Genomic DNA, 72,089 nt, shown 5'->3' on the forward strand with positions numbered 1-72,089 from the left:
CTTGATGTCACCAAGGCATCACCGTCAAATTTCTGTATTTGTCTTTAAGATAAAAATAGAGGAGAAATCTTTCTAAATGTGTAAGTCCAAGAAAAACTTTAATTAGAATCCCTGGCTCTTGCTTAGGATTTGTTCTACATCTTATTTCAGTGACAGTAGGCAGGAAACTTCCCCTTCAATTTTAGGTGGAAGCCAGAATGAAAAGTGTTTTGGAAAAAAAAAGGAAAAATGAACTCTGGTCTCTGGTCCCATAATTCCTTTCTGTCCAGAAAATAAACCTATGCAGAGTATCTGAAATAGTATCTCACACCTACCTGGCTCCTCTCTGTCACTCGTCTCACTTGGTCACAAGACACTGGATGGCCAACCCCTGAGGCACCCATGGTTGATCAGATTGGAAGGCTGCACCTTGAGTGGATCCAGGGAAACCTTTCCGACTCACTGGCATAGTGGTCAGGCTAGAGGTTTCAAGTACTCTAAAGAGTCTCGTTTATTTTGCCACTCAAGTCTGGAGGGCTTTCCCGCCAATGGCTTTGCTGTGGGTTCAAAACACTGTTATTTTTTGCCTCAACAGTCCCCGTGGTTAATGGTTGGCATTACTTACTGCAAGAGCCTCGGGTTTTGAAACCTAAGACAGCCTCCATAATCTCTCAACTTTCTTTTCAGTTAAGGACAGGAGGCCTTCAGTCCATCCACCCCTGTGGCTGTCAAAAATGCCTGGTCTGAACACGGACAGGCCTGCGGCCAAGAACTTGCTGGCCAGAAACCTAAAATGGCAGGGCTCAGCACCTCTCCGGAAGTTATGCTAAGGAACAAAGTGAATGAGGTTGACTCCTAAGTTCAAGGTAAAGGTGGAAACATTACCCACCCAGAGGATGGCCTAACTGGCTTAACTGGCCTCCTAATTTGCCTTATTGTTTCTAGGGGAGTGAGATTTCTCACAGGTGGTGTTGATCATGCTCCCCCCTTGGTTAAAAAGGGCTTGGGGCAAGGTGGAATCTCACTCACAGCCAGCTAAATGCAGTAAGAGTACAGTTCCCATTTAATAAACTGAGAAACAGAAGATATCCTGTGAGATGTATGCCTTTATGTGGACAAAATATCACCACAAATGTAAGATGTTATTTATATGAATGAAATCAGGAAAACAATAAAACTAATTATATTATTATTGTACATGCTTGAGTGTTCTGTTTAGAGTCTGATGATGTGAGAATAAGTCATAAAAACACACAAAAATATAAATTATTATATATCCTCTAATATTCACATTATTAAAATTATGAAATATATTATTTTAATCAATATTTTTACATCATTCTAGTGACTGTAGTGATCTAAAAGATGAGAAATATTCCAAGATTACAAAAGCTTACTATATTTTCATTCATTAAAGACGTAAGCTAAATGTACAAGTGAAAAATGAATATTATTTGTCATATTTTCAAAGTCTTTTCTCCTAAAACATTGAGAATTAAAAAGGCAAATGACAAATTATAATAAGTATTTCAAAATGTTAAATGAAAATATTTTAAAATAAAGCTGAAATTGTATGTAATTTTAAAGAATGTAATATTTTCATGGAAAGAAAGCCATTCAAATTTTAGCAATGTAAAATGTTCATACTTTGTGTTTTTATGTATATATTTTTATGTATCTATTGTGTGTATGTGAGTGTGGTCTCCATATACATATATGGAGAACAGAAGAGGGGAAAATGAGAATTTTTTAAAGCAATATGAATATTTAACACCGTAAAATATTCCTGAGCCTTCACGTGCAAATTTTTGGAAGACCACCCCAGTTCCTGTGCCTCTTTGTCTACAAACTAGAACATAAGGAGAAGGAAACGGATCTTTTCTTGGTCCTGTTTGAAACTACCCTTCATTAGGCATAATTCTTGCATACATTATTATTTGAGAAGCTTTATCCATTTAGCATAAGTTCATAAAAGCAAATTACTTCCGTTTTTCCCCTCTCAAGTTCTTTCCATTTCTCAGTGTTCCTTTGCAATGTTGGGCAGTGCAAACCACAGATCCTCAAAGAGCGAGGACCCAGTCTCCTGTGGACATCAGGCCAGAGATGCCTTCCTGGGTCCTGAATGTTTGTGGAGGATTAAGTGCCGAACTGGGTCACCCATGGTTCATGGCCACCATGAACCCAAGTACGGAGGTAGCCTTGTGTTCTTCAAAAATTTATTTATTTAGTCATTAATTTATTTAGTCATTTATCTATCTTTGTTTATTTATTTACCTATGAATATTAAATGAAAGCCTCCTAAAGCATGGGCTCCAGAGCAAGGGCCCCTCCAGCCTGAACGAGAGCACTTCTGTCATAACCACCGTGGCCTTGCCAATGAAATCCACATATTTTTAACAAAACATAGAAGACAAGACTCCCTATGGGCAAACTCCTGTTTTCTTTTTTCCACTAGATGCCTTCCCCATCCTCACTGGCTCTCCTCTCCAGCCAAAGGGAAGTGATTCTGTGCCCCATTATCCCTGCTTTTTCTTGTGTTGGGTGTTTTGGAAAACTGTAGACCCTTTGCTTTCAGACTCTTTTACTTCACACACCACCGCCCCCGACCCCCCATCTATTGGTCATTAAAGATGTAAATCAGACAGCTGATATTTCTGGGAAGCTTCCTGCTCAGACCCGTCTGGGTTGGGGTCCCTTCTACGTCCTCCGACAGCACTCTGGGCCTCCTTCCATCATAGAACGGACCACACTGTATTGTAATTTTGTGCCTACGAATCAGAAGTCCCCTCCTAATGATGAGCATGTTAAGGGCAAGAACTGTGTTGTATCTGATTTTGTAATCTTTCCACCCAATAGGCTGTCAACGGCTACATCACTGATGCCTAAAAAAGCATCTGATAAAAAAACACTCAATACACTGTTTTTTAAGTTTATTTATTTATTTTTGAGTGAGAGAGCACCCGAGTGCAGGGGCAAAGAGAGAAGGACAGAGAGAATCCCAAGCAGCCTCCACGTTGTCAGCCCTGAGCCCCATGCAGGGCTTGATCTCACACTTCGTGAGATCATGACCTGAGCCAAAAATCATGAGTCGGACAATTAACAGACTGAGCCACACAGGTGCCCCACAAACTCAATAAACTATCAAATAAAACTGAACTTTGTCAAATCATCACCAATACACAGATATTATAAATTATATTTCTATTCATTCAGTTGTTGCTAGAAAGCAAAAGGCACGCTCAGACCAAAGCCAGTCCCTGGGCTGTCCCGTCCAGAAGACACAGAAATCCTTAGACACGGATCTTGCTCAAGCCCTTACTGGGGCCACCGACAAATGCACTGCCCTCGATGCACGCGAACCTCTCCTCAAACAAAAGCCTCACCGGATGGCATCGCGTCTTGCATATATTGGGCTTTACTCCTCACAAGCCTCAATTTCTTTTCTCCCCGTATGTGTGAAAAGGCAGCTGGGATGCCAGGGTTCCAGGCAGAGTTTTCAAAAAAGGTCAGCTAGCATTCAGATTCATTCTGGTAAAATTCATTCCTTCTCTTCCAGAAATTTAATGAGAAAGGACAGCTTTGTGAAATGGAGGAGCAAGAACAATATTGCTTAAATAAATTGGAATTTGCACTTTGATTACCCCGCAGTTTCTGCCATGCTTTACTGGAAACGCTCCCTGCGGTGCAGGTTTTTTCCTCTGGAGTGACATCATCTCGTGAAGCCACCCTCGCCATAATTATTTCCATCCATATTTGTAGAGCACACAGCAAGAACGTTCAGTAAGGAAGAGCCGGTGCATACAGAACAATTTAAAACTGTACAGTCACCAGAAAGCCCCATTAAAAGGCAAATGATATATCTTTAGGCATGCCTCCGACCCCAAAGGAGATATTTCATATTCATATTAGAAGAAAAAAAAAGAGTCTCTTTCAAACAATGAAACTCTGATGCGAGCAAACGTCCCATGCCAGGAAATAACAAACAACATGCAGGGGTTCGGTTGCTTTTCTTGGAATAACACTTTTAAAAAACTGTCACATAGAGGAAGTGGACATACTGTCGTTCACAATTGTCAAGTTTAAATCCTTTTGGAATTTAGGCTGTGTCAACCCTAATACCAAGTATTGGAAGTTAAAAAATTTTATTCTTAGCCATCCTGCTTTCCCTTTGGGGCAAATTGTTCTTTTTAGAATGTGCATTTCTAAAAATTTTAATGAAAGTAAAAACATCAATAGAAGAGTGTTAATCTTCTCAAAAACCAAATAACTTGCTGAAAAAGAAGGGTTTTTTTGGCAATTTAAGTGAAATTAAAAAACGAAAACAAAAAAACAAAAACACGAAAGCTGTAGATTGGCTTTCCTGACAATTTGTGATGTGCTGGGGCTGACGTGACCCGTGGGACAGAGACCACAGACTCCCAGTGCTGTGAGGTAAAAGGCATGGGCCAGGTTCTTTGTCTCCTGGAAAATCTGCTCACTGAGGCTTTGATTTTGTTTTAAGTGCAGAAAAACACACACTTAACTCTGCCGTTAGTGACAAGAACCAAATTCATTCCTTCATCCATTCAGTCATTCATTCAACATAACCAAGGAAAAGGTGTTGAATATGAAGTTAAACTGAAATGTTTACTTAGGAAAATGTGATTTTTCTTTCTCTCGCACCGCTGTTTTCAGACCTGCTCTGTAAAATCCCTTTTCCATGAAATTTAATGTCCTCTCAATCAGATGCTGTCATTTGTCAACTATTATCAGTTGCTTAAAAGTCCAAGCTAATTTCACTCAGTTTAGGGGTGCCTGGTTGGCTCAGCCGGTAGATCACGGGACTCTTGATCTCAGGGTTATGGGTTCGAGCCCCACAGTGGGTGTGGTGCCTACTTAAAAAAAGTAATTCAGGGGCGCCTGGGTGGCTCAGTTGGTTGAGCTCTCGACTTCTGCTCAGGTCATGATCTCACGGTTCATGAGTTCGAGCCCTGCATTGGGCTCTCTGCTGTCACCAAAGAGCCCACTTTGGATACTCTGTCCCCCTTTCCCTCTGCCCCTCCCCTGCTCATGCTGTCTTTCTCTCAAAAATATATAAAGCATTAAAAAAAAATTAATTGAACTCACTTGAAAACTTCAGCCCACAGCCTGTGGAACACTTTTTGCCTCTCCTGGCCTGGTGTGACTCACCCTGTGACCACAATCCAACCCCCCGTCCCCTCTCCTCTCTCTTCTGTGCCCTGGTACCTCTGTGTTGACCGTCCAGGAGGATGGGCGGGGCAAAAAGGACCAAAAGTCCTTACAGATGTCATCTTTAGGTTGTTGCCAGGGCAGGTGAATTGATCCTTACTGTCTCAGGTGGACAAGCTGGGCTCTTTCGAGGCCCTGGGGAGATGTTGCTTCTGACTCATCACGTGGGTCAGGGTAACCTTCCTCCACTGTCCCCCTTGGGTCCCACCCCTACACAACACCCTAAGCATAATGACACCTATTCTGGCTGTTCAAGGATTTTCTTTTACAAACTCCTGGGTTCATAGTTTTACTTTGAATGATCATTTAGTTAATCGAAACTCAAATCACATGTCCATCTAAGCAACAGGCAACCTGCCACGGGTCAGTATCACGTACACATCTAAGTCAATGGGCAAACCTCCCCTACGGCTCCCTGATTTATGCTAGAGCGCAGACCCCACTGTTACAGCCTCCTCTGTCTGCATGTGAGACACTCTTGGGGCTGAGTTTACGGGGTTTCCAGTGTGCTTTCATTTGCACACAGCACGAAAGACATTAGTCAAGCTGACCCTGTAGGATCATACTGTCAAATGCATACATTTTCACTATGCTCCCATTTCCCGCGTGCTTGGTTGCAATCTGGGACGGTGGGTGGTAGGTCTGTTAGGTCGCACGTGGCTCCAGTTCTCAGACTGGGGAACCAAGCCCTGACCTCGTTTGCAGCCAAAGCAAATCTGTATTTCAAAATGTTTTATGTTTCCCGTTGCTTGTGAGGGTGACTTACCCACCTCTGTAAGGAAAGGGAAGTCACACTCCCCTGGTGCTGCACGGTTTTCTTCTGGCCAGTGTTAATGCCCATGGAATCTCCTCAGGATCAGAAACCAGAAATGCTGACTGCCACGGAAAACCCGTATTTCTGCGATTTGGGGAATGAGTCATCCCGGTCACTAAATAAAGCTCTGTTTGCCAGAAAAGAAACAGTGGCATTAAATAAGACTGTGAAATACTTTGAAGCACAGAGGGAACATGGGACTTAGGTTGAAGCCCCGTGCTTTATACCATCCCGAAGTTACACGCTCACCTCCCTGTTTGCATAGGAAATAAGTCCCTCACACCTGCACCCCTCTAAAATCCCCTTTGAAAGAACCTCAACACCTCTTTAATGATACACTGTAAACGATATTGACCAGGAGGCAGGTAAAGAGACAGATTGTGGCGAAGTGCTTTAGCATTCGGCTTAAATCATTACACTCTCTTCATTTTTCAAAGGGCATTAGATCAAAACTCATAATCCATCCTTAGAGCTCCCTAAATAGCCCTCTTCCCAATTAATGCAAAACTATTCAAATGTTGAGCTTTTAAAAACTGTCCTGTGAAGTTATAAATGCGTATCTACAGCTTTCAGAAATTCTTATAAATTTCCGATGTAAATTTATAACATGCTACCACAAGGGAGAAAAAAACAAAACAAAACATTTTGCTATTATCATCTTAGAAAGGAAGATGGAAGAATTTTGTCATAAAGTAAGCTGGGGCTCTTAAAAAAATTTATTTTATTTTATTTTATTTTATTTTATTTTATTTTATTTTATTTTTTATTTTATTTTATTTTATTTGGAAAATTTCTCTAAACACTTGCTATTATGCCCATGTAGAGAAATTTGTTCTCTTGAGCTACAGGGCATCATTTTCCATAAAACTAGCTCTGTGGCTGATTTCTCCAAATTTCTCAGTGCACGTTTCCTGGGAGTCTTCCTGAAGATTCTGCCAGAATCACTTGATAAGGCTCTTGAGTTGCTCATCAGGACACATCAGGGAGAAATGGACCGGGCCTGGCTTCCCCACGGAGAAATCTGACCATTTTGCCTGGTTCCAAAAATATTCCCCAGATCCCCCCTTTTCTTTTTCACTTTTCTTTATGACGTTTCTTTCATTCCCTTTAACTTTAGCTTGAACTTCTGTTTATGACTATGTTCATCTTCAGGAGGTTGATAATACTATGAAAACTCAAAAGTACATGGATGGGGTATAAGTAGTAAAGTCTCATCGGGAAATTTATTAATTATCTGTTGTGTGCACATTTACATTAAAGTGAAAGTTGGCTCCCTCCAGCTAAATTTAAATTCCAGATGAATGATGCTAGCAAATCAAAGAGTAGATCAAGAAACCTGGATCCAGTTTTATTAATGGAAGAGCTGCTAAAATAAATATATAGATGTCACCCAAATGAAAATGTAAACAACCCCCAAAAGTTTCCGTGATTCTACTTTGCCTACCTGAAACCCTGAAATTCATGGAAATGAAGTGACTAAATGGCATGATCACAAATGACCTGATCGTGTTGTTTATCTTGAGACATCCATTTATTTGCTATGCCACCCGTGTTTCCTGGATTCACTGCTAAAATGATTTCTCCCCTTGCCGTAGCATCCCTTTCTATTTTTAGAGAGTCTATTTTCAACGAGTGTTAATACCTTCTTTAGAATCAAGAAGATACCCCTTGAATTGGGACCTTTGGTAAGGTGACACTGTGCTACGCCCACGTGCTGCTTTCTTAGTAACTAACACAACACTGAGAAGACGCCATTGAGTTTTGTCTCCCCGAGAACTTCCCCTGGGGTGTGCAAGATCAGGTAATTCTATCGACTAATTTCTTTGGTAAAATAAAGTGGCTGTCTTTGAACTATCATAAACAATATCCTTTCATTTAGTCCTGTACTTATTTACTAATCCATTGGGCATTCATTCTGTGCCTACTAAGCCCTAGCAAACATACTAGGTGTTAGGAATTTATTTCAATTTATAGCTATATCAACATAACCGAAATCTCAGCGACAGTGACCAACAGAGAGGAAGACCAGAAGATTCATCTCATATTCGATGCATTTTATCAGGCTTCAGGAGCACAGCAGGAAACCAGGGTCTTTGGTGACTGACTGCATGTGTAATGAGTAGGGCAGCAAGGTTAAAAAGACAGCCACACAGCTACAATGAATTCAGCAAACTACATCTCACTAACACATTTGTGGGCTTTTTTTTTTTTTTTTTAATGTATGAATTCTTAGCTACTTTGAATCACTACCAGGCTCCTTCTAATTACTAACAATGCCAAGCCTGCCCTCTCAGCTGTAGCTGGATGCCCTAGGCATCTTCATAGCAAAACAAACAAATGATTGGAATATTATGATTTAAACTCAAAACCAAAGCACAGTTGGAGATTTTTTTTTTACCAGACTGCTTGAAAGTCTTGTGTCTAGGGTTTGTGAGATCATAGAAGATGCAGGAGGACGACACAAGGTCAAATCTACATCTCATATACAAAGAACAAACTGGTTTTCCAATCCTTTTGCCGTGGCTCACAATCTAGACGATGGCATAGGACGGATAGTAAGGTCCTGTGCACAAAGACCACACTAGTGACCTCAAGTGCCCTGCTATGGATAATGGCCATTATCAGAGGGAGGGGGTGGAGGTCGCAGAAAGAATGGCCCCACAGATACATGCTACGCGGACTATTTTTATGATCTAATTCTTAGGGGCATCTATTTATTTCAACAACCAAAACAGCCCCCTCTGAGTACGGCAATGAGGCACCCTGTCATTATCCAGCTGTGGTGGAGGGTTGGTTCATTTTTGAAAATTGATAAATACGTAGTATCCACCCTGGGCTCACACAATCAGAAAAAAAAAAAAAAAGATTAAATATGCAGCTGCTGTAAAGGAAGTTTCTCTTTGACTCTCTATGGTAACACACATAGCAAGCTGTGCCTTGGGTGTGAAGGTTCGAGGGCCACTGGAGTCCGCCATTTTTAACCTGTTCATTACCATTTGTGCTCAGCTTTGAGGGAATATCTTTAACCAGTTCATGGGGTGAGCACAATCAGAGGGCACCCTGTATGCTATAATATTTATTTCGGGGAGCTGATATAAGTGATATTGTCCGGGGTGGGGGAGGACTGAGGGAGGAGACGTACGAAAGCACAGTAAGTCTTGTGTTTGGGTTTTTTGTTGCACAGTGAGCACCGGGATGGCAAAATATTATTTTCATCATTCTTTCTCTCTCTTTTTTTTTCAATATATGAAATTTACTGTCAAATTGGTTTCCATACAACACCCAGGGCTCATCCCAAAAGATGCCCTCTTCAATGCCCATCACCTACCCTCCTCTCCCTCCCACCCCCCCCCATCAACCTCTCTCTTTTTAACTGCAGTATCAGAAATATTACAGAATACCTGCACTGAATTATGTCTACTTGGCATTGAAACATTCGTATCAATGTGATTAAAATATAGTCAGGCTGTCCGTTTCTCGTGACAGTCATAAGAAATATGAGAAGGTTGATACTCAGCTCCCTCATTAATTGATGTGATCCAAACAGCCCTTCTCCGCTTCAACAAGGGACCTTAATGTGGATTTTTTTTTTCCAAGGCTGTGACATTCACATCTAATGGCAAAGCCCTCTAACAGAGCAGTTGTTAGGAATGCCAATCAAGTGGAAATAGCAAAACTATTGTTTTTCTCTATAGTGTGAAAGGAGACTTTTAACGTACCTAAAACACATCTCTTTACACATGCTGCACCGTCACTCGTCCTTGGCTTATAGCGTTCATCTGAAAGACTGGCTAAGTTAGCTTTTACAAAAATCCGGGATACCATCAGGCTTCTCCTTGGGTGATGGGATAATATATAGGACCCTGGAAACATTTTTGATTTATGTCTATTATAACTCCAGACTCTGCTCCTGTCATGAAACAACAAATTCAGATTCTGGACCAGGAAAAAAAAAAAAAAAAAAAGTGGAGGTTTTAAAGCCTAAAATGACTTAACACTAACTAGAAACTCAACCTACCTAGAAGTATCCTCCTAAAACGTAAGCCAAAACTTGCCCTTGACCGTTACAACAGAAAGTGGAATATTCCCCACCCGCACGCACTTCTCTCCACGCTCACACTCCAGCAAGTACTGCTGGGTTTGCATTCAGGGACACTGGCTAGCGAAGCCTGGGGTGGGGAACTGTTTAGGCAAATCCGCCAACCCCGAAAACCTGAAACTCTAGGCTGTGATGACGACACGCCCCAAGAAGACTCCATGACGCTGCCCTGGCGTCCAGCCTCTAAACGTAACTCACGTCTCGTACGAAACGTCCACCACCTGTGCACATGCTCTCTGGCTGCTGAGAGGCGGGGCCAACGCCCGCCTACACTGTGACTTCATTAGTTGCAGTTAATTAATAACAACGGATGACTCTTTGGGAAGTGCTCTGCTAGGTATTGCAGAAGATCTGGGAAATTTCACGGCCCCCGTGATTGAGCACTTTCTGTTTGGGGTGGGAAAAGAAAAAAAAAGAGCCAAAATATGTTAAATAGCATAAAGATAAAATCCTGGTCTATATCGCAGCGCGAAAGACGCCACATGGATGTGTGTGACAGCTTGGCAACGGGTGGTACTGGGCAATGGTTCTCATTTCGAGTGTTATAGGACTCGTGTGTCTTTCTCTGCGGTGAGGTGTAATATACGTAATACGACATATATCATATATTATAAGTGTAATTATAAATAATAAAGTATTTAAGTTTGTGAATTATTTGTTTTCATAACTACATTGATTCAAGATCATCTTTGCAAAGATGCTGCTCTATTCAAGTACATTCCCATGTGCTGGCTTGAGGGCCTGGGAAACGGGAGAGCCCCAGGGCCACAGGTCAACTTGGCCACCACCCTCACTGTCCTGGTTACCGTGACATAATCCCCGCCAGCCACTCTCCAGCCCTGCTTACCTTAGTTTGTTTTTCCCAGTGTCTTGCATAATCTTCTAGGATAAAATAGAATCTCCTTATTTATTAAACGTATTTTTCTAATGTATGTTCATTTTTGAGAGAGGGGGAGAGTGAGAGTGTGCGCAGGGGAGGGGCAGAGACAGAGGATCCTAAGTGGGCTCTTTGCTATCAGCACAGAGCCCGACGAGGGGCTCGAACTCACAAACTAAGAGATCATGACCTGAGCCAAAGTCGGACGCTCAACAGACCGGGCTGCCCCTAAGTTTATTTTTGATTGCCTCTCTCTCCCTGCTAAAATGGAAGCACCAAGAAGCCAGGTACTGGTTTATAATTGTTTCCTGATGGATTCTAAGCCCCTGGAGGACTCTCTGGCACACAGTAAGTACTCAATAAACGGGTGCAATTTTGTTAGTGTTGTCACTGCACAGATACAGGCACACTCACCAGCATGAAAGACTCTGGGGTCATTTTCTATGCATTAAAATGACCGAGAACCACCAGGAGAGACAATAGTGCCATGAAGTCACAGTAGGACAGAAACATTTAGTTCTGTTAAAACAGTTTAATATGCAGTGAGCCCCAGACTCACTCAGAGTCTTATAAGACACAAAGTTTAGTTTTAATATCGTTGAAAACATATGCCCCTTAGTCATTTCTCTGTCCCACTTTGATGTTACTGCATTGGGAAACTTTCATTATATTTATTTACTGTCTACTTATCTGTTTCTCCCCTAGAATATGAGCTTCATGAAGGTAGATGGCTGTTAGTCTTGTCACCGCTCTGTCCCCAGTGCTCCCCACACGCCCCGCTGGGACTGCAGCAAGAATGCTCCTCTCTCCAGGTCCCACATCCAACAAGCCAACGAGAGCAACGTTGTTATTAGGTGTCTAATAATTTAGCAGATTTTTAATTAAAAAAAAAAAAAAAACACACACACACACACAAAAGGGACTCTCATACAACGTTACTCTGGCCTTTTTCCTGTTTCTTGCTTTTGTTTCCATAACGTATTCGAGGTGTTGTTCTCAAGGCAGCCACGGACTGTAATCAGTGCACGTGTCCCAAACATCTGAGAGTGAAAACAGGGACACTAATGAAAAGAATGGAAGCGGATGAAGTGCAGGCTGAGAAACAGAGACACGGCTGAGGACCTGAGGAGTGGCCTGCGAAGAAGCCACCAAGCCCAAGCAGCAGAATAATGGCAAGTGAAAGGGGAAAACAGGCCTGGTCACAAGTGAAGAGAGGGGGGCGGGGAGAAAGGAGCTGAGCTGCACGTATTTTTAATGAAGTGTTGAGTAGGTCGCCAAGACAGGTGGGTGACAACTATGATGAGCAGTCGGCCGGGGTGTGAAAAAAGAAAAAAAAAAAGCAGAATTAAGTGACACTCGGTAAATCACAGGAGGACACGAAACCTGGGAGGGCTTCTGGAAACAATGGTCGATCCCTTGTAACACCCCAGTGCCTTCCAGTAATCGAATTGGGCAGCTCATTAAAATTAGGTGTGAACAGATAGGTACCATGGCAAAAAGGCAAGGGAGCCAGGAAGCGGCCAGAGCAACGCAATTACTATTTCTGTCGTTGAAAAAAAGAAAAATCAGGCCCATAGGAGGTATTCGAGGAGGTGGGCTTAAAAAGTCCCCATTGGAAAACAGTGAGTGGCTCCTGGGGAAATAACAGGAACAATAAAATCGGCCACGGGAGGGCTGAGTCAGGCCAAAGAAGAGGAATGTTTAATAATTGGATATGTGTGTGTAAAATAACTCTGCTAACAGTGAGGGAATTTAAAGAAGTTATTTGAAGAGCCATGTGAGGAAACAGGAGAATAAGATCTCAGCCACTCTCTGTGTCTGGGCAGGCTAAATATAGAATTGGCAAGTGGACCTCGGTAAAGAGCTGCACGGCATCTGGCCGAGGGCCCCAGTGTTTTCCTAAATAAGCATGTTAAGGTGGCTCCAATGATCACAAACGGTGCCGTTAGCTCTCCGGACCACGCTGAAGGGAGGGGGATTCACAGCGACATCGTGCCTTCTTCGTGCTGGGTACGGTGTGTGACATTCTCACACGTATGAGCTCATGTGCTTCTCACAACCAAACTGTCACATGAAAATCATGGTCACAACTTCCAGTTGAGGGAAACTGAGATCACGCGGCTGTTCAACAGCAAAGTCAGGAATTAACGGTGAGTCTGGGGCGCTCCAAGGCCAGCTGCCACCAAGCTGCTTCTTTCATTAGGGGAAGCTGATAAGGAAGACTCAAAGCACTCAAGAGGACGCGTAACTGAAGGAACCAGATATTGTGGGGGTGCCTGGGTGGCTCAGTCGGTTAAGTGTACGACTTTTGCTCGGGCCACGATCTCACAGATTGTGCGTTCAAGCCCCACGGTCTGCCTCTGTGCTGACAGCACGGAGCCTGCTTGGGATTCTCTGTCTCCCTCTCTCTCTGCCCCTCTCCTGCTAGTGCTCTTTCTTCCTTTCTCTCTCCCTCTCTCAAAAATAAAATAAACATTTAAAAAAAGGAACCAGATGACTGTGTTGAATATGCTTATTCACACCCTGATTCACATGGCGACCTTGGATAATTTGATTGATCTCCCTTGGGCTTCAGTCTTGCTAAGGTTTGTTATTTTATGAGACCAACTCCTACCTATATAAAATGACAAAATGATCTAATTCAATGAGTGGGGCACACACCTTTAAAAAAAAATCCTTAGGCTCCCCTTAGAGTTTTTACTGGGCATGACAAAATTTCTCAAGTTTTCCTCTGACGTTTGGGGTGAGAGTGGGGGTGATTTGTCATCCTTTCATTTCATTATTAACAGCCATCAACTGAGAGCTTCATGTGAACCAGGCACTTTGGTGGGCTCTTAGAAGCAAAATGATCACGGTTCCTGTCTCCATAGAACGTATACCCTACTGGGTAAGGGATTTTACTGTTTTACTGAGCATCAGGGAGTGGACTAGATGTTGTTACAGGAAAACCAGGGTCTTATCCAACTTTGGAGCAAAACCTAGTTCTGATGTAGTACATTTAGGAAAAGCTTCATCAGGGGAGAAGCGAATGCAGCTGTTCGTGTTCTGGGCGGAAAGAAGAGCCGGTCTCAAAGTGGCAAAAATCAGAGAGGCAAGGGCACTCACCAAATGGTCCACAGTCCTCAGGCACTGACCACACACCAGGCAGGAAGCAGGTGAAGCTTGTTTTCCGCCCGTCCCCACGCCAAAGATTCGGCCACTCCATGACGAGGGGTGCCCTTGATCCACATACGCCTCAAGCTGCCCCAGGCCATCTGGAGCCCTTGGCCGCAGTCTTTTCTGTGTGTTCTCAAGACCATCTCGGTGAAGTTGAAATTTACATGTGAAACCAGACTGCAAAGGGAAAATCGCCCGCTGTCAGAATTACTCTAGGAAACCACTTAGGAGGTCTCTATTTTAAAGATCTCAAAGTCTAATACAGTCAATTTTTCCACCAGGAGTAGGAAACAGAAGTGTTTCTATACAGGCCAGCTAGTTGGCTTGTGAGATTGGAGCCAGATTGTGTAGTGAACAGATCCTGTTCCTTTAAATACCTTCCATTCTGAGAAGCGTCTACACCAGTGAGGCATCTATATCATAAAAGGCTGAGGGAGTGGCAGGTCCCAGTTCCCCTTGGCATACTCACACTTCTTGTTGATTTCTGGCTGAAGGGTTAATACATGGCTTCTGTCTGAAGAAGGCAGCAACCGGAATTCTCTCGTCCCTGCCTGGGGACCTGGGCATGATGAACAATGGACGTAAAATCACCCCAACCTGCATATGTCATTAGCGGACAAGTCAGTTTCCTCTGCCTCCCTGTGGGGGTCAGAATGGGTTCAACCTCACATATGACTTTTACTCCAGCATCATGATTCTAAGGAGTATCTCATAGCAGACTTCTAAGTGACTGCCAAATATCTACCGTGTGCTTGTTACGGCCTGTTTTGGGAAATTATGGCCTGTTTTGGGAATGGGGATAAACTATTAATGAAACATATGTTCTTTCTCCTCCAGTTTAGTGGAAAAGCACAAACTTCACAGGAAATGACAGTATGGCCAATGCGAGCATGGAACTATGGGAACACATGGGTGGCTCTTACCTCGAGTAGTTGGCCAGGCCCAGAAGGGGGGGGGGGGGCAGTGTTTTCCGAATGCAAGTAGCAGCATGTATACGCAGCAGAGGTTAGTAGAAGCTTCTCTTTGACAAGAGTGTTGATGATGAAGGGAATTGAAGATGTCCCGTGTGCCCTGAATATCTACTGCACTTCCAGGGGCATAAAATGGAGGTACGAGCCACAAAGAAGAATCTGCACCTTTGGTGAGAATTTGCAGAATGGGTTGAGAGCTAGAAGACAGACAGAGAATTTACAACTGTCAGTGGCAAAGTCCCTTGCCAAAGTGATGTAACCAGTGACGTTTGTGTGAAATACCAAACACTTGGAAAGCCTTACCTAAGCCAGTATGTTAAGTGTGTGTGCCGATCACTGACAACGTGCTCAGCATGCATTTGCATGGAATGCTCAAACGAGACCTTCCAAACACTCCTCAACACATTTGAATGCCCCCCAACACTGCATCGGCAGACAGCCCAGCAGTGCTCTCCGTTTGGCAAGGTAGCTGGTTATCGATCAGTAATTTTGTCACCGAGGCACACGGTTTTCAGAAGAAGACAAAACAAAACAAAAAAAGACCGCAGCACTAGAATGACTGGAAATTTTAGACAGCCCAAAACACTCATAGGGTCTGCTGTGTCGGAGAAGAGGGCTGAGAATACAGATTTTCCATGTTTCCATTCCTTCACTGAGTTTTCATTGTGTTTGCTAATTCTGCGCATCACTGTTGAGGGGTACGGTTAGTTGCATTACCATTATGACCGTATTATAGTCGCTGAGAAGACAAACGTATGCAATGCTTCCTAATAAACACCAACTTTTTTCTATCCCCGACATTAGAGACAAAAAGGGAAGGAAGAGATAACACAAAATGAAGGACTCAAATGGTAGTAATTTCATTTTCTAGCTTTCAAGTTATTGAACCATTTCAGAAGACGTCCCCCCGTAAAAAAACTTATCAAAATCACATGCCTGCCTGTGGCAAACATACCAATCCATATTTGAACTTCCCGTAGTCACATACTTCTTGAAAAACAGGGAATGTACAATTGTCCTCACCATCTCAACAAGTCATTTAATGACAAAACCATTGTCAGGTTTTTTTTTTTGTTTTTTGCTTTTAATTTTTTTTTACACACCCATTAGCAGTGTTTGTTAATTTATTCTTTGTTAATATAAAAATTCTTTGTCAATTTCTAAATGTTCCCTTCAAAATAGTAGATGAAAAATAAGCACTCCTATTTTATTCCAATAGGATGTTTTATTCAAGAACCCATAAACTATAATAAAACAAGGTTACTAGTTGTCTGACTTTGAGAAAATTACTTAGCACCTCTGAACCTCAGCTCCCCCAGCTTTAAAATAGAGAATAGTAGGTACCTAATTGGGTAGTTGTATTAATAAAGACTTTACATGTAGAACATATCAATTAGCTGCTCTCATCATTATTTGTTATTGATACTAAAATAGCAATTTTGTTGACTTCGGATTTCATGGTCAGTGCTGTTTTTGAATGTGTAACTCGGGGGACAAAGCTCAGGCTTGGACCAGTGAAATCTGCAATTAGATTCCCGAGAGCCCTGTGAAGTGCAAGAAAAGGCACTTAACCTCTCTGAACCAAGCTGTTTCCGATGGGAAATTTGAATTTTAATGTGCACCTTCCCAGATCATTACAAAGATTGAACAAGGTCGTTCTTCTCTGCACATGGTAAACATTCATTGAAGACTAATTCCTAGTATTAATAATACTGCAATAGCGGTAGCGGAAAAACAAGGAATCGTCTGGATATAAGCCTTCGAGTAAAATAGCATCATCTTGCACAGTGACGTCTTCTGTTGCCCACCGTGCTGGTTAGCTGCCTCGTGTGTTCTACTGAAAAGCACTCTGCTATTTACTAAGTCTTTACATGTTGACAAATACCCTACCTGGAAACCAGCATGTGATTATGAGTAAGGATATTTCAATATCCCCAGATATACGCACAAAACCACTGGGGAAAAACACATACACAAAATATTCTGCAGACACTACATATTTTAAGAACGGGAAATATAAAGCAAGAGCCTTTTATCAGCAGAGTGGTGGTGAGATCTTGGAAAGCAATCACGACAATAAGAAAAGGACCAATCCTCTTACCCTTCTTCTTCTCTAAATCTGTTTGGTAAATGCAGAATATTAGAAACTCAGTTGTTGTCCCAGGGTGTCACCATTCATACATTCTAAGGTGACTTTTTCCCACTGGTTCTAAACAGTGTGCGTCGTGGGGCGGGGGGCAGGGGGGGGGTGGATACTATGGAAGGTTTCTCAAAGTGGAGGGGATTCTAAAATATCCCTGTCCACGACAAATGATTGCTTTTCACACAGGATGTACAGAAAACAGGAGGAGCCTTAAAGTGAAGGGCCAATTCTTCAGAAACCAAAGGAACAGGCCTGAGATGTATTTAAAGTAATCAACGGGTTTTATTTCCTGGAACTGAAATAGTTCAGCTCTCAACTTCCAAAGCTACAGTCAACAATTTTTCATCAGAGCCCAAGAGAGAAGGGCAAGGGTGAAAGAGACAACAGACAAGAGAGGCATCCAGAGAGAGTGGAGGAAGAGGCTGGCAGGGGGCACTTAGCCCTCTCTCTTCTCAGGAAGTTACATTTCAGGTCTGGTGACAATGCTGGGGGGTGCGATAGGAGGCAGATTGTGGGATGTGGATGGAAAATGGCACCTGCCAAGGAACACCAAAGCCTTAACTACAAAAAGAAAGTCATCAAACCCCAACGGAAAGAGAACGTCCTAGTCCATCTCAGACCTGGGGTAAACCATGGCAGAGCGGCAAGCTGACTGAAGACGTCGCCAGGGTAGTTCATTTTTGAAAAATAAAAAATAAAATTCTTTGCATTAAAAATTAGGTTTCCTAAACAACGTGCCTTTTGTTTTATGCCTGAGTGATACAGATGACTGTAGGGTGGCCTTGAGGCTGTGGGGAGAGGGAAAAGGGGTGGCCAGGAGTCTCCCCGGAACATTCCGTAGCCCAGACATCTGAATGGGGATAGATGTTCCTCACTGCTCCCTTCCAAAGAGCTGGGCAAAGCTGACCCTTCCCACCTCACAAACAACTTGGAAGCTCTCAAATTATTTGGTGAAAAAACGACAAATCCCTGGGTCAGCAAAAGGGGAGACCCAGATGGGAGACAGGGCCTCCCACTTTGGGGGAATGCGAGCTGCTGGGTATAACAGGCATGGGGGGGGGGCAGGGCAGGAGCTCTGGAAGACAGCCACCCACTACCAGCCCAGTTTGAGGACTGCCCCTTCCCAGTCCCTGGAAGTCCCCCTCCGCAACCACCCATGCTCTGTATCCTGCACCCCTTCCCCTCCTACCCCTGATTCCAACGCAGAGGTCCAGAATGCCCCGGGGAGGGAGAGAGGGTGCAAACGGCAGGTCCACGCCCCAACTGAAACCTTAGGAAACAGTTCCAGGCCGGGAGGGGCGCGGTGGGCTCAGCTCAACCCCGGAGGGGGTGGGGGTGGGGGTGGAAGTCCTGGCTCTGATCACATGGGTGCCGGGGGCCAGGTGGCCTGCCCCTCCAGGTCAACCCCAGGGCCGGGCGCGGTTGGTGGGGGGGAAGGGGTTGGACGGAGGAGGAGAGCGGGTGGGGGGTGGGGGAGGCGTCCCAGTTCGTAGGCCGTGGCCAGTTTCCCCAGTTAACAGCCAGGCCGCAGCAGGAACGGGGCGGGGGCTCTTCTCCAAACCGGTGACTACAGGCTCTCGCGCTCTGCGACGCCCGGGGCCTGCGCCTCCGCGGCCGCGGCCTCTCCCGGCTGCTCGGGCCCCTCCGCGGGCGGTGCCTGGGCCGGGCCCGGCTCGGGGGCGGTGGCGCCGCCGATCTCCAGCTCCACGAGGGGCGGCGGCGCGGCTTCCCCGGCGGCCTCGGCCTCCTCCTCCTCCTCCGGCGGCGGCGGCGGCTGCTCCCCTTCCGGCTCGGCCTCCCGGGGCTCGGCCTCTCGGGGACGTTTGGGGGAGCCCTCCGGCAGCTCCCCCGCGCTCCTCTTGGGCGCCGCCTGCTCCGCGGCCTGCTCGGCCTGCGCGTCGCCGCCCGCCTTCCCCTGCGGGTCGCCGCGGCCTGCGGTGGCGTCCGCGCCGGCCTCCGGCCGCGGCCCGGGCCAGTCGGCGCCGGCCTGCCCCCGGGCCAGCTGGTAGTCGGCGGCCTGGACGGTGGGGTTGTTCTCGATCTCCCACAGCCCCGCGCTGAAGCCCCTCCTCTTGTTGGGCTTGCCGAACTTCTCCTTGGACTCCTCGTATGGGAACAGGTGCTTGGGGCCCAGGAAGGCCGTCTCGTGGGTGCCGAAGAAGAACACCTGGTACCGGTTAGGCTCGGCCATGTGCTCGATCCTGGCGGGCCAGTGGGCGTAGCCCTTCAGCTTGGCGAACACCAGGTCGCCGCTCTTGTACTTGGGCCGGCAGTAGCGCGACATGGCGGGGGTGCGGACCCGGCCTCGGAGGAGGCCCCGGCGACGCCCCACGACGCGAGCGGGTGGCGGCCGCTGGGCTGGGTGCGCGCGCCCCGCGAGGGCCCCCACGCCCCCGCCGACGCGCGCAACGCCCCGCACCCTGAGAAGGTTCTAGCGCGAAGAGTGCATTATCTCCGAGACCCCAGTGTGGGCGCCGTGGTTTCTAGAATGATAGAGCTGACAGGTCGGATGGCCGGGTGGCCCGGGGCCCATTGGTCTGTAGAGCACTTGGGCCGTAAAGGTTGCGCGGGTCACGCTGTGTGCCGGAGGAGCCTGGGAAGGGTGACGTGGGGCAGTGTTGGGAGAACGCAGTGACACGATGAGAGCGTGTTCGCGGGGAAACCGGTAACAGGCTAGTGCAAACTCGAGGTATCCACGTGGGTCCTGATCTCAGCACAGCAAACTCCACCCTTGCCTCAGGAGCCATTGATGGCGTGGTGGGGTCAGAGGCTTCCCTCCTAATCTGATTTCCTTGAAGGCTGACACTGGAGCCTCCTCCGGGACTCCAGAGCAGAGTGGAGGTCAGGCAAAGGGACAGAGTCGGATAGTGTGAGGATGTCCCGAGTTCACATCTTCTGGAATCCAGTGTTCTGAACCGGTAGTATTCTTGGGAGGGGCGGGGGGGGGGGGGGGGGGGGGCACAATATATTAATAGCATCATGATCGTGTCAAACCAGCCATATCAGAGGGGTAGCCTTTGCCCTTTCAGTGATTCTTGCCTATTGTAAGAGATAAGACTTCACGGTTATGATACATCAAATGCTCCCAGAATCTTCCCACAATAGAGGAAAAGTGGGCTGGTTGTGATTAAGAATTAGGTAAAGGTCTGCTCATATCAAATACGCTGTTGGTAACTAGGACTCCCTCTAGGTTAGACAAAAAGAAGAAAAAAAAAAAGCATGATCTCAGCTGAGAGATTATTTTAAGAAGAGACATTTCTCCACATACAAGACTATTCTAAACTGATACTTACAGGAGTTTCCATGTAACCACACTTGTTATAAAACTTTCTACATTTTTTTTTTTTTTGAGTCCTGCTAGCTAGCTGTGAGCTTGTACTTTGCAACCTAGCCTTATATTTCAGAATAGTACTCTTGGCTATAAGGACAAAGACCTTTCAACAATTATCATGTATTTAACTACACGGATGTTCCTTCCTAGTGTAACCAACAATGACCAGTGGCGAATTAAAACCATTAACCTGTTTCAGAACAATTCAGATTTCTCTCTGGGTTGCTGGGGCCAATCAGCCATTTTGCCTCTGGGTGGGGGAGACCCACTTTGGGCAAAAGAAGTTACCCTCTCTCAAGAAGGGAAAACAAATACGATGCGCTTTGAAATGCTAGACAAGTTCTTTTCGCTTTTCTGTGGAGCCATATTCTTAGAACATTCTTTAGGACAGTCTGCTACAAAGACAAATCTGATACATTTCCTCTCTCAACTTCACAGAGAAAGCACTAGAAAACTAGAAATGTTTAGTGGCTGCAAAAGATAATAGGACATCATGGGCATTCGCATAGTAGGAAGGAATGTGATGTTTCTGTAAGCAGAGGTCTTACTATGCACACGTGGCCTTTCTTCTCAACGCTCACTGTGCTGCACTAAAGCACAGATCATGTAGCAAAGTTGGAAAGAAGGAAAAAGGCTGGGGAGACTCGGAGTGAGTGTGATTACGGCCAAATGGGCCATAGTGGTAGAAGCCAAACATCAAAGGTCATTGTCTGGTAGTTGAATCACACCAGGTAAACACGTACATGTGAAGGTATTATTTGGACGGAGTATTTGAGGGGTAGAGCAAATAACCAAAAACCTATCAAAAACTGAAACGAAATGTAAGGAAATAGAGGCAAGAAAACCTAGTAGAGAAGGATCCATACCTGCAAAGGGTGAAAGAAATTCTATTAGGCACAGACCATCATTCTCTTCTTGTCACCCCTTACAGGTGACTGCGCGGTGTGGTGCTACACAGGGCCAGCACAGAAGATGTTGATCTTTGAGGACTTGAAAATATAATTTAAGAGATAAGTCACCAGAGACTTCCTTACAGAGAAACGCAAGCTAGTCTTCAAATTCCAAATCCTATGTTCTTTGCATCAACACAAAGGAATTTCAGGAGAAATCAGTGGGTGTGTGGTTATCAGGACAAGCTTATGGGAAGGGGTAGTAGGAGAAACAATAGAGAGAATTCTGGCAATCCTCACTTGTTTACCAGCCTGGTAAGGTGTTTAAAGTAATACTTAAAATTTCTCTCAAGGTTTTTTTTGTTTTTGTTTTTTCAATTTTTTAATGTTTATTTATTTTTGAGAGAGAGAGTGGGGAGTGGCAGAGAGCTAGGGAGACACACAATCGGAAGCAGGCTCCAGGCTCCCAGCCGTGGGCACAGAGCCCAGTGCGGGGCTCATGGACTGTGAGATCGTGACCTGAGCCGAAGTCGGACGCTCAACCGACTGAGCCACCCAGGCGCCCCTCTCAGGATTGTTTTAAATGAGATTATGGGTAGGACAGTCCAGACAATGGCTGTGAGAGGCCACGATATACTGACAAAGTGTGATGGCGTGTTTCATCATGGATAGGATTAGGCTGTTATTATTATGCTATTGTTATTATTTTGTCATTAGACTAAATGAGGATAAAGATCTATCGAAAGGAGTAGATTCGTGAATAAGGGTGCTGAAGAATGAAGAGAAGCCCTCTGCCAGCTGGAGTCCATATGACACATGCAATTTCATATCCAGTGCAACTTCTGCACGAGACAACATAAGAGGTCTTGTTACGTGGAAATGCTATTTTTAAAGCCAGTGTTCTTCAACTGAACGTGATCACCTAATGGTAGCTTACTCCAGAAGTGGGGGAATGGGAGGAAGCTTGGGGAAAAGTGAAATGCATTTAAAGAGTTAAACAGGGACCACTCTCCCAAAGAGTGTGCCTTTTATACCTGCGTTCCCAGCAACGTGATCAAGCGGCAGGATCTTAGCTTCTCTGACCCTTGAAACCAACTTGTTTTTAAGTTATTGTCTTGCAGGCACCTGGTGGCTCAGTAGGTAAAGAGATAATGACTCTTCATTGCTGCTCAGTTATGATCTCAGGCTTCCTGAGTCTGAGCTCCACATGGGGCTCTGTGCTGACAGCAAGGACCCTGCTTGAGATTCTCTCTCTCTCTCTGCCCCTCCCCTGCTCTCTCTCTCTCTCTCTGTCTCAAAATAAAAAATAAACTTAAGAAAAGGTTATCATCTTTCTTGCTCAAAGCGGAGAGGCAGAGAGGGTAGGAAGTGGTGTTCATGGTGACCTGGTTAGGTGTAGAGGGGGTTGTTATACAAAATACTCCCGAGCAACTACAATCATCAGTTTTCAGGCACTAGATCTCCGTGAGCTCAGCTGTTTCTAGTAGGTCAAGATGTTTGAAAAGTCAAATGTACTAAGAACACCTGTTTGTCAAAAGGACCTAATTTCAGCAGAGACATACCTATCAAAACACCTTCGAGTCCAAAACGTGTAACACTTCTGTTTCCGTCTCGGAAAATTCGGGATAGGATTTAAAAAGCTGCTTGGCAACAACTATGAGACACAGGCAGTAAAACAACATAATTGTACAAGAGACAATAGATACCTAATTGAGGTTTTCTTGTTTAATTAGTTTAAAATTCAATTAGTCTGACGTGAACTATGATATAAAATAAATGCAGTTGTTTTCTGAGTGCTTTTGTCTTGGTTAAAAACATTAGCCGCCTCTGGGTTTACCCAACAGAAGCGTTTATATACGGTTGGTATGTGGGGTTAAGGCTTTTCCTTTTAGAATGTTCTAGCAGACATAATCAGACAGAAAAGAAATCCCCTCCCCGACCGTGGGTAGAAAAATCCCCTCTCTGTCCGTTTTAAAAGCCACAGGAAGTTCCCTGCTTCTTTATTTCGTCACCCCTATATTTTATCAGTGTCCACTTAGCATACGCCTTAAAGCCTCACAGCCTTCTGGAATCCAAGAGAGAAGCTGAGGGTGGGAATAGACTGTATCACTGTGGATGCCCCAGAGCTAAAGAACAATTTAAGGAATGACCCGAGGCGCTTATTATTATCAGTTTGAAGAGTGAGTCAAATCTTTACCTGCCCTTGATGATGGGATTCGGGGACTGGGGACAGAAGGTGCAGGTTTTCAAAGTGGTTAGGCATGCTGGCGATGTGGACCTCGTGACCAATCACCAATGTCACGCAAAACTGCTGTTTTCTCCGTCATGGAAAGAACATCGCCACCCTAAGATTAATAAAAGTGGCAGTTACAGATAAGTATAATTCATTATACTGATTTCTTGGAGGCTTGAAGCTTTTACAAACTACTCTTTGGGAAAAAAAGACATTAAAATGTTTCCATAGTATGAATATTTTTCTAATTTGAATCTTGCATGATAATATTTATTCAAACTCTGTCACATGAAAAATGGATGAATTATTGTTTTATCCTTATAATTAGCAAAGTTTAAACAAGTAAGTTATCAATGCTGGTGAGTATTCAATAATTGGGGATTAGATGCATATAACGGGGTCTATTTACATAATTACATAATTAGATAGCCATATTCGGTGTCTTTAAGGTTTTTTAAAGTACAATTTAGTGACTTCAAGAATGCTTAACATGTGAAGTTGAATGAAAAGGGAGAACAAAATATATAATGTAGGCAATTTGTCAGACTATATGAAACCTAGTTCCTTCAATCTAAAATGTGGGTCGCGGCATCTGGGTGGCTCAGCCAGTTAAGTGTCCGACTCTTGATTTCAGCTCAGGTCATGATCTCGCTGTTCATGAGTTTGAGCCCCGCATCAGACCCCACACTGACAGCCAGGAGCCTGTTAGGATTCTCTCTCTCACTCACTCTTTCTCTGCTCCTCCCCTGCATGCACTCACTCTCTCTCTCTCTCAAAATAAATAAACTTTAAAACATAAATAAATACAATGTGGATAATCTTAGGACCCATTTGAGAGAGAGAAGGGCTGTTTGAAATGAACAAAATAATTTGTGTCAAACATGTCTGGCATCTAATAAATGTTCAATTACTACAAGTCATTACTATTAAAATAGCGAGTTCTACTCTGTTTTGTTAAAGTGCAAATCTTTTTATTTTTGCATTACGTGATCCTTTTGGAGGAGTTACTGTTGTTTTCTTCCCCACAAATTGTTTCTGGCTCCAAATTTAGCTTCATGCCTTGCCAGTGTTTCTCTCATTATATTATAATTACATATTTCTTCTTACGTTTTGGGGGCGACATGTTCTTCATGCAATAAAAACACATTTTTGAAAGATCTGAGATCAGCAGAGTCTTGTCTGTAAGCAAACGTGGACATGGGTTTTGCAATTTCAGTTCTGCACTTGCCATTATATTAAGGTGTCCCGCAAGCGGTTAAAATAACCAAAGCTTTCAGAAAGCCTTGCTAAAGTTTTTAGGATATAATCTCAGTCTTTGCCTCAATTATCTCTTACTCTTCCTTCCAAAGGTCTCTTAGCTTTCAAAATAATTACCAAAATGCTAAACTTTGAGAATAAATAATTTGTACCGTTTCCATTTAAGGAAATCATCAACAATGTGCATAACAATAAAAGGGAGGGAGTTTTTATTTTTATGATTTTTAAAAGTTTATTTATTTTGAGAGAGAGAGCAAGCAAGCGAGGAAGGGGCAGAGAGAGAGAAGGAAGAGAGAATCCCAAGTAGGCTTCACACTGTCAGCACAGAGCCTGACGTGGGCTCCAACTCACGAACCATGAGATCGTGACCTGAGCCAAAACCAGGAATCAGATGCTCAATCCACTGAACCACCCATTTGCCCCAGGGAGGGGGTTTTTAAACCAAGATGTCTAATTTTGAAGTCATGAAAATGGTATTTGAAGAGGAACAATAATTTTGATTGAGTTTTTCATCTTTCATTATTACCAAATGCCTTAAATTTTTCATTTAATTTTGGAGTATAGATACCTGTATTGAGTTGGTATTTATCTTTATCACCAAAGGATTAATGGAAGTGAATGGCTTTGTCTTTTTTAAACATTGAGAAAGAAATATTTTGCCTCCAGAACAATTCAGGTTTTTCTAAATGAGGGAACATGTACATTATTTGTTGAAATATATAAATACTCTAGGGAGTTTAGAGATTTCATATAAATTCAAAGACTCGTAAAGCATAGAGTAGAGATCAAGTAACAGAAAATCAGAGCATAGAAATTCAACACTGCATTCAAGGTCAGCGAAATCTCCAACAAGCACTGCTTCTGTCTTTCAGAGAGTTTGTTCATTGTTTAGAAGGAGTTGGTGAGGAAAACACACTTTCAGATGCCTCAGAAAAATATCCCATATGACCCAAATGATAAGCTTTTGAACAAATGGTGTTATCCCTTTTCTCTTTGGTCACTCTTCATGGTGGGACAAATTTTAGACAAAATGTAGCACTTTGGATACTTGTAAAATTGAAATACTTAAATAAGACACTTAGGAATCATCTCATCAGCTTTGCTCTTCAAAATCAGACATAACAAAAGCCCTGCTCGTCAGAGAATAACCATGAGAATATATTCATAAGTAAAATTATGAGAGAGCTGCTAATGTTTACCATTTATTGAGCACTTACACACCATGCACTGGTAGAAGCATTTTAGATCTATTTTCTCAATTCTTAAAACACTTTGCTATACTACACTGCCTTTTCCTTTTTCTTTTTTTTTTTGCCTGCCCACCTATTCATCATGAGCACAATCATTCAAAAAAAATCAACCAGAAAATTTGGTGGAGACAAAATGAAGAGTGAAGAATGATGCAGATACTAAGAAAGCAGAAATGTCATAAATAGCGAGTTACTAGAAGGATCACAAAATGAAATGGGGAAAATTAGCAGTCCTTAGAGCAGTTACAGTTGCCGAGATTTTCCCAGTTGCAATTTGAGTTCCGTTTCCATGCATCCTTACGTTAAAAATATTGGGCCGGGCGCCTGGCTAGGCTCAGTCGAAAGAGCGTGTGACCCTTGCTCTCGGGGTCATGAGTTTGAACCCCACATTGGGTGTAGAGATTACTGAAACAAAACTTTAAAAGAAAATAGTAACCCAAATATGTATCTGCATTTGGAGAGGCAGAAATGAAGGTGCAGGGACGCCTGGGTGGCTCAGTCGGTTAAGCGTCCGACTTCGGCTCCGGTCATGATCTCGCGGTCCGTGAGTTCGAGCCCCGCGTCGGGCTCTGTGCTGACAGCTCAGAGCCTGGAGCCTGTTTCGGATTCTGTGTCTCCCTCTCTCTGTGACCCTCCCCCATTCATGCTCTGTCTCTCTCTGTCTCAAAAATAAATAAACGTTAAAAAAAAGTTAAAAAAAAAATAAAGAAAGAAAGAAATGAAGGTGCAGATTTAATCCCAAGAGTGAAAGAGCATCTGTTCTTAGAATACTAAATGAGTAAAACATAACTATGCAATCATGTTTGATTGGAAAATATATATAAAGGTAAAATGATGTGGGTTTTTTTTTTAAGTTTATTTATTTATTTATTTTAAAAGAGAGAGCACAGGAAGGTCAGAGAGAGAGAGAGAGAGAGAGAGAGAGAGAATCCCAAGCAGCTCCTCGCTGTCAGCACTGAGCCCACTGGGGGGCCTGAACTCTCAAAGCAGGAGATCATGACCTGAGCCAAAAACAGCAGTTGGACGCTTGACCGACTGAGCCGCCCAGGCGCCCCCTAAAGGTACAAGGATGTTAACTGCACATCGAGTAAAGTTACTATGGACATGGTATCTCTCCAGTGTGAAATATTACAGACAGAAGGCCTACTTCTCTTTAAAACGGCCAGTCTTTGGGGGTGCCTGGGCGGCTCAGTCGGTTGAGCCTCTGACTCCTGATTTCAGCTCAGGTCATGATCTCAGGGGAATGGGATCAAGCTCCACCTTGGGCTCTGGGCTGAGCATGGAGCCTGCTTGGGATTCTCTCTCTCTATCCTTCTGCCCCTCTCCCCCACTTGCTCTCTCTCTCTCTAATTAAAAAAAATGGCCAGCCTTTCTTTTTCTGTCAGAATGTTTATAACAATAAACTGCAACCACGTAAGTGTTTTGTTTTGAACATTTTCATATATATATATATGAAATATATATGCTCATATATATATATGCTCATATATATGCTCATATATATGTGTATATATGCTCATATATATATGCTCATATATATATATACATATGAGCATATATATATATATGAGCATATATATATATATATGAGCATATATATGAGCATATATACACATATATATGAGCATATACACATATATATGAGCATATATATTGAGACTTTTACCAGCTACCATATTGTTTCATGATGGCTGACTGTGCTTTTTTCTTTTGTAGTAATAGCAAAGTCAATAACATTTTCTTTTTTTTTTAAGTATATTTATTTTGAGAGAGAGAGAGAGAGCGCGCGCACCAGTGGGGGAAGGGCAGACAGAGAGAGAGAGAGAGAGAGAGAGAGAGAGAGAGAGAACCCCAAGCAGGCTCCACATTGGCAGGGCAGAGCGCGACACAGGGCCCCAACTTACAAATCACGCGACCATGACCTCAGCCAAAATCAAGAGTTGGAGGATTAACCGACTCAGCCACCCATGTACCCCAAAGTCAATAACATTTTTACTGAACAGATAAATCTAAAATGTTTAGGGGCACCTGGGTGGCTCGGTCAGTTAAGCGTCTGACCTCTCTGCACTGAGCATGGAACCTGCTTAAGACACTCTCTCCCTCTCCCTTCGCCCCTCTCCCCCGCTTGCGCTCTCTCTCTCTCTTTCTAAAATAGAAATAAATAAATAAATAAATAAATAAATAAATAAATAAAAACAATACCAGCTGCATTTGTTTCTGCTTTGTGCACGTTGAGGATCTATTGTTAACAGTATACCTAGTCTTTATTTTTATATTGTTTGGCTTTTTATTAGAACGCTATCGCCCTTTGAAGGCTTTTGCCTGAAATGTCACTTTGCTTGGATTCAGTACAAAAAAGCAGCAGCTTTTTTGATTAGCATTTGAGTCACAGTTCTTTAATATTAACTTTTATATGCCCTTTTGTTTAATTATACCCTTGAAACCAGTCTCTGGATAGATTGCATTCAGTCTAATATTTTATTAAGAGGATTTAATCTTTTTAACATTTTGTGATGAATTCTACGTCTACCAGCCAGTTTTGTGTTTTTGATTTACTATGACTTCGTTGTTGTTGTTGTTGTTATTGTTTTCTCCCTGTTTTTCTACTTTCCTCTAGACTGACAGTGGCAATCTCTAATAATTATCATATCATCACTACTACTGTTTTCCCTTTTCTAGTTCCCTTTGCTGGTTTGGTAACTCTCTTCCTTCAGCAATTCTTATTTAGCATACATAACTCTATAAATTTTCTAACCAAATCCAAAGACTTTATAACATGTGTCAAAGACCCCTAACACTCACCTTTGTAATTGTCCATAATTTTACATTTTTAGAATTTCATAATATTTTCACAAATAGTTTTCACATTCATTTACATATTTTGTTATTGATTTCTTCTACGCCTTTTCTTTACTTTCAATAAATGAAATGCGTCACTTGGTAATTGTTTTAATGAGTGTGCACAGTTGCAAATTCTCCTAGCCTGATATACTTCAAAATATGTTTATGATAACCTCACTATTAAATAGTTTATGAGCTGTGTATATGATTTACAGTAAAACTATATTCCTTTGGGGCACCTGGGTGGCTCAGTCGGTTAAGCATCTGACTTCAGCTCAGGTCACGATCTCACAGTTCATGGGTTTGAGCCCTGCGTCGGGCTCTGTGCTGACAGCTGGGAGCCTGGAGCCTGCTTCGGATTCTGGGTGTCCCTTTCTCTCTGCCCCTCCCCTGCTCATGCTCTTTCTCTCCCTCAAAAATTAATTAATCAATTAACTTTTAAAAAACCGTATTCCTTCAAGAATGTGAAGAAGGCATTACTTCTGTTATTGCTGCTGACAAGCCAGCCACCAGGGTAAAGGGCATTTCTTGTCAGGCATCATGTCTTTTTTTCCAACTATCAAGCCTTTGTCCTTGATATACCGCAATTTCACTAAGACAACCATGGGATTATTTTTACTCGTTATGAGGGATACTTGAAGACTTTTACTCTGAACTCATGTCTGTCCTCAACTCTAGACAATTCCTATGTTTTTACTTGAATTTTTTTAATGTTTATTTATTTTTGAGAGGGACAGAACACAAGCAGGGTAGGGGCAGAGCAAAGGAGACACAGAATCCAAAGCAGGCTCCGGGCTCCGAGCTGTCAGCACAGAGCCCAATATGAGGCTCAAACCCATGAACTGTGAGATCATGACCTGAGCTGAAGTCGGAGGCTTAACCAACTGAGCCACCCAGGTACCCCCCCCACCCCGTTTTTAAATAAAGCCTCTCAGATATTTCCTCAGATCTCTTTTGGAACACTTGTATATATACATTACATCATCTCGATCTATAGCCATGTCTCTTATAAATGTTTGGAATCTCTGTTGTGCTACACTCTGCAAAATTTCTCAAAACCATAGTCCCATGTATTAATTCTTTGTGTCTGATTTCAATTATCAGTTATCCCAATTTGTTTCGTTTCAGCAACAATGGTTTTCACTTTACGAATTTCTAGTTTTTTCTATCTACCCTTCGTTATTTTATCTGTTTTGGTTTCCTACTTTCTCATTCTCTTCATGGAGTTAATCATTTCTCTGTCCCTTCATAGATTCTAAACACGCTTCTTTTAAAACCATACCAATTTTAAAACCACTATGGAGATTTTTCTCTCGTCGTCACTTAATCTGTCATGATTTCATTTCCTGCTGCCAAGCGGTGGCTGGCCCCAGGTTGTCCGGCTGTAGGGCCATCTGCTTCTTTGTGCCTCTCGAAGAGGCAACATTATAAATGGCGCATCCCCACAAATTAGTCAATCCGGGCTTTTTCAGCTGCCTTTTCAGTGTCCGGAAGTTCCACGCTGGCCGGGCAGTGAGACCAGCTCTGTGTCTCCTGAATTTGAGGCCCCTATTTCCTACTACCCCCCAGGATCCAGACACGTGGTCTCCTCTGCGTGCTTCCGGTCCGTGATCCCAACCCTCCGGTAGTGTCAGTGTCTCTACCTTTCTGCATGCCATATTCCATTTTCTAGCCTATGGATACATTTAGCACTTTGAAGTTACTTAATTGTATGTTTTATATTTTATCTGCTATTTGCCATATGTTGGATCAAAAAGGGAAAGTCTCAAAGCATGAATTTATAGCGTCTTAATTAGGTGTCAGGAAGTTATAAAATGTCACGAATACCCTTCCCTTAGTAATTTGAAAGTTAATGGAGGAGAAAAAATTCTATGCATGAAATATTTAGAGAATACAAAACAGATTCTAATGATAAAAAAAACTTGTACCCATTTATACAAAAATAATCAGGGAAGACTTTATGGATGTGGCAGGAGTTGAGATTTTTCTTAAAGAATGAGCAAGATTTGGATGGATGGACATGAAATATATGAATTTTAACCTCTTTACAGATTTACTTCATCATATGGCTTGAAGATACAGCTTATGTACTTCCTTTAGTGGTTTTGAATGATACAAAGACAGTGTGTTAAAATTGTACAGCTCTGGGTACACAATCAAGTGGGAGTATTGAGAGAAAACAATTTTATGGGGATCCTAGCAATTTCATGTAAAAAGTCACCCTAGGAATCATTCAATTTTGGAGAGACGGATGCAAGGGGACAAAATGTGTGCATGTATCTATCTATGTCTGCTGAGAAATATTAAGATTGCAACTACTATGCTATTGCAGGGACATGAATATTCTTCCAGGAAATTATTAGCAACAACTAATTGGATCGGTATTGACTAATTTCCCGGAGAAATCCAGTATCTAAAGCTAACGGTCTCTTATTTCACTCTGTACCCAAGTTTTCAGCTTTAAGCTACTTCATAAACTTCTCCTCTGCTCAGAAAAGTCTAAAAATAATTGCACTGCATAATGTTCTAATGTCCTTCTGATGGCCGCTCTTCGGGGTTCATCACACATGCCAAGAGCCCTTCAGTGGATAGTAAAAAGAGGCAGGACATTTACAAATAGGCTCACAGTTTATTTAATGCCTCTGTTTAAGTCTCTCTTATTCAGACTCTGCCTACGTCCACTGAGCCATTTTACAGAAATAGTAGATATAATTGGCCTTGTGCCTTGTTAGTTCTGATGATTAGCCTGACTCAGATTAACACCACTCCCAGTGGAAAAAAAAAAATGTAGCTCTTCTTGTGCATAAAGAAGAGGGCAGGCTTCAGCTACAGGCTTTGGCAAGTTCTACACACAGAAGACCATATAGTTTCAAAGTAGGTGATGGAAATCAGGAGACAGAAAGATTAACCCTCAAGACATGTCTGTTTTAACTCAGCCTGATTTCCATTTACTGCAACCCTGACATTGGAATAAACCTGTTGACTATATTTTCAAAATGCGACCAAGTGGTAAAACATGATACCTCCATTTAAAGTTTTTTTAATTGAATGCACCTGGTGCTGTTCTCTTGCAATTTACGTTAATGCCACACACAGGCAAGCAGGACCTAATTACCAATTAAGCAATAAAGCTGTTTATAAGGCCAAATGTTCTCTGGGTCCAGTCAATGAATTATGTGTGTGTGTGTGTGTGTGTGTGTGTATGCATACATATACATATGTGTGTGTGTGTGTGTGTGTGTGTGTGTGTGTGTGTGTGTATGGGTGTCTGGGTGTATAACTATAGTTATACACACACACACACATCTGTAGACACTCCATACTTCTTAACCTTTGTTACAATTGTCAACTTGTCTGGTTTTATAGAGATGTCTTGTGGGAAATGATTTGATCCTCAGAAGTGATGAAAGGGATTCCCTAATTATATAAAGTCCTGGTCATTTCAAGTCTAAAACTGAGAATCTTTAAAATGCATGAAAAATAGTTTTGTTTTGTTTTCTCAAATGGTCATTGAGGGAGTCCTCTGATTCTGTATGTGGCTGTTTATGATCTCAAACATTGCTCTGGCACTGACCCCGATCCCCTGACTAAAGCTTTCTCCGGAGAGCTGGTATAAAAGCTCAGGGTTAGGAAATAGAAGGGCAACTTTGTATCCTTGTACTTGACATTGTTATTGTCAAAACTAAGGCAACTGCAAGCCTGGCCATTCACTGCTCTCTATACACTATTTTTTTTTTTAAGTTTACTTATTTATTTTGAGAGAGAGAGCAAGAGTGGAGGGGGTGCAGAGGAAGAGGGAGAGAGAGACTCCCAAGCAGGCCCCGTGCTGACATATCAGCACAGAGCCTCATACAGGGCTTGTCTCATGAACTTTGAGATCATGACCTGAACTGAAACCAAGAGTCAGACGCTTAACCAACTGAGCCACCCAGGCGCCCCTTACTATATGCTATTGATGCAGGAACACTGAAAAGAGAGATCTGAGAATTTTCATGGTTTGCTTCAGTTTAGGAACTTTGCCCCCAGAACCTGAACTCGGTTGTAGGATATAGGCTGATTGTAATTCAGTTCAGCTTTACAAAAATGTACTGAGCATCTGCAGGCACTGGGAACGCAGGGGTGAACTAGACTGCATCCCTGTCTTATGTGAGCTTACAGACCAAAATGTTTTGTGTCACCTTTTCCCTTACTTGTCATTGCCATGTTTACCACCATGGTGACAGATCACTCCTGGACTTAACCATCAGTAGACAATAGTTCCAGATTGGCTGCCCAGTTTTAGTTGTGTGTGTGTGTGTGTGTGTGTGTGTGTGTGTGTGTGTGCATGCCTGTAAGAGAGAGACAGAGACAGAGAGGAACTGCAGGCGAGGAGAGTTGAGATAGTCCTGCCCCTTCGTCAATAGCATCACAGCTATCAGTCTGTCCGAGGGCAACCTAATCCTGGCCTCTTCGTCCGCCTTGATCCTAGCTCTCATCCTCTCCCTTCATACACGCACATTCCAGAGGGAAGGCCATAGGGGGTTTTGCCTGTGTTGGTGTTCCCATCTACACTAATGCAGTCCATGAATCTCATTCCATGTTGTTCCCACTAAATATGTCTTCAGGATCTGTCCAAGTTGTTTTTTGTTTTATACTGTACTGTGGGGGTTTGCAACTGATATGCGTTATTGTGCACCACTAACTATAACCACCTTTTACTTCTTAATTCCTCTACTGGCAAATGCTTGGATTACCTCCAATTTCCCTCTCTCTCACGCTCTCTCTCTGTTACATGCGCACACACACACACACACACACACACACACTGGCCCCAATGAAAGTCCTCATTCCTACTTACTTACTATGGGAGAATTTCTTTAGGACACAAAAACTATTCAAGGTATCATAATCAGCAATTTAATCTAGGAACAAAGAGCTTAAAAATCACTGGAAGGGCCAGTGGAATGAGGACAAGTGAGAGCCCTCCTGAGATTCAGGGACTCGGGGATCCTGAGCACTGCAGCTCCCCACCCCCAACACTGAAGTGGGTGATTCCCAGCAAGATGTTCAGAGGCCTCTGTACAATGTCACTGTCCCAGACCCAAGCATTTGCTGGCCACCAGAGCAACATGCACCTTGCCCGCCCAGGCCACATGCAGGTGTCTCCTGCAATCCTGGACTGCAGGGATTGTTGGAAAGTAGGCCCCAGGTTTCCAGGCCTTTCTCTATAGGGAGGCGCACATAGGAAACAGCCCCTCTGTGTTACACTCTCCCTAACTTTATCTTGCTAACCTTCTATGGATTTTTTTTTACTGTAGTCTTTTTAGTTTACACGAGTTCTCACCAATTCTGACTTTTTTATATAGTGTTTGGTTCTTTTTTTTTCCCATGGGTGTGATATATTCTCTTTCTTCTCTAGAGATATTAATAATCATTCTTCTGAAATTTTCTTTTCTGTACTGTGTTGATTGCAAGCATATCTCTTTTTCTTTTTCTTTCCGTCTCTTGGTTTCATGTGAACGTCTTTCCCTTATGTTTCTTGTGGTGATGTCTGTCCATTCTTGTTTAAGAATGAGGCACTCAAGGGGCGCCTGGGTGGCTCAGTCGGTTAAGCATGTGACTTTGACTCAGGTCATGATCTCACGGTTCATGGGTTCAAGCCCTGCATCAGGCTCTGTGCTGACAGCTCAGAGCCTGGAGCCTGCTTTGGATTCTGTGTGTCTCTCTCTGCCCCTCCCCTGCTGGTGCTCTGTCTCTGTATCTCAAAAATAAATAAACGTTTACAAAAATTAAACAAAAAAAAAAAAATGAGGCACTCACGTGACACTTAAGTAGGAATGCAGCTTGTTCTGTGAAGGTCTCCAGTGCTGGGTGACCCTGATGAGTAGGACATATCATTGGAGGATGCCTAAATGGCATTGTCTGGTGATCTCCTCTCTTGAACTGGTTGGTTTTCCAGAAAGGAGATCTCCCACCTGAAAGGGAGAAGGTGAAGCTATGGGATTTGGAATGGTCTGACCTACTGGGGCTGAGGGGGCTTACTGGAGGCAATGAGCCCAGGAACAGGGCTAGAGTTCAGTTTGTAGGTACTGCTCTAGTCCTCATTCAGAAAGATGACTCATGGGGGCGCCTGGGCGGCTCAGTCGGTTAAGCGTCCAACTCTTGATATCGGTTCAGGTCATGATCTCATGGTTTGTGGGTTGGAACCCCAAGTCCGGCTCTGTGCTCACAGTGTGGAGCCTGCTTGGGATTCTGTCTCTCTCCCTCTCGCTCTCTTTCAAAAATAAATAACACTTTAAAAAAAAAAAAAAGATGACTCACAACCTCACTTCTGCCTTTGCGTGGGTCTGTTGTATCCAAACCCAGAGTCTACCTGGACCAATCTGTCCACATGGCCACTTCTAGTCTTCTGCTGGAGTAGAGGAAGCCTGTCACTAGCCCCCTAAGTCTGGGCAGATGACCTTGGAGTCCAAATGCCTCTCCTTAAACCTTCATCTTTCCTCCTGGCTGTGGCCCCATCTGATTCCCACCTTCAGCAGTGAGAGATACCTCTGGTTCCGGGGCATGTCCTGGATTCTCACACAGGGTCAACACGTTCCTTCTGGTTTGGCTCTGCCCTCTTCTACAGGCTTCACTACACCCTCCGTTCCATAAACGAGCGACTACACACCTACATTTCCCAAGTTTCTAAAATATGTTCTTTTCTGATGTTGTCTCATCCCCGTTCCTCTTTTTCCTTGAAAATATGTCCTTCTTTTGTCTTTCTCTTCTGTATCATTTTAGTATTATTTGGAGGAGGGAACAGAGATAAATATTCAGTTCGGCTTCTGCCACGCTGGTAGGTAATCAGTAAAAATGTTCAATGGGAGCCTTCTGAATGGAAGTATTCTTATATTTTAAAACAACAAACTTGAGGAGTTAAAACGCATGCATACCAGGGAACGTAATCGATGGTGTTCTGATAGTGCTCATGGTGACTGATGGCAGCTACACCGGGGGTAAGCACAGCGTCATGCACAGATTTCATCATGTTACCATGTTGTACTCCTGAAACTAATATAGCAAGGGTGTCAACTATACTGCAATTAAAAAAAAAAAATGTATGAGTACTGCCCTCTGTCTGGATCTCTATCCATTCTTCCATATTCCATTTTTTATGAGTTCTGTAGTTATAATCTGTTTTTTGATGATTTTATCCTTCAATGCAATAAAACATCAATACTATTTTCAGCCTCTGTGAGTCAAATATATTGAAATATGCCCCAACAGCTGGGGCTAATTGTCTTCAAGTGTGTATATTGTTTATGAAGAAATGTGGGCCGGAGTAAGCTTCTGACCTATCCAGCTTACGTTCCCTTAAATACCTTAAAAATGGTTACGAACTAGATCAGAAGTCTGTTACGAATCAAAAGTCTGCCTTTGTCAAACCTGTGTGCTAAAATCTCACCAATACTCTGGGCGAATTTCAGTTTGACACCCAGAGGATTCTCATTTCATCCAAATATTGTTCACACTTCCCAAAGTGAATTTCACATACTTCCCTTCTGAAGTTGCCCCTGAATATATTATTTTGATTCGCGTTGTCAGGAAGTACCTAAACATGTGTCCTCCTTGGTCGGTGGCTTACGTTCTTCATGAGATTCTATCGATCACGGGCTGCTCTGGTATGTGCAGGAAAGTGTGAAGAAGTAGGAGTTCCAGATCTTGCTGTGTTTTTTGTGCTCGAAACTACTCTTGGTCTCAGATCTTCTCATCTGTATAAGAAAGGGCAGGGCTAAGTCAGTGATTCTCTAAATACAGCAAAATCAATGACAAGACAATGTGGGCATGTCTGTCCATACAGTTGTGAGTGTGGTTTTGAGAGGCAGGCACACCTGGCTTGAAATCCCAGCTGTCCTGCTTACTAGTTTTGTGACCTATTATTTCGCTTTTCTGAGGATAACATATCCTTATCTGCAAAATTGAGGCAATAATAAAAATTCTCACTTACATGCTTTTATGTGAGTGTGCAAAAATTAAATGTCATACAGTTTGTAAGGTGTTGAACACTAGCAACGACAATAAAACCAACATTACTGTGGCATCGAAATGGTGCACTGGGCTGTGAATAAAAACCAAATCATCATTTATTCACCTATTCAACATTTATTAAGCACCTCCCTAATCACCAGATGTTGTTCTGAGCACTGATGTTATAAAACGTCCCCACCTATGGAGCTGACTTATGTTTTAGTGAGAAACACAAGAAAAATATGATAGAACAGGATATAATGGAATATCAGTCACATGCAATGAAAAAAGGCCTCGAAGTAAAATAAAGTAGGGTGAAGGAATACAGAGTGATCTGGCATCGTGTGTGTTCTTTTATGCAGGGAATCAGGGAAGGCTTCTCTGAGGAGGCAACTTTTGGGTAGGGACTGGAGTCGAGTAGGCAGATACCTAAGGGAAGAGCTTCCGGGCAGCAGGGCCAGGGTGTGCAAGGATCCTGCGTGTAAGCAAACTTGTTGCGTTAGAAGAACAGGACAAGGAGGTGACATGACTGCAGACAGGGAGGGCAACTATAGACATAAAGGTGGAGATGGGGACAGAAGCCTGATGGGTAAGACGTTGAAGAACATGTCAGAGACTTTGGATGTTACTGTAAGTATGATTAGAAACCACACCTGGAGTATCATGATCGAGGAATTAACATGACTTAAGTCTCACGTACACGTGGGTTTGAATCCCGCCTGGGAAAGATGCTGAAACCCCCTGGCTTGTTTCTCCACTTGTTCTTGGAAGGGCTCAAAGAGACAATGCATGTGAAAGCAACAAACACAGGGTTTGGCATAAAGTTACCCGCTCAATACCCTTAAACATTAGAGATTCTTCCTCTTCACCTAGAAGTCTGGGACAAGAATGGATCAGTTTGAGCCAGTGCTTCCTTTCCCACTGGTTAATCCCACCTCTTGATATGATTTCCAGTTTAGCCACTCCTTTCTCCTATAATAATACATTAATTAAGAGGAATTAGTTATACTGTCAATAAATAACATGACTCACTGGTTACTAGTTGGTGATACTTTGAGCAAACGAGGAATATGAGTTGCATTGTGACTGACAGGGTGGTAAGGGGGAGTGTATCTCATGGGACACACTGCATGACCCACACAAGGCAGCATGATCTTGGGACATAGGGCAGGAAAGAGGAAGTTAGATTATAGCAGCCTGGGGGGAGAAGGAGCACAGATGAATCAAATGTTGTCCTCAGACAGCCCTGCCGTCCAGGCTGCAATTCATTTTCTTTCTCCAAGCTTGAGAAGTACATATCACATGAAGCCACACAGAGAGTAACAGACGTGCTCATGCAGGAGGTCGAGATCTTAGAGCCAAGTGCTTCTCAGGTTCAAGGCTTGACACCGGAGGCTTTCCTGGACTAAGCGTTTCATTTTGGAAAGAACATTTTCCATTTGATCTTTGCTTCTTATTGGGTCCTCCTTAATTTCATCTTTTATTAGAATATTTGTATTGGGCCATTGCCTTTCAGTGACTCAGCTAAGTGGATATTCAGGGCTGTGGATTTCTTTTCTATCTAAAGCAATCAACGGTGCAGATCTAAGAGTAGAAGATTTCCAAAAAAATATATACTTTCCTGACACTGATTCAAAGAAAGCTTGCCCGCCTTGCACATCATCTCGCTTGACTATTATACAACATTTTAAGTGCTGTTGGGGAAAAAAAAGTTTTCTAACATAACTGTACCTGAAATGCTAGTGAAGCCTGAAGCAAATTTTAATTATAACAATGTTCTCTAGGTCTGCTCCATATAGAAATTCATCTTACATTTTGCATGACGTGATTTAGCACCTTGATAGCAGATGTAGTACGTGTATTGAAGTTGCCATATAGACTGAAACTCACCCTGGGATCTCCAGGTTTCCAAAGCTGAAAATGAAGGGAACATGAGTCCAGACTCATTTCCCACTCTTGTCTTCATCTAACTGGAAGGACGGGGATGTTTCCACACTGGCCTCAGGAAAGACTCACGACTTTTCCCAAAGTATAGCTCCCAACAACCCGACAGTAGTCCAGTAGGTGTAAGAGCTGTGACGTAATAAAAAGTTGGTGTTCTGCACCGTTCCAGTCAAAGTGCTAAGTGACAATGCGTGAGAGTCTAGAAGATGATTCCTTTTGAATCATATGAGTGGATTCCCCCAATCTCTTCTCTTTGCTATCTTCTCATAAAGAATTCAATGTTCGCTACGTATGCCTATAAATTTGTGGGCAGTTGCTAGTTCTTTTTTACAATTCCAGCTGCCTCTAGTTCTTCTCAGGTAGGTGGGAAATACATTATAAATAAATGAGAAAATAGTTTTCATTGGGTAACATATGCCTCAATCTTTCTTGCTTCTTACTATTGACTGAATTCTATTTCCACTCATTCTTTCTTTCTCTGTTCTGATTTAAAGCTAATTGCACTAACTCTCCTCTGGATTCTGTATTTTCCCTACCTTCTCAATGGACTTGCCTCATCCATGACTCTCTCCTCTTCGAATTTTTCAACCTTCATTAGATCCTCCCACTCCAAGCTCTGATGAAAGATCTTTCCTATTAGAGCTGTGATTTGCTCAGTCCTCCCTCCCCATCAAGCGCACCCTTTCCATCCTTTCCCATCACTGCTCAGAGACATTACGTCCCCATTATCTCTTGCTCCTCTGCTCACCTCTTTCTTTAAAACTTCCTTTTTAAAAATTACTTTCTAACTTCCATGTCCAGTGACTTCTCCTCATTCCTGACCACACATTACATTTCTTCTGAATTTTAAAGTGTTGCCCACTCACTCCTTCTCAAAAGTCATACCAACCTTCATTCCCTTGCCACAGTCCTTTAAAAATGTAAATATTTGGGGCATCTGGGTGGCTCACTTGGTTGAGCGTCAAACTTCGGCTCAGGTCACGATCTCGCAGTCTGTGAGTTTGAGCCCCGCGTCGGGCTCTGTGCTGACAGCTCAGAGCCTGGAGCCTGCTTCGGATTCTGTGTCTCCCTCTCTCTCTCTGCCCCTGCCCCGCTCATGTCTGTCTCTCTGTCAAAAATAAATAGACATTAAAAAAATTTTTTTTTCAATGTAAGTATTTACTGACAGGTATTTTCTACCAGGTAATAGGTTAGTTATCAGAACTAACTCAAATGCAGGTTCAAACTGAATAGATTTCATGGTCCAGGCGGATAAACAAACATGTGCTCACAAAGAATACACAAGACCTTCCCACACTACCTGTTCTGATAATACTTTAGATGAGATTTCCAGAGACTTTGTCCTAACAACAGCAACAACAACAGCAAACACTTAAATTAATCCCAAACTATCTTGTGTAAAATTTCTCTAAATGCTTTACTTGACTGGCAGGAAAGCAAAGGAAATCTCCATGCCAGAAAGAATAGGAAAGCACGAATCAAGAGAGATAAACGCACTCAGGACATAGTGCTTTCTCTTTGAGAGCTGTCAGATCCTCAGTTGTAATGGCAGACAGATGTAATTTGGAGGGAAAAAAAAACATGGCACCCAATCAAAGTAGATGTCTGAGCAGGGAAAGCCGTTCCCCCTCATCTTTTTCCACCACAGCCCATCCTCCAATTCCACATAAAATGTGGACTTCTGCAGGATGACTTCCTCACCATTACCTATTTTTAAAAAAGGAAAATCTGTGAGGCACCTAGGTGGCTCGGTTGGTTAAGCATCAGACTCTTGATTTTGGCTCAGGTCATGATCTCACAGTTCAGGATGTTGGGCTCCACGCTGAGAGTGTAGAGCCTGTTTGGAATTCTCTCTCCCTCCTCTATATCTGCCTCTCCCTCACTCGTGTGCTCTCTCTCCCTCTCTCAAAATAAATAAAGAAACTCAAAAAAATAAAAAAGGATAATCTGGGATACCTAGATTCAGAAAACCTAAACAAAATAGGTACAATGAAATTGGTACTTGAACATAACACAGTGGGAAAGAAATTGGACACATTGGGAAAGAAAGGTCAGAAATGACTAAAATATTAGCAGCAAAAGCCAGAAGCCAATGAGATAACATCTTAAAGGTATCATGAGGAAATTACTTACAACCTGGAATTATACATTCAGCTAGATTATCTTGTAAAGGTTATGGGCATTTAGAGAATTTGTAACAAAAAATATCCTCCACAAATATTCCTTCTAAAGACCACTTTAAGAAGAAGAAAACTTTATGCCAGAATAAATGGTGAAGAAAGAAAACACTAAACATTTGGGTATATATAAACAAACATTGCAAAAAGCAAGGATAACAACTACTTCATAGGGGGTAATAAAAACAAGATTAAATTGAATACTTATAATAATCAGCATATAAATAAGAAGTTGGAGTTAAATTACCCTAACTTTATTATTCTTCAGCAGGATGGTAAATACTTAGTAATTTTAGCATCTGAAAGTTTCTAGACTAACCATTAAAATAGTGGAAATAGACTCTACAACTACAAAACCAGTAGAAGAGACTTTCTCTCCCACTTAGGATGGAGTAGGAACAACCAGACTCACCCTCCTCTCTGAAACAACGCAGAAAACCAGAGAAAAAGAGCAAGGACCAGAAATCAGTTATACTTATATATACCAGAATTGAACAATTACAAGTAGAGATTTTTTTTGAATATTTGAATGTTTGAAATTTGAATAAATGCTCCCAAATAAGACATTTAGGAATGAATCTGACAAATGATCAAGACTTGTTTGCTGCCAACTAAAAGATGTTCTTGAGAGATATCATGTAAGACCTAATTAAGTTGTGAGATATATTCTCTTAATGGTGTGGAAGACTCAATACCACTAAGATAGCAATTCTCTCCATACTGATTTATAGATTTAATAAAATCCCAATCAAAACTCCAGAAGCTTTATGGAAATTGACCAGGTGACTAAAATTCTATGGAAATGCAAAGGACCTTACATAAATGAAACAACTTTGAAAAAAAAAAAGATGATTAATACTACCTGGTTATAAGATTTGGTTTTAAATCTAGTATCAGTAAACTATAGTATTTAGGTCCACAGACACAAGTCAATCGATAGATGAGAACAGTGTCCAGAAATAGGCCCATACATAAAAACTTGATTTTTTAAAAAATTGCAGTAGAGAAACACTAGAGACCATTAATTTTTTGAAAAAAAGTAGAAAGATAATTCAGTGGAGAAAGGACAGTCATTTCAACATATAACACTGGGTAAGTGGATATCTTTTTGAAAAAGAAAGAAAGAGAGGAAGGGAGAGAAAAAGAGAGAAAGAAGAAGAAAGAGAACAAAAGAAAGAGAGAAATAAAAGAAGAAATAAAGACGAAGGAAAAAGGGAGGAAGAAAAAAGGGAGGGAGGAAGGGAGGCAGGAGAAATTATTTCCGTTTAATCCTGGCACCATATTCAAAATTTAATTGGTATGGATCATAGACCTAAGTGTAAAATGTGAAACTATAATACATCTTAAGAAAACACAGGAGAAAAATCTTTGTAATCTTCACTTAGGCAAACATTTCACCGTTATGACACTAAAAGTACAATCTATAAAGGAAAAAAATATGAGTTCGATATCCTTCAAAATGTCTTCCTCAAAATTTCTTATGAAAAGATGCTGTTAAGAGAGTGAGAGTTTGGGGGCACCTGGGTGGCTCAGTCAAATTAAGCATCTGACTCTTGATTTTTGGCTCAGGTCGTGATCTCACGGTTTGTGAGGCTGAGCCACGTGTTCGGCTCCACACTGACAGTGCAAAGCTGCCTTGGGGTTCTCTCTCTCCCTCTTTCTGCCCCTGCCCTGCATACCCTCTCTCAAAATAAATAAACTTAACAAAGAGAAAGAGAGAGAGAGAGAGAGAGTTTGTTGAAATAAACCACACGGAGAGAAAGTATTTATAAGTCATATATCTGATAAAGAACTCATGCCCAAAATATGTAAAGGATGCTTACAACTCATAGTTTAAAACAACAATCCATTAAAAGAGTGGGGAAAAGATTTGAACAGACACTCTAAGAAGATACACAGATGAAAACATGAGCGTGTGAAAAAAGTGTCCAAATCATTAGTCACTAGGTAAAAGCAAATCAAACCTGGAAGGAGATACCATTACATAGCTATCAGAAAGGCTAAAAATAAAAAGACCGACAGGAACAAGTGCTGACAAGGATACAGTAACTGGAACTCTCCTATGCTGCTGATATGGACAGGAGAGGTACAACCACTTAGAAAAGATTTTGTCAGTTTATTTAGACTTTAAATACACACCTTCCATATGCTCTAGCCATTGTACCTCTAGATACTTCTGTGAAAGAAATGGAAACACATACTTGTAAAAAGACTTACACATGAACGTTCATGGCACCTTTATTCGTATAGCCCCAAATTGACAATAACCCAAAAGTTTATCAATACATGAATAAACTTTATCGATACACGAATCAATGGAAACACTAGAGTATATCCATTCAGTGGAATACTACTCAGTAAAACAAACAAATCTACAGAGATATACACCAACATGGATAAATATTACAGACCTGTGGTAAGTAAAAGAAAACAGGTAAATATAGGACATATTTTATTATTGGTTCATTTATAAGAAAGTTAGATTGAGTTTGGTTAAAAGCTATACGTAAGTTCATAGAGAATTAACATCTGAAAAATATTGAGTCTTCTAATCCACAAAAATATTAGTTCCCTTTATTTTTCTAGATATTCATAATTTATCTTAACTGTAATTTTTAGAGAATTATTGTGCAACTTTTGTTATATTAATTTCTAGGCACTTAATGTTCTTGATATAATTTTTAATGTAATTCTTTTTTAAAATTTATTCTCTATGGTTTAGTACAGCTAAGTAATATATATATTTTTTATTTTTACAGCAGGCCTAACAACATTTTGACTTCACACATTATTTCTAATAATTTATACATTGGCAATTAACGATAATTTGTTGTTTTGTCATTTCTACATATGCCATCATTACATATGGATTACATGCTCGCTAATAATTTTTATCATAAAATATGATAAATTTTAGTAAATGCTTTTTCCACACTCTGAGTATTACTTTAAGATTTCTGCATCTATTTCCATAAAAGAGATGGGCCAGAAAATTTCCTTTCTAATAATATTCTGTTCAGCATTTGATATAAAGGTTATGCTGATGGGAGTGATGCCATCAAGGTAGCAACATAATTCATTGCTGACTTCAGTCCCTCTCACAAGACGACCAACTCATAACTATGTAGACAAGACACCATTGTCAAAATCCCAGAACACGGGAACGGGGCAGAATCACCCACCTGGACCACAGAGACCGAGAAAGGCTGCATTAGCAGGGGAAAAGGAACAGCTGTATTCTGACTACATCAATCCTCCTCCATGGTGGCACAGCACCACACCAAGAGGGCTCCCCTGGGCCTATGGATTCTCCAGTGGGAAAAAGCCCACGGTAGACATCCAGCTCCCTAAAAGTTGTGGGATAATTCCTGCAAGGCCCACTTGGGTCTCACCTCACAGATATCGTGGGCTCCTCTTAGCACTTGGATCTTGGCAAACTGAGGTCCTCCTCACAGAGGTGCTTGAGTAAAGATCCCAGCCAGTGGCTCTGGCCATCTGCAGAAAAAAGCTGGTGCCCTGTCTGGTCAGGGAGCTTAGTGCACATTTCTGCCCGATTTGGATCCCCAGTCAACAAGCCCTACAGGCTTTGGAGACTGTCCTACCATTCCACCTAGGCCCGGAAGAAAATACGTAGCCCTGCCTACTGATAAACACAACCCCAGCCCTACCTAACCAGGAAGCCTAACAAGAGCACCCACGAAGCTGAGTAGCTCATTCTAAACACCTACTTACAATACACCTAAGCAGGAAACCCTGCCAGTGGCTCTGTCCATCTGCAGAGCCAAGTCAATGGCCCTATCTGGCCAGGGAGCTTGGTAGACATGTATGCCTGACTCTGGCCACCACCCATCAAGCCATAATAGCCATAAAGCCTGGTCTATGGCCCAGCTTGGGCAAGGAAGTAAATTTGCAGTACCACCCAACTACTGAGTATAGCATCCAATCCCATCCTACTAGGAAGCTTGACCAAGGAGAATCTGGGCAACCATGGGGCCCATCCTACTGTCAAACTTGGGCAAGGAACGCAGCCAGCAGTCCTAACCAACTGCTCCCACCCACCAGCAGATCTCAGGCCTAATAACTCAGGCAGTGGCCTCGCCCAAATAGAGACCCCAAAAGCGAGTTCCACATGTCCAAGGACACTAGCTGACCCACCCAGAACCCCAAGTTCAGTGGACTGGTGAAAGACTATTAAAGCAAACCTGTAATGTCTGGAAGAAGAGATTATGTAATCAAATGCTCAAATATCAGTGCAAGGAAACATGGATCATGAAGAATTAAATGAACGTAACAACACCAAAGGAAATTGATAAATCTCCAATAACTGACCCTAAATAAATGGAGATCTATAAACTATCTGACACAAAATTCAGAATAATTCTCTTTAAGAAGTTTAATGAACTACAAGAACATGCAGACAGACAAGTAAACAAAATTAGGAAAACAATGCATGAACAAAATGAAAAGTTCAACAAAGAAATAGAAAACATTGACAAAACAACAACAGTGACAAAACAAATCTGAGAGCTGAAGAATACAGGGGTTGAATTGAAGAATTCAATAGAGAGCTTCAAAAAACATACTCAACCAATCAGATAAGAAACAAGGAACCAAGAATCTACAAAACAGAAAACAATTACAAAATGGTAATAGGACCAATAATTGCTTTAAATGTAAATGGATTAAATTTACCAATCAAAGGACATAGAATGGTAGAATGGATAAATACAAAACAACAACAAAAGTTCCAATGATATGGTGCCTACAAGAGACTGACTTTAGCTTCTAAGACACACATGAGACTGAAGGGATAGAAAAATATTTTTCGGGGTGCCTGGGTGGCTCAGTCGGTTGAGTGTCTGACTTCAGCTCAGGTCATGATCTCACAGTCTGTGAGTTTGAGCCCAGTGTCAGGCTCTGTGCTGACAGCTCGGAGCCTAGAGCCTGCTTCAGATTCTGTGTCTCCCTCTCTCTCTCTGCCCCTCCCCTGCTCATGCTCTGTCTCTCTCTGTCTCAAAAATGAAAAATATTTTTCAAGCAGATGTTAACAACAACAACAACAACAACAAAAGGTAGAGGTGGCTATACTTATCTCAGTCAAAACAAACTTTAAGCTTAAAATAACAGGAGGTTGTGCTGGGATCATATAGCAAGTTGGGAGCGGTCTCTTATTTTTTTAATTCCTTGGAAGATAATGTGTAAGGTTGTTGTTATTTCATAATTAAAATGTTTGGAAATTTTTACTGGTAACATTATCTAATACTGGAGGTGGTTTTTTTGCATATGTATGTGTGTATATGTATACATGTCAGAAGGCAACAGAGGAAGAAGGTTTTAATTATAGATTCTATTCCATCAAAAGATATAGGGTTATTTGCACTTTCTCTTTCTTCTTGCTATAGAGCTGACAAAATTCTTCTAGCAATGTGTTCCTTTCATCTAAATGCTTATTTTTTATATATATGAGGTGCCTATAATATTCTTGTATTATATTTTAAATATCTGTGGAATCTTTAGTGTTGCCCTCCTTTTCATTCCTAATAGTGGTAATTTGTTTTTTTTTCTTTCATATGTACATAAACACTTTCTTGAACTTTCTCTGTTTGGTTAGTCTTTCTATAGGTCTATCAGTTGTCTTGTCCTTTGAAAAAAATACGTTTCTATTTCATATATTTCTACTATTATATATTTTTTCTTTATTTGAGATTAATTTATTATTCTGTTTTTCTAATTTCTTGAGATAGTTAGTATGGTCATCAATTTCCAGCCTTATAAATTTTCTAATATATGAATGCAAGACTGCAATTTTCTTCTTAAACTCAGCTTTAACAGCATCCCAATAATTTTATGTCTTAGTTTCATTATCACATAAATTTTTTTTTATTTCATTTTGATTTCTTATTTGACCAACATATTATAGCTTAATTTACTAGAAGTTCAGTACTTTTTAGTTATCTTTTCTTACTGACTTTTAGCTTAATTAGAGTCTTGGATCCTCAAGACTATAATTTTGGTCTCTGTTCCTGCCGGATTGCCAAAATCTCTACTGGTTATTTTGTCTCCCAGTAGAGGCTCTCTGTCTGAGACTTCAGATCCTAAGTCTCTTGTCCTATATCCAGAATTGGCAAACATCCTGAAGGTAAAAGCGGATTCTCTTTCTCTGCGATTGTTTTTGTTTTCCTAAAAGTCTTGGTTGCCACAGCAGTTCTCCAGTTCCTTTAAATAGACCAATTCTTAGAAATTTTTCTCAGCTTTACAGGTATTCTCAGTGAGAACCCCAGTCTGGATGAAATCATAGCCCAAAGTAAACACCTTCATGTTTAATTTTTTGTTTGCCAATCGGTGTTCTTAAAGATCATCACCAAAATTATTTGTTTTGCCACCTCAAAATATAGTACCTACGCTGTTTCAATTACTCCTTTGTTGTTAATAGTGGTCTACTTTATACTATTATCCAATGATAGTGTATGTTCTTGAAGGCAGAGACTGGTATCTGATTAGATTTTCCTGTAGAAATCCTAGTTGGTATATTCAAGGAAGAAGTTTTAAAGGAAGTGGAAGGAGGAGTGCCTGGGTGACTCAGTTGGTTAAGCATCCTACTCTTGATTTTGGCTCAGGTCATGAACTCAGAGTTCATGAGTTTGAGCTCTTCATGGAGCACTCTGCACTCACAGTGTAGAACCTGCTTGGGATTCTGTCTCTCTTTCCCTCTCTGCCCCTCCCCTGTTCACGCACGCACACAATGTTCGCTCTCTCTCAAAATAAATAAACTTTAAAAAAAATTTTAATGTTTATTTTTGAGAGAAAGAAAGAAACAGAGTGGAGTGGGGGAGGGGCAGAGAGAGGGACACAATTCAAAGCAAAGCTCCGGGCTCTGAGCTGTCAGCACAGAGCCTTACATGGGGCTGGAACTCACAAACGGGGAGATCATGACCTGAGCCAAAATCAGACTCTCAGCGAGCCACCCAGGCACCCCAACAAAATAAATAAACTTTAAAATAATAATGAAAGAAGTGAATGGAAGCACTGGAAGAGGAATAGTAGAAAAAGAACCCAAATTAAAATAGGAAAATATGATCTATTTTTCAGAAAAAGACTAAAAAAAATCCTATGCAGGAAACAATAAACTCTCACTTCCCAAGCCTTACAGCCCTTCATAATTTTATATCATGTTTGCCTCATCACATTTTGTCTGATTAATTAAAATGAGATGGAAAATTCCTGATTACTTTCTCTCCGAATTTCATTTGTCAGTAACACGTCTTTCTTCCACCACCACATGAAACAGAAAAATACTGAATTGCATTTCTTACCAAAAAGCAGTTTTTACTGGAATACTGGGAAGCAGGGGTTGATATATTTTTATCAGCACTTCCCCAACTAGTTCCATCATGTTACTTTGTGTACTGTTCCCATTGACAGCGATGCTATGAAAAGCCATGGTGCATGCTGGGTAATGCAGACTTCAAGCATTCGCACTCCATTAATTAATTCATCACCTAAAAGCTAAGTATTGATTTTTTAATGGTTTTACAAATCTATTTAAGTTTCAGTGATGTGATTAAGAGGATATGTGTTTACTGTAAATTATCTAACAAGTACAATGGTATTACTCTCAGAAATAGTAAACAATTTAGCTTGGGAGAAAGAGAGAAAAAAGATGGGTTAAAATATTTTTGCAAATACTATTTAATAGCTATTACAAGCCATTAAAATATGGCTTAAAAACCCTATCATTTCAAACCATGGGTACTATGGTTCTTGATTTTCAGTAAGAATGAGATCATACACCCATGATTTTTTTCCCCAATCCTACTACAAATTATAGTGAGATAAACATTCTTTGATTAGTAGCGTTGGTCCAAAATTTTCACTTTAATTCTTATTGTGGAATATTATGGAAGATGTGGAATTAGTTTACATTTTTCTATTTTCATTCCCAGAAATTGTTTGGGCTCACAAATCATTTAGAAATATTCCTGCAGGTATGTATTTATAATATTTCCCTTATTTTTTATAATAATGGAAGACAAAATCATGCAATGTATTCTTTAATTCTTAAAATGAGGTTGACTTCATAAATTTACTAAAACTTGAAATTGTGTCATTTATGGGATAAATTGATTTTTAATTGCAACAGAGATAAATAGAGTACTTTGGAAATCATAGGCATTGCATTCAGAAGAAATAATTTCATATGTATACTTAGAAAAGATAAGAGTCATTTATATATCTGCACAAAGTTAAATATGTCCTTTGATGATATTCAACATGAACTGTCACAGGCTACGACAGCGACATGTATGCTGTGGCTTATCTTGAAGGAATTTTAATGCAAAGCCTATAAAGATTCTGATGATATTTTACCAAAAACCCTACCATTTTTTCTTGTAGTACAGTGCAATACAATCTGAAAATCCACTCTCCCTGAAACATTTCAGACCATGCTAACATACATGGCTGAGGAATGCAGAGAATGTTTCTTTCTAAAATTAAAATGGAAAAAAAAGCACTGGTCATTTGATAATTAGGTGGATACTTATCATCTTTTACTACATACTCTGGAGGAAAAGGCTGCATTATTTTTACTGGGAACAGTTGCTGTGATTACTCAGTTTTTAGGTGACATCCAACTGGTAATGGGAGATAGGAGGCTATTTGAAGCTATTCATCATGCAGAGATAAAAAGCCTGCAGAATAATCCGGCTAGGTCTTTTGATAGCATTAATTAGCAGCAGAGTGAAGGTTGGTGTATATCTGTGACTTTCTTGTTTTTTTATTCTCAGTGTCAAAAAAAAAGGGGGGGGACCCATCAGAATGCTTCATATTTTATGAATAAGAAGAAGATACGTTTTTGCAATTAAAAGCAAATATGCCCATGTGCATACGTTTTTAACTCAGGGAAGGATGTACCCCTTTTTGAGGTTTGGTTCCTCCCTAGGGCTCCCCAAATAATCACCATTTGGCATCTCTTACAAAGTGTTGGTAATTAGGATTTTAAATAGGCTTTTGTAGATTATGAAGAAATGCTCTCATTTGTGGTTAACTTCAAATAAGTTTCTGGACCCTCAAAATGAAATTAAACAGTTACTTATTTACATATTTCTGCACACATCCCATCCTTCTGCATCGGTGTTCTACACATAAACATAAACCCACAATTCTACTTAATTATGCCACCAACAGAGGGTCATCAGAGACCTCTACTACTTACGTTCCCATTTCGGGAAAATGTACTCCATACGTTTCTCCACAGTAAATGGACTCAGAAAGCTATATACAGTGTGGTCCCATGAAGAAAATACCAGAAAATACAGATCTTTGGGAGGGAAAAGACCCTAAATTGTGATTTCCCATATCAGAATGAGAGAATGTTCACCACAGTTGTGGAATAGAACAGATTACAGGGGCAGGCCACGTGGGAATGGTCAGCGTGGTGGCGTCCATCAAAGGCAAAGGAAAGGACGAAGTGAAAACATTTGGGTTCAGAGATGGGATTGCAGAGTGGAGAGATCAGGTCCTTGGGTATGTCTGATTACAAAACAGAAATGCACGGTTTACCAGCTGAGATACAAACGTTTGTATCCGTATCCATATCTATATTTATATATCTACTCCATATCTGTATCTAACCTCTATCTACAATCGATACCGAATCTACATCTATGTCCATAGCCACACATGGATATAAATATACACAGAGGTAGACACACACGTCTGTATCTTTCCCCTCATCTCCGCTAAAATAGGCATAAGCCAATGCAATGACTTTATAAATGTTTTAATTTATTCTCTCAGGAACTAAATGGGAAGTAACCTTTTCAATACCACAAATAATACTCATAATAATAATTTAATTTTTCATGTTTATTTGCTTATTTTGAGAGAGACAGAGCATGTGCACACGAGCAGGGGAAGGGCAGAAAGAGAGACAAGGAGAGAGAGAATCCCAAGCAGGCTCCGTGCTGTCAGCACGAGTATGAGGCTCGTTGAGCATGAGGTGAGTTGAGCATGAGGCTCAAACTCACGAACCACGAGATCAAGACCTGAGCCAAACTCAAGAGTCGGATGCCCAACCGAGTAACCATCCAGGCACCCCAATAATAATAATTTAAAAACTGTATCATGAGTCCATGAGTGGAGAGTTATTCAAAATGAATATGTCAGATACTTTTGTTATTGTTCATGAAGCTGATCTGATAGACCTGAGGCTACTGCCTACGGAAAATAAATACAAGAATAAAAATCATTATTAGCCTTAAAGTATAAGCAGCCAGAGAAAATATTTTCTGGACCTCTTAGAATAACTTGATATTTAATCATTTAACAAGTATTTATTGAGCACTTACTATAGGTCAGGCACTATTCTAAGCACCGGGGATAAGGCAGTGAATGATTCAGACAAAAACCTCTGCCTTCATGGAGCCTCCAATATAGTAAGGAAACAAGACAATAGTTAAATAATAAAAGAGGGAATAGGAAGAATGTCTGGAGAGGTGGATAACATACAATAGGGTAGCCAGGAAGACCTCATGAAAATTATACTGAGCACGTGAAGCCAAAGACAAAGCTTGCTTCATGCGGGAGGGCATTTCCATTATTCACACAGCAGCCTTGGTTTCGTCCTGCTGCTGAGGGAGCCTGTATTCATTCACCTTGAAATCTGTATGATGGAAACAAACACGCAAATCCAAAATGGCTCTTTCCAAATGGTTAGTCCTTCACTAACTTTGTGGCCTTGGGCTAGTTATGGAAGGTGTCCGACCCTCAGTTGTCTCATCTTTGCAATGGGATTAATAACACTTCAGGAGAATCGGGAGTATTTGTGCCAAGAACTTGGAGGGCACTAAATAAGTAGTCACTTGGCTGTATAATTATCTATAGTATACAAAAGGTAAAATTTGCCACTGAGTATCCTGTATTTTTGATAAGATCTACATCCTCCGGTTGGTAAACTACCGCTGTCATAAGCTTGAGGAAACACAAATACTATCGTTGATACACAATCTGTAGACCGGAAGTCCCCTTCTCCAAACTGATAACTTTTCATCATCCCCCTTGAAAGTCGATGTTGCCAGTGAACAATTTACTGAAAACGGAGACGCATGCCATAACTTGTAGAGTTCTGGATTAGTGCCAGGGTTGCAGCTGGATGTCAGGCCACATCTGAGATTCCGGAGAACACAGGGTAGTCAGGCAGAAAGAGCCATTCAAGCAAGGATGACCCCAGTCCTTTCCATAGAGGAGCCCGAAATCTGGATGGGGAAATATCCAGACACAAAAAAGTAAAATGGATTCAACGCCATGCGGCTTGTTTTTATGGTTGTTGCAAGACCCGCATCCACTCTTGTGCCCTCTCAACCTGCTTTCTGCGGAGTCCATATTCTCTTCTCTGTGCTCTCCTGTGTCCTAGAAGACCAGTCAACACCCAGGTCCTTTGGCCTCTGCCGGCCAGCTGGGTCTGGCCAATTGGAAGAACGGATGGAGAGACTGGAGGGCAGGAAGAGAGAGGCATTTAATCTGCACACTCTTCCCATGTCTTGCTGATATTCTCTGGCAGTGGATGCATTCCTATATGGCCAAGATTCCTGTCAGGAGCTCCTGCTTTCACCAGGCTCTGAGAATCCAGTTCCTTCTCCTTCAGGCCTGAGAGGTGATAACAGCATTATTGCTGGTCCCTACATGCCTCTGCATGAAATCTCCTGTCACCCTGATCACACCTCTGGAGGTGGTTCATTTAGTAAATTAATTTTCAATGAGATCCTTGTGAGTGTGCTATCTCACTCCTGCACTGACCCTCGACTGGTATATCACCTTTGGTCAGAATTGGTTCTAGATCAGAATAAGAGCTAACAAGCATTCCTAATCATTGGAACACATGTGTATACTCCTGGGGTACAGTTTTATCTGTCATGAGAGCCACTGGCCGTGAAGTTTTCACAAAGAATTTGGTCAACGACAACTAGAAAGGGGATGATAGACTCTTGCCCTTGGAGCATTTGTATTGGCCTCTGGGCATCACCCCCTGGCTTGAGCGAGTTCCCAGCCAAAGGAAACTGAGAAGGAGGAACCTGGTCCCAAACTAAAAATGCACCTGAAGAGGACAGGTCATGTGATGTAAAGATACCGGCTCAGCTATCTGTTGACTAGATTCTTTCCGCCTGGAGAGTTTTCTGTTGTTGGTGGTGGTTGGTTGGTTTTGTTTTTCGTTTTTTGTTTTTGTTTTTGTTTTTAACTTACCTGGGCTTCTGGGAACCAGGAAAGAATAGGAAGTAAAGAGAGCCATCCTTAGAGACCAAAAATTCTGTTAGACAGCTGCCAGGGCTGGGTCTGAAGACTTTCTCCAGCAGAGGTTTCTACGGTCTGCGATGGGAGCCGTCAGGGGCAGCCTGTCTAAAGACTCCTTAATTAGAGCTTAACAAAAATAAACCTTAATTGTAGACATTTAAATAGGACCATCATAACCTTATTTATTTTCATAATATTCATTCATTTGTTTTGAGAGAGAGAGAGAGAGAGAGAGAGAGAGAGAGAGAGAATCCCCAAGCAGGCTTTGCACTCTATCTCACGACCACGAGGTCACGACCTGAGCCAGTTATCAACAGTTGGAGGCTTAACCGACCAAGCCACCCAGGTGCCCCAAGTCCATCATAATTTTGAACACTAGAACAGAACATCTTATTTTTAAATCAGTAATTGTTAGTGTTTGCTCTAGATTCGACTTGGTAATGGTTGGCTTGATCCACATTAGTTTCTCTTGCTTCTCTGTTTTTCCCAAATTAGAAAATGAGGGTGAACTCAGCAATTGAAAGCCTTGAGAAAGGCAGGGTGTGCTTCATGTGTCTTTCAGATAATTCTGGCTATTGGGGTTGAACCCAGGAGTCCCCGTTCTTGTCCACGGAAGACGACTCAGCTACTGAAAGGTGACTACGTTACATTCAGAATCCAGTGGTCACGGAGATTTAGCTTGGGTGGCAATGGTAACTGCTTTTTAATCAACTCTCCATACACTCAGTGCTGGGGCACATCTATGTTCTGTTGAGGAAACTTGATGATATTTCTAAGTATGTCCAGTAACACATGATTGACTGGTTCTTCCAATCGAATTTGTGCAGTAAAAAGTAAATCTCTTGACAATGAAATAAGTTAGAAGACAATCAGTTCTGTTTAGAAATCCTAACAGTCTTGTGCTTAACACTATGGTTGTTTGGTTCTGAAGCATTAGATTATGTTACTCAGAATCTTGGTATCCCTTTGGTATTATTAGTCACCTGATGAAATAATTTTAGAAAATCTTCTCTTTGCTGCTATCGGATACTCATGTGAGTACCCTTCCCACACAGTCAGCATATTGTAATATGGATGTGTACATCATGCTGAAAAGGCATACCTTCAGAAGCAAAATTTGATTGTATGTTCAATTTTAATTATTTTCTCCATCACCGAATCCAGATTCGGAGACCTGGTATTGACTTCCAGCTGTTTTCTCTAATTAATGTGGTAAGTGGATTGCCGTCTTTGGGCAGCCTCTCTTGCTCACGTGCAATGCCTTTCCTTGTTGATCAGATAGCTGTGACTACGTCACTTATGAAGCAAATGCTATTTCCAGATTATATTGTGTTTCTTAAAATAACCACTACTTAGGGGCGCCTGGGTGGCTCAGTCGGTTAAGCTTCCGACTTCGGCTCAGGTCACGATCTCGCGGTCCGTGAGTTCGAGCCCCGCATCGGGCTCTGGGCTGATGGCTCAGAGCCTGGAGCCTGCTTCCCATTCTGTGTCTCCCTCTCTCTCTGCCCCTCCCCCGTTCATGCTCTGTCTCTCTCGGTCTCAAAAATAAATAAAACCTTAAAAAAATTTTTTTTAAAAATAACCACTACTTAAACGAAAAGCCAATTGTTTTCTCAAGCTGCGATATAAAAATATCTGTTAGCACGTAAGAGAGTAATTGAACGTCCATATTGTATGCCACTGATATAATATCCAATAGTCATATTAAAGAATAGCACCAACTGATCATCCTACTTTCTCTCTGAAGTAGTTTTCAGGAAGCATGCAGATTTTACAACTTCTTAGCAATATTCTCACTTGATTCTAGCTCTGTACCTTTCCATGAAGCCATTTCACACTGAAAGCATTATTTTGCACTGTTCTGGAAACGTTACATGGAATACAAGAAGGTTCAATATACTTGGAAAATAACAAGAAGTCTTTGCTGAATTTACATTTCTCACTGACACAGGTTCGTAATTGACAACACTCTGAGGGAAAATAGACTGAGTCTCTAATAAAGCCTTATTTTCAATATTTGTTATTGATTCCATTTATGTTTAGCGGATAACTTTTGAGACAGTTTATTTTTATGACATTGTGGTACAATCCAATACAATAGAAAAATAAAACAAATTCAACAAATAAAAAATACAGCACTGAATCTTTAACAATTAGTTAAGACAAACTCTACCCTAACGGTACATTAGTGAAGATAAACTGACCAGATCAGACCTGACAACTTCTGTTAAACCTTTAAAAATGTAACACCAGAGGATATGTGTAAAAAATCATGATTAATATACATTTCGTATTTGTGAAAAGTATACAAAATATTCTAACATGTTTTCCACTAAAACCACCAAACTGCCAACAGACTACTTCCTATTCAAATGTGTGTGTTTACTATTCAGCAGTGTGTTTCCAACAGCTTTTAGAGAGACTTCTAGAAAGATGGCATCTGTTTTATTCATCAATATGTCCTTGGTGCTTAGCACAATGTCTGACACATAGTAAGTGCTTAATAAATAACATTTCCATGATAACTAAATAAATGTGAAGTGGCACGAATCTGAGAATACAGTGTGATTGATGGTGTCTAAAATGAGGGCTTCCCACAACTTGATTTTCATGTGAGTGATTGGCTTGGACCGAGTGGGCTTGATGGATTCCGTAGGGTTTGTTATTGGGTTGCCGGCCCTGGGGTTCCCCGGATATGCATATGATTACCTGTGGCTTTTGAAAGACCTGTTAAAGAGGAGCTCCCTGAGAAATTTTACTCAGCGCTATTGGTGAAATATTATCAATGTCACTGAATACCGTGAAGTTAAATCTTTAGAATCGTAAAGGACAGCGACAGTTTCGAGGTCTGGGTGGAAAATTACACACACGTACCATACGGTAAAACACATACTAGAGAGTAAAAGTTTTTCTGCCACTCCTCACCACACACACACCCAATATTCAGTGATGGAAGAGGGACAGTAGCCACATAAAGCTCCTATTTGAAAAGGGAACAATGGAAGACATTCAACAGTTTCTGGTGTGCAGGGTTCCTATGGTGCAGACATTATAAAGTTTCCTGAATCGGCAGTCGGGAAGTTCCCTAATTAGACTCCATTTTCCATTTATCTCTGTAGCTCCGGGTTCTGACCTCAGAAGGGAGAGGGTTTTTCTTCATCATGCTCCATGGCTACATCCGAAGTGGGCATTAGGAAATATGTCCTCCTGAAGGTGGTGCAGTTCTGGGATCACGTTCCTGCTTATGCAACAGTGGCAACTCAAGTCTACTTTAATTTTGAACAAAGCCTTTTTTAGTTTCAGCTTTTGGTGCTTTTAGGCGATACCTTTCCTGCAAAAACTTAATAGGCTTCTGATGTTTGCTTCTAGTTAGTTCCGTGCACCAATATCTACATATAGTGTTCCCCTAGATTTACTTCTCAAATCTGCCCTACTTTATTACATCTTTTAACCCCACAACACTTCTCTCTGTACTTAGTGGTAGCCACTTTGAAACTACATACTGATGAAACCATGACCTCAATTTGACATTGGCCACAGGACTGGGATTCAAAAAGCTCTTGTCTCTCCAGGGTATTTCCCCCTCTTATTTCCTGAATCTGGGAACAGTAGGATGTTAAATTCTTTAAAGTCTCGAAGTTCTAGGCTTTCTCTAGTTCTCTTTTATTTCTGCTTACAAAACGGCCATTTGTCTTGTGATCTTTTCTTTTTCTTATGCCATCTTGCCAAATACATTTAATAGTAGCCAATAATCACTAAGAGTTGAATCTTTCCAAATATACCTCCTTCTAAATGCCTATAAAGAGTGGAGTGCCTAGTTTCAATGTGCTCATAATCTAATTGGAGAAATAGTATATATATATATATGTGTGTGTGTGTGTGTGTGTGTATAAAGGCAAGTATAATTTAAAATGGTAATTTCAATTTGTACTGCATGCCTAGTGATTGATTCAGAAATTAAGTTTTATTCCACTTCAAAGAAAGTAATGGTCACCATCTCAATTCAAATAATGGGAATCTTTGCAGATTTTTGAGGGAAAGAGCAACAGAATCTTAAAAGAGTTTTTAGAAGACTTCGGTATAACTAAGCCTATGTATGTTAGATTGAAAATGTGATATGGGCAGTTTCTAAATTTATACTATGTCCCTCCTGGGGCTTTAGCACTGTTTTGAAAGGATGTTGGAATTAAGAATATCAACAGTACTTTACAGAGATGATCCAAGCAATGATTGGATTTCTCATTTAATTTCTCATTAGCTCAGAAATGTCAGTGTGCTAAGGAAAAAAAATATATACGGCATTCCTACACCCTGCATGTGTTTATAAATATCTACTGATACTTTAAGTTGAGCATTGAAAATAATTCACTAAATGATAGCTGTAATGAAGTGTGAAATAAATTATCATCTTTGTTGGCGACAACGATTATTGTGTTGGGCAAAAGACATATTTATCACATGGCCTTGACAGCACAGACCTGCTACGACAAGGGAACCGGAAAACAAACAATCGAGAAACCAAACGTATGAAATTAATTAGCTATTTAAATCCATGTGGTGGTTATGACTCAGACACCTGCCACCAAGGTCAGAGGGTTTTTTTAAGGCCATTCGTATTCTCAGACTGTAGCTGAAGGATTTGGTCTAACCATACTGACTTTCAGCTGCTTCCTAGGATCTGAGGAGGATACAATGAGTGGTTTAAGGGATTTTCTTACCCTTAAAAGGTTTTCTTAGGACGGTGTGTCCCAATTGTGACCACCATGGTGATTTGGCCAGATTCATTTCCAGCTCATCAAAAGTGTTGCCCTATGTTAGCTTATGATCAAAATTCAATTATTCTGGGGTAAACATGATCATACCATCTTCAGGAAATTTCTGGTAATCATTTCACATGACATTAGTTCACCCCTCCCAGCACACCCTCTCACCAAAAACACATTCTTACTCTGAAGCATGAAGTTTTTGCATCACATAAGTAATATTCTGACATTTTGCAAAACCATTTTTTGAAATTGTTTATTATTTTGGTGCATTTCTCTTCGTATTAATTTTAGTACACGCTAAATTTATAATATGTGTATAATTAAGAAGACCGTACACTATTCAAAGTACAATATGTGTGTCGCCCATGTGTATTTTAGCTGAAATTAACTGAGAACTGGGCTGCCATTATGTATTTGGGGACACTTACTACATGCTGAGTCTTTAGTAAAAATTAATTACAATTTATTACGATAAGTCTCAGTTGCATATAGTTTTCATTTTAAGAATAATGAGGTAGGAAGATTTAGGTGCACCACAATTGCTCTTAGGGAGAGTCTTGCCTTTGTTTGGGGAAATGCTTTAATATATAATTGATGTAAGTATAAGAGTACTTTCCTTCTTCCTCACTTAGCCTAGGAGTTGTCTCACACCAAGATGCCAGAACATGGCTAACCTGTTCTGCAGAATAGAAGTAAAATAAGGGGGGCGGAGCGCCTGGGTGGCTCAGCCAGTTAAGCATCAGACTTCAGTTCAGGTGATGATCTCGTGGCTCCTGGGTTGAGTCCCATGTTGGGCTCTGTGCTGACAGCTCAGAGCCTGGAGCTTGCTTCAGATTCTGTGTCTCCCTCATTCGTTGCCCCTCCTCTGCCCAAGCTGTGTCTCTCTCTGTCTCTCAAAAATAAATACATGTTAAAAAAAGGAGGAGGAGGAGGAGGAGGAGGAGGAGGAGAAGGAGAAATATAATGGGTAGTTCCAGAGGGAAATCCAGAATAGGAAAGTAAGAAACCAGGAAGCTGGGTCTGACATGGAAAAAAGAGGCTAGAGCAGAGTTTCTCAATCTTAGAACTAGTAATATTTTGAGTTGGATAATTTTTGTTTGGGAGGGCCTCCCTGCGCAATGTGATATTCAGTAGTGCCCTGGGTCTCTACCCACTAGATACCAGTAACACAGTCCAAAAATGTCTCCAGAATCTGCCAGAGTTCCCCCGAGATGGCAATTCTGTCCCAGTTGAGAACCACTGGACTAAATGGAGGTGTCCTAAATGGCAGGCTGGCCATAATAGGACTGGGAATGAACATGAATAAGTTTTTTTGTTTTTTGGTTTTTGTTTTAAAATCTCTGTGTTGGCCTTTAAGAGAGCCTCAAAATACTATACCTTTCTTTCCAAAAGCTGAATTCAAAAGCAATTAGGAGTTAAGCTTAGGAACCTGGCAGAGGGATCCCAAAACATTAGTTGAATAGTGATAAAAGCTGGATTAAATTACGTATACTAGTTGTGAAATAACTGAATCATGGGGTAGGCGTATTTTTAGATCTGTGGAGTCTACCAAAATCTCTCCAAAGTGGTTGTATAATTTTACATCTGCGTTAGCCATGAACGAGGGCTGAAGTTTCTCCACGTCGTCACCAATCTGCCATTCTCTTTGCTATTAAAATTTAGCTACCGTGGGGTGTACAGTGATATTTCGTCGTGTTTGTGCATTTCCTTGGTGACTAATAATGTTGAGAATCTTTTCATATGGTTTCTAGCCATTCGGATATTCCCTTTTGTAAAGGGCCTGTTCAAGACTTTTGCCCTTTCAACCCCCATGACTTATTTATTTTATAACCGAAGACTGTACCTCCTAAACCTCTTAACCTATTTGGTCCATCCCCCAACCTCCTCCCCTCTGGTAGCCATCTGTTTGTTCTCTGTATGTATATGTCTGTTACTGTTTTATTTTGTTTCTTCATTTGTTTTGTGTTTTAGATTCCACATATAAGTGAAATCATAAAAAAAGACTTTTCCCTTTTTATTAAAAGACTGGTGTCTTTCCCTTTTGTTTTTAATTGATCTGAAGGAGTACTTTATGTATGCTGCATACAAGTCCTTTCTTAGTATATGTGCTAACAATATCTTCTCTCAACTGATGGCTTGCTACACGGGCTTCATAGTTAATGCAAGGTTTTTAAATTTTTTTTGAAATAAAAATTTGTAGGATTTCTGTTATTTGTTTGATGGTTTAGAAATCTTTAAGAAAACTTTGCTACTCCCAAATCATTAATATATTCATTTTATTATGTGTTCGTCTAGAACAGAGGTCAGCCCATTTGGCCTATGGGCCAAATCCAACCTACCACCTATTTTTATATGAACCATGACCTAAGATTGGTTTCTACGTTTTTTAACAGTTTCAAAAATATCAAAAGAAAAACATATCAATGACACATGAAAGTTCGATGAATTTCAAATTTCAGTGTCCATAAATATCAGTGCAACATAGAAATGCTTATCTATTTGCATACTATCTTTGCCTGTCTCCATCAACATCAACATCAGAGTTGAATAATTACAACAGATACTACATGGCCCCCAAAGCCTCTATGCCTGATCCTTTACAGAAAAAGCTTGCAATCCCACTTGCAGAAAACCGATTTCTTTAGTGGTCATATTCAGGTATATGAACCCTCTTGGACAAATTTTGTGAGATAGAGGTTAAGGTTCATTTCTTATCCTTATAGATATCTCACTACATTGTCATTGATTCATTTTTTGAAATACTTGTTTTCCCTCACTGAATTTCAATAGAATTTTTGTTATAAATCAAGTGATAATATATGTGTATGTATATATATAATGGACTCACTAATACACATATGACATATACACATATATCAGTAGTACATATAATATGTGACATATTGTAAAATAGTATATATATCACACAGATGTATCATCTTATATAGTTAATGATTCTGGACTCTATTCTGGTGCATTGACTTATTTCTTGTTCTTTTTTTTTTTTAATTTAAAAAAAATTTTTTTTTAACATTTATTTATTTTTGAGACAGAGAGAGACAGAGCATGAACGGGGGAGGGGCAGAGAGAGAGGGAGACACAGAATGGGAAGCAGGCTCCAGGCTCTGAGCCGTCAGCCCAGAGCCCGACACGGGGCTCGAACTCACGGACCGCGAGATCGTGACCTGAGTTGAAGTCGGACGATTAACCAACTGAGCCACCCAGGCGCCCCGACTTATTTCTTGTTCTTATATGAATACTATACTACCTTAATGACTAGCTTTATAGAAAGACTTAAATCTGGTAGGGTAAACCCTCCCCTGTTCTTTGTGTTTAAAATTATCGTGGCTATTTTAGGTTCTTTGCATTTCCATATAAATTTTAGAATATACTTGTCAGTTTCTAGAGAAAAATCCTGAAAAAAAATAGTTTGGACCTATAGATTAATTTGGGGAAAATCAGTGTCTCAAAAATACTGAGTAGTCCAATTCATAAATAAGATGAAAATCTCCACTTATTTAAGTCTTCCATAACTTTGCTCTGCAATGTTTAATAATTTCAGGTGTAGAAACTTTGTACATGTTTTGATATGTTTATTTCCAGTATTTGAAGTTTTTGTGCTACTATGAATAGTACTATTTTAAAATTTCATTTCCTGATCATCTGCTGCCAGTAGATATAAGTAGTTTTTTGTATACTAACTTTATATCATGCAATGTTGCTAAATTCACATAGTGGTTCTAACTGTTTGCTTGTAATATGGCTTTTTCTTATTACTCTAAGCTCATAGCATAATATTGAACAGAACTGGTGATAATTGTCCCACCTTAGAGAAAGAGCGTTAACACACACCATTAAATGGAATGTTACCTGGGGGCATCAGGGTGGCTCAGTCACTTGGGTGTCCGACTTTGGCTCAGGTCATGATCTCACGGTTTGTGAGTTCAACCCCCACATCGGGTTCTTCACTGATGGTGTGGAGGCTGCTTGGCATTCTTCTGCCCCTCCTCTACTTGCCCTCTCTCTCTCTCTCTCTCTCTCTCAAAGTGGATAAATAAACTTTTAAAAAGTGGGATATTTGCTGAAGAGGTTTTGTAGGTCCTTTACCGAAATGATAAAGTTCTTTTTTATTCCTGGTTTGCAGCGGCTTTTGACTAAGAATGAGTGGTGAATTTTATCGAATGCTCATTCCACATAAAGATAATATTTTTCCTTTATTCTGTTAATATGGTAAATTATATTGGTTTTTTTTTTTCATCTTAATTGGCCCCTGTATACCTGGAATAAACTCCACTAGGTTTGATTTGCTAAGGTTTTCCTTGGGATTTTTGTATCTATATCAATAAGGGATAGATTTAATCCAAACCATAGCGGTAAATAACATTAAATGAAAGTGGGTTAACCACTGCAATGAAGACAGACTGGCTGATTGGCTAAAAATACAAGTTTCTGTTTTCTTTTCTTTTTTTTTTTTTTAATGTTTATTTTTGAGATATAGAGACAGAATATGAGCAGGGGAGGAGCAGAGAGAGAGAGGGAGACACAGAATCCAAAGCAGGCTCCAGGCTCTGAGCTGACAGCACAGAGCCGGACACGGGGCTCGAGCCCACGAACCATAAGATCATGAGCTGAGCTGGAGTCAGACGCTTAACCGACTGAGCCACCCAGGCGCCCCAACACAAGTTTCTATTTTCAAGGGACAGACATTCTTGGATATACTCACAGAATAGTCTGTTCCTTCCACCACAAAGAACCAAGGATTTAACCACCTCAGCAAATATAGGTCAATTTAAGTTATCTCGAAAACGAGTTCTTTATTTAGCAAAATACATGATTCAGCTATGCTTCTTTTTTTTTAATTTTTTTTAACGTTTATTTATTTTTGAGACAGAGAGAGACAGATCATGAATGGGGGAGGGTCAGAGAGAGGGAGACACAGAATCTGAAACAGGCTCCAGGCTCCGAGCTGTCAGCACAGAGCCTGACGCGGGGCTCGAACTCACGGACTGCGAGATCATGACCTGAGCCGAAGTCGGCTGCTCAACCGACTGAGCCACCCAGGCGCCCCTCAGCTATGCTTCTTCTATCCTGTAGATGAAAGTAACTCTCCTTGGGTCCCATGGTTCTCCGAATCTGCCCGTGTCCCATCCCAGCGTACTCTGCTTCTTCCCAATCTGAACTTGTAAGTTTATGCTCCATAAGGAGTCAGCATCCCAGCCTGCAGGAGGCCTGTCCGGCCCTTGTGCACACAGGTTTACGTTTCCCTCAGTGCCTTTGCCTACACGATGCTAAATAATCTGATCACGTGTGTGACATCAAACCGTGTTCCTCCTCAACTTAAAAGGCTACTTCCACTTCCATCTTCATGATCAAAACATCCCTGTTAAGTTCAGGCATAACTGATGTCCATAAATATCCTTTTAATTGACTACCTGAGATACTGAACAGGGGGCATATCGTCTCTAGCCTGTGTCCTACTGTGACTGCTGTCTAGTAGCACCTGTCTTAGGTCCATTTGAATTGTGTTTACTCCACAGAATTATCACAGGGTTAGGAAAAGTTATGGTACCATAGCTTTCAATATTCAGAACTAATGCATTCGCTTTAGTGCTGAGTAAAAAGCCAAAGTGGTATCTAAAGACATATACATAGAATCATTTAAAATACACTTTGAGAGGTGCCTGGGTGGCTCAGTCGGTTAAGCGACCGGCTTCAGCTCAGGTCATGATCTCATGATTTGTGAGTTCAAGCCCCGCGTCGGGCTCTGTGCTGACAGCTCGGAGCCTGGAGCCTGCCTCGGATTCTGGGTCTCCCTCTCTCTCTGCCCCTCCATTGCTCATGTGCTCTCTCGCTCGCTCGCTCGCTCTCTCTCAAAAAGAAATAAACAGTAAAAAATAAAATATTTTTTGAACAGAAGAATAGGAGAAAATAGTTGAATAGAAGAAAATAGTTTATGGATGTTGCCAGTGGTTACTTTAAATGGTGGGATTAGATGACTGTTCTTTCCCTTTTTGTACTTTTGTGCGTTTTCCCCTGGTTTTCGTAATAGGCTTATTTTATCTTTAAATCCCCATAAAATGTTCACTATTAACAAGCTGGATAGTGTATGTGTGTATTGGGTTAGGTCTGTGTAAGCGTATAGGTCCGTATGCCTTGAATCTGTAGGTTTCTATATTTGTGTGTTTGTGGGGTTTTTTAAAAATTTTTTTTAGCATTTATTCATTTTTGATACAGAGAGAGACACAGAACGTTGAGTGGAGGGAGGGGCAGAGAGAGAGGGAGACACAGAATCCAAAGCAGGCTCCAGGCTCCAAACTGTTCATCACAGAGCTGAACGCAGGGTTCAAACCCACAGACTGTGAGATCATGACCTGAGCTGAAGTCAGATGCTAAGTGACTGAGCCACCCAGGAGCCCCTGTGACTTTGTTTTCTAAATTTGCTTTATGCTAATTACATGACCTTGAAAAGAGTTATTTAACCTCTCTCTGCCTCAGTTTTTCCTTCTATAGAAGTCGGTATAACAATACTATTCCTTTCAAAAAGATATAAAAAAATTCAATGAGCTAATGTTTGAAAAGTGCTGATAAGAGTACCAGACAGATAGAAAATACTCAGTAAATGTTACCTTTTACTATTGGTCTTATTACAATATTGTTATCAGATAGTAGGGCAGTTTATAGATAGGTATGTAGGTAGGTAGACAAATAGACTCCAAGTAAACTGAATAAAACATTAACCATTGTTAACACTCACTGACGGGATTATAGGAAATTATTTTCCTTCTGTATATAACTTTTGATTATTGCCACAATAAAAATCTATTATTCTATATTTAGGAAAAAATATTTCAAAATGGGAGAAGCTCCCTTTTTTTGAGTAGTTCTCTTTTCCTTGAAATGAAATATCGTATTTCGTTTGCCTGAAATGATATAATAGCTCTAAGAGACACATTTTAAGACCTAGATGCTAAAATGCAGGGGAAATACCATAGATGGAGATTTCTTCTCTGTTTTCTGCAGCTGCATTCTTAGGAGATAGTTACCTTCTGGATGAACTATTTTAACTTCTTGATTTATTAGGTCGGTAAGAACGACATACTCTTCCTCTGATACTTGCAAAAGCAGAAAGAGGCTTGTCTTCAATATAATACACCTACTAAACACAAAGTTGTGTGTCCAAACTGCAGAAATGCATTAAATAATCACAGACATATGGAAACTCAGGAAGATGCCACTAGAGTGCTAGTACTGGTTTGATCCTGAAATAATTAAAAAAAAATTTTTTTTAAGTTAATTTATTTTGAGAGAGAGAAAGAACCAGCAGGGGAGGGACAGAGAGAGAAGGGGACAGAAGATCCGACACAGGCTCTGTGCTGATAGCAGAGAGCCCGATGTGGGGCTCAAACTCACGAACTGTGAGATCATGACCTGAGCCAAAGTCGGATGCTCGACCCAGTGAGCCACCCAGGTGCCCGGTCCTGAAATAATTATTGTCTCTGGAGCCATATCCGACAGAACCAGAGACGGGAGGTGCGTACCGTGTTTATTCCAGAGAGCAGACTGGATTCAGCAATTGGGTTCCTCAGGGCGCCTGGGTGGCCCAGTCAGGGAAGCATCCAACTCTTGACTTTGCTTCAGGTCATGATCTTACCGTAGGTGAGTTCAAGCCCCGCATTAGGCCCCAAGATCACAGCGTGGAGTCTGCTTGGGATGTTCCCTCTCCCTCTCTCTCTCTCTATCTCTCTGTCTCTATCTGCCCCTGCCCTGCTTGTGTGTGTGCACTTTCTTTCTCAAAACTAAATAAATAAACATTAAAAAAAAAAGAAATGGGGTTCCTCGCTGGATGAGGATTTGTGAGCAGGACGCTGTTGTTGGCTGATGGAAGGTATACTAAGCCACAAGACAGCCCTTTCAGCCTCTCTGTCAGCACCAGTGAGGCTTCAGAGGATTTAAAACCTCATGAGATCTTGGGAATGTTTGAACACGCTCAGGAGAGCCTTTGATAAGACTTGGGGGGGTAACCTTCACCTTGGAATACTGGGAGGAGAGCACTGACATAGCATATCCCTGGTCCAGAAATGCACCTTAAAATGCACATGCACTTTGACGTGTGGCTTCTCATATGAGGTTATTGTGTTTCATTAATAGATTTCGAGACAATGACCGCCTCCAGAGAGTTAATAACAATAATAACGACACCATAATAACGCGTGTGTTGCCTCATTGGCAAACCTGTAATGGCATCCGTCTTGATCTACCTCCAGAATCGAACTCTACCCTCAGCACTGACAAGGCTCCAGAGGATAGCCTGGAACATTTAGTAATAATTTGTATCAGAGTAGTTCTCTTCTCCCAAAAGATTTTCATCTGCAAAAGTAATGGAGATGATAGGCAAATGGCTTAAGGCTTAGCACCATCACTGCTTTGAAATGGCCCCAGACACCTTAATGGGGAGAAGCCCAACGTAAGGCTACCAGAAGAGAGACTGAAAAAGTTCCTGGAACATAACTCTACATGAATGGAAAATCCAGCAGACAGGCAAGAAAGCCTGATCCGCAGTGAGGAGAGCAGTTTCTGTGGACATTTGTTACTAAGCTGCATGTCCCTGCCTAGATTCTACTTAATGGAGTCTCCTGAAACTCAAAATTGTATGAAGGGAAGAGCCTTTAATTTTTTAAGGCTATTTTTTTTTTTTACCATTATGGAAATATGCCACACTTTGCCGTCGAAAGGGATTCTTTAAACCACTGCTTGGAATACAACTAGCCTTGACACTTAGCTCCAAAGATTCCAACAATGCTTTGGCAATAGGAATATTGGTGGGTCTTAGAAGGAGAGAGGCTTCTAATAGCGTAGGAGAGGATCTGATTAGAAGAGGAGACTGGAGGGTCGCCTGGGTGGCTCAGTTGGTCGGGCATCCGACTTCATGATCTCAAGTCATGATCTCACTGTTCATGGGTTCAAGCCCCGCGTCGGGCTCTGTGCTGATAGCTCAGAGCCTGGAGCCTGCTTCGGATTCTATGTCTCCCCCTCTCTCTGACCCTCCCTCCTTAACATTCTGTCTCTTTCCCTGTCTCTCAAAAATAAATAAACACTAAAAAAAAAAAAAAAAAAAAAAAAGAGGAAGAGACCGGAGAGCAGTGTTGTACAAGAATTGGCTAGGCCTGGCTTCACAATATATCTGGGACATCTCCTGGATCACCTCCTGAAAATGTTTCCTGTGTGTACTGGTAAAAGTGGGGTAGAGCGTGAAGTTGGCCAACTCGAGGTCACACAAGGTCAGGCTCCTCCCAGAACGTAGCTGGTCGTCAGAGTCTTGAGAGATTGACACCTGCACATTTTACCTACTACAGAAAAAAAAAAAACCAAACCAACTCTTTCTAAACTTTAATTTTATATATTTGGTTTTAAAAAGAGAGGAGGGGCACCTGGGTGGCTCAGTCGATTCAGCGCTGGACTCCTGACTTTGGGTCAGGTCATGATCTCATACTTGGTGAGTTGAAACCCTGCATCAGGCTCTCCACTGACAGTGCAGAGCCTGCTTGGGATTCTCTCTCTCCCTCTCTCTCTCTCTCTCTCTGCCTCTCTCCTGCTTGCTCTTTCTCCCTCTCTCAAAAAATAAACTAAAAAAAAAAACCTAAAATAAATAAATAAAAACGAGAGGAAATTCTACCATTATCATTTATGTTGAAGGATATAACAACATATGTGCATTATCTGAAACAAATTGTCTCCATGGACATTAAACCCAGAATTGCTCTAAATCAACATTTATGTCAAGGAAGGCAATATTAAAGGACCTGGCTATTTTTCTTTGCTACAAAAAATTGGAAAAAAAATGATATTTACAATAGGCCCAGGAGCGCCTGGGTGGCTCAGTCGATTGAGCATCTGACTTGTGCTCAGGTCATGATCTTGCAGTTCGTGGGGTCAAGCCCCGTGTCGGGCTCTGTGCTGACAGCTCAGAGCCTGGAGCCTGCTTCGGATTCTGTATCTCCTCTCTCTGCCCCTCCCTTGCCCACACACGCTCTGTCCCTCAAAAATGAATAAATGTTAACAAAATTTTTTAATGTAAAGTAAGCCCAAATCATCCAAACTTGTATTAAATCAAGATGGCAGACTGACTCATTAACTGAAATTAAGGTACCTCTTGAATTTTCTGCTAAGTTCAGTCAAAGTCATCCAGCTTCCTCAGAAGTTATCATGAAGAGATAGAGATAAAAGCAAAAACACTTGGTTCAAACAGACCCTTGATGTCTATCTGTCAAAATCCTGTTGCCTAATTCTCCATGGTTATTAGGCTCAAGGAGATTATTTTTTTCCAATAACAATTAGATTGCCACACACATTAACCTGCCCCCACCTTACAATCTTTTAGCGTAGCTCTACTTACCTACTATAGTTCTCTAAAAGCCACTCATTTTTAAACTCTTCAATCATTTACACTTAAAACTGATCAAAATCCACAAAGGTCCAACACCACCCATGGGTGATGGTAACTCCAGCTACTAATACTTCATGTGAGTGGCTGCTTGGCAGTGACTTGGTCTGGAGATAGAAAAGTGGGATTGGAATGTTTTTCAAGACCTAGGAAGCCCTTCAAATGAAACTGCAATTATATATTCCATTTTACATAGCTCTCTTGAAAATAGTTGTGTTGTTGTTGTTGTTGTTGTTGTTGTTGTTGCTGTTTTTGTCTCTCTCTCTCTGCTGGGAGATTTTCTCCGGCCCCTAATTTTTTTGTATGTTATGAAGTCTTATGTTTCATTTTCCTACATTTTTCAGCTCCTGTCTGAGCTGATGCAGTGTCTCATAGGTACAAATCATTTTTACATTTTCTGGAGTATGATAATGTTTTCCAAAAAAAAAAAAAAAAAATAGAAAGGTCATTTTTTCAAGGTAATGCAAACTTTACCTGCAAATACAGCTAACTCAACACGAATGAAAATACCAACTTTTTAAATCCTTTTGAATCGTTCCTTGAAATTAAATTCCAATCATCTGAGAAACCTTGTCCATCTTTAATTCAATGAACTGAATCCTCAATGCTGGGCTATAATTCTTGCAGACATCAGAACAGGTTTACCTAGAAATTTCCTTCAAAACATGGCAAACCACTGTGGTTTGGGTATATGAATACTCATGGTTTGATTTATCCTTGACCAAACACACCATACCAAAGATGCATTTTTGGAAGGCATAGAAGAAACAGAAAATATAGTATAACTGATCTTAGAAGATGATCGTCTGTTGAACTTTGCGACGTTGGGAAAGGACACTAGCCTTCATGGGAAATAGAAGAATAATTAAGAGATAAATCATTTTATTACTTTCTTTCACTGTTTCCAGGTTTTTGTTCTCATAGAGTTTGACTCTGCCCTCATTACGGATGAGGAACTACAAGCATGGATTGCCCTCTAGGAGAAATAGTTATTCTATGAACAGGCAGAGTAATGGGACTCAATTTCTGTTCCAAGAATGGAAGAGGGACTCTGGCGATTTCCTAGGGTGCATAGCCCTGTTCGGGCATCAAGGGTTAAGGAAAATGTTGGGGCACATGGAGAGTTCTGCAGTTTCCATTTACATCTGTAGAAGTTTTTCAAAGATTTCAAATTCACAACGCAGGAACAAATTATGCCTACATCTGTGAGTTTAGCATTCATAGCAATGTTACCTTGTATACCTCTCAGCCGAGTCACACTGGGATTATGAGGTTGGAGAGCATACTCTACTTTTAGAAACACGTATACTTGGATTGTCTAATTATCTGCCATCAATTTCAGTTTTGATCCTGAGCAAAACACATCAAAATATAACTCGGTACTTACTTTCCTAACTTTACCTACCAAAGTCAACTGACCTGAACTTGTTCGACCCCAAGGTAATTCCTAACACTATTTTTATAATTACCCCGTACATAAAATAATAGATTTAAAAATTCACAGTAAGGATACATTCCATACCTCCAGAATAATTCTTAGTTCCATCATCACAAGGTAAGAACTGAGTAGCCCCTTCGGTGTATCATTTGGGCTTAAGTAAAGATATCCTGGTTTTAAATGTGATGCCCCAAAATCAAATGTAAAATATGACCCACTGCCCCATCCTAGTTTCATTGCATCTTATAAGTAGATTTGGATTTTAGCGTGTAGCTGTACAGCTGGGCTGTGCGCCAGAATATGGGAAAGTTATTTCTTCTTTAATTTACTCCTTAAAATTAATGGCATATTGTAGCACTGAAGTCCAAAGCAACAAACAGCAAAATTCTGCCAGTGTACATTCAAACTTTATTTCTCAGTTTAGTCCTTTGCTGGACAGATTTCCTGTGCCTCCCTAATTGGAACACACTTATTCATTTGTCATCAGACTCCAAATTTAACTGAGTTAACATGTTTTATTTAATCTTCCCCAAAGGAAATATATTGAACTTTACTAAAATAGCAGAGCTTTTTTTGGGGAAAGAGGTTCCACAATAAATCACGCATGCGCGCGCACACACACACACACACACACACACACACAGCTACCCTTTAATATCCTGCATATATGTAAGGAAAACCATTGCCAAAGTGGTTTAAAGTAATAATGAAACAAAACCTTCCTCCTACTCATGAGTACTTGCGTTTCTGTTTTCTTATCTTTGTGAAGAAAGGTAAAAATACCTCTTTATTTTAAAATATCACTTTTAACATTTATTAAAAGAGTGTGCAAATATATTTTGTTCTTTCAATATTCGTTGGGAATAGTGGTTTTGTATCTCAAGAAGGGACATGTGTTCAAAGGAAATTATTTAGTAAGAATGCAACACAGCCTTAACAACTCATGACTTAACATAAGGAGGAAAAGAAAGCAGTGAATGCCGGCCGAAAGGGGGAAATGCTGGCAAATATATTTCTTCTACTGAATAACTTGAGTAGAGTATCTAAACGACAAGTCTGGGACTAAGTTTTGCAATAAGTGTTTAACAGTCTCTAATGTTTTTACTTAAGAAGCTTGTTAAGGTGTGAACAGTGGGCAGGCCGGTTTCAGATAATGAAGGACTATGAACACATATTCCAGTGATATGAATTATGAAATAGAAGAAAGATCATGTAAACAGAAGATGCACTGTTATAAAAAATAAATAAAGACTTTTGCCCCAGAACCAGATTGAGGGGGAAAAAGTCTTTAAGTCAATCGCTACTTTTGACCCTTCAGCATCGAGTATATTTCTGGTTCAAATGGGAGAGGTTTCGTTCTAAAATGAAGTCCATTTTTCAGTTTTCAAGATATCCTATATTAAAACATGAGCTCTCCTGTGAGTTGACTCATACAATTTATCTATATATTTATCCACACTGTTTATTAACAACTCTTAGTTACTTCCTCTAAACTTTAGACATCAAATTTTCATAAACACTGTGCAGGCTACCTTGTCAGCCGAGGAAAAAATAGTTGAGATCATTATTAATATTTCAGGGAAGAGGTTCCTCTATCTGAATTTTATGATGTGACCTCTTTTCCACAATCATGTATTATTTAGGAGATATAATGTCAAGTTTTCATCACATGTATTTTGGCAGATTTTCGTCACACAGGCCATCTTAATAAGGCACGTAATAGTCACAAGCTATTCACTTCATTAGGCATAGAAAAGGATATAAGACATGACTGTCCTCAAGAAGCTTACACAAGAATAGGAAAAATAGAAAATACATGTCATTAAATAAATTCATATTAAGCATCGTGAGGCTGCTTTCAGTGGACGGTGTGCTGCATTCATTGGTTTGGTGATGGAAAATTACTGGCTTTCAGGCCAAACGACTACAGTTTGACTCCTGACATTAGTACTTAGTAACTCTGTAGCTTTGGGCAT

The 72,089-nt window shown here is 41.1% G+C and overlaps 1 protein-coding gene across 1 annotated transcript; it reads right to left on the bottom strand.

The window, feature by feature from the left end:
* Positions 1-17,530: 17,530 nt before the first annotated feature.
* Positions 17,531-19,643, bottom strand: HDGFL1 (HDGF like 1). The gene has a single exon (XM_049654968.1). It carries the CDS (start codon positions 19,550-19,552, stop codon positions 18,836-18,838), a length of 717 nt encoding a protein of 238 aa, XP_049510925.1. The 5' UTR covers positions 19,553-19,643; the 3' UTR covers positions 17,531-18,835.
* Positions 19,644-72,089: the final 52,446 nt, after the last annotated feature.

The sequence above is a fragment of the Panthera uncia genome, assembly GCF_023721935.1.
Source record: "Panthera uncia isolate 11264 chromosome B2 unlocalized genomic scaffold, Puncia_PCG_1.0 HiC_scaffold_25, whole genome shotgun sequence".
Classification (NCBI taxonomy): Eukaryota; Metazoa; Chordata; class Mammalia; order Carnivora; family Felidae; genus Panthera; species Panthera uncia.

Excerpts from the sequence above, each read along its gene's own strand:
- HDGFL1 (XM_049654968.1), bottom strand. The coding sequence starts at position 19,552 with ATGTCGCGCTACTGCCGGCCCAAGTACAAGAGCGGCGACCTGGTGTTC.